The sequence below is a fragment of the Neltuma alba genome, unplaced genomic scaffold (genome assembly GCF_004799145.2).
Source record: "Neltuma alba isolate B1F8T4 unplaced genomic scaffold, ASM479914v2 tig00002178_pilon, whole genome shotgun sequence".
Taxonomy (NCBI): Eukaryota; Viridiplantae; Streptophyta; class Magnoliopsida; order Fabales; family Fabaceae; genus Neltuma; species Neltuma alba.
Genome location: NW_021632769.1, coordinates 1 through 52,500, shown reverse-complemented (window position 1 = coordinate 52,500; position 52,500 = coordinate 1). Strand labels below are relative to the sequence as shown.

The 52,500-nt window shown below is 30.5% G+C and overlaps 1 protein-coding gene and 1 pseudogene across 1 annotated transcript; one reads left to right on the top strand and one right to left on the bottom strand.

Annotated features, from left to right (window-relative positions):
* The first annotated feature begins 3,704 nt into the window (after positions 1–3,704).
* On the top strand, positions 3,705–4,897 carry LOC114719217 (glutathione S-transferase 3-like; annotated as a pseudogene).
* A 30,687-nt stretch (positions 4,898–35,584) lies between these two features.
* Positions 35,585–38,267, bottom strand: LOC114719209 (receptor-like protein EIX2). The gene is made up of 2 exons (XM_028904667.1): positions 35,670–38,267; positions 35,585–35,596 (listed from the first exon to the last, which is right to left on the bottom strand). The coding sequence occupies exons 1-2, from the start codon at positions 38,265–38,267 to the stop codon at positions 35,585–35,587; spliced, it is 2,610 nt and encodes an 869-aa protein (XP_028760500.1).
* Positions 38,268–52,500: the final 14,233 nt, after the last annotated feature.

The following is a 52,500-nucleotide window of genomic DNA, read 5'->3' as shown; positions in this document are numbered from 1 at the left end:
GGATAAGGTACCAGAAGCAGTGCTGGCCCAAGAACATTGGATCCACTGAAAAATGCAACCCCACGTCAACCTTCTGTTGAGTCTCTGTTTTTTTTTTTTTTTTTGCTGCTACGTATAATATTAGAAGCAGTCTTGTTAGAGATTCTATCCTGTACTAAATATGATTACAGAATCAGTTTCAGTACTCATCATCTTGATGAACGCTCTAAATTCATTAAATCTGGACTGTTTATATTTGATTTGAACAGTTCATATTTAAAATTTTTAATTAATTATTTTAGATTCTATACATGTTAAAATAATTATTTTGAATAAAAAAAATCAAATCCAAACTATCCAAACGAGATAAATGTTTCAAATCTGACAAATTTAGGGTGATTATCAAAATAATAAGACTGAAACTGGTTTTAATTATTACTGTAGCGAAAATAAAGAATCTGGTTTTATTCATATGATGATTGGTTTGCAGCTTCACAAAGTTTAGACTGACGCTTATCATTATTATTGCAGCTCATGCAACAACATGAAACTCAAACAAGTGCACTGCATGAACAAGTCCAGGGCCTCCATATTTATAGAGCCAGAGGCAAACGGAAATCTTGGAGTGATTAATTATAAAAAATTATAGTACCTTTGATAATTTCTATTCTTTTTATGCTCATTTATTACTCCATTCTTCATAATGCTTCCTTCGATTTTTTTTTTTTTTGGGTAGAAGTTAATTGAGAATAATAGGTAAAAATAAAACGGGTAATATCATCAAACAGTTATCAAATATTTATAAAAATAGGTATTATTTGTCATCCAAGCTATTGAGTAATGATAACAAAAATACTCAGCGTCTATGACGTGCTTTACATTGCAAACTACGAAAATGGCAATTTAAACTTCAATATTCAGCTTAATCTTTCATTTACTAATTGCTCTCGGGGAAAAGATTCTTTTTGCCTTGTCGAAATGTTCTCTTTCTTTTCTTCTAATCTTAAATACGTTAGAGGCTGATCGTTCAACTGGATTTATTTAGTTATTACAATAATCTTAAATTATTAATACTTGTAGCTCCGGACCTAATCGGTTCTCCCCATCGGCTAACCATAGAAATAAACTTCGAAATATTTTATTGCTTGTTCAAATAAATCTGCTTTTTTTCCCCCCAAAAGCAACTTTAAATAAAAAATTGTTCACACAAGTAGATCCACTATTAAGTGATATGCATGCATGCATGCTTCACTTTGGGAATTAAATAATCTCCCTTTAGCACAATAATTGCATGCCTGTAGGACGTATAAAAGGCAAGGTCTTCGGTCAGTATAGTGCAAGTAGTGGCAACCGATTCTTAGAAACTCAGACTCTAGTTGAAACATAGTCCGAGTTAATTAGGGTATTATTGCCAATTAATCTCGATCCTTATTACTAATTTATGGTACTGGAATTTACAAAATATTAAAAACAATAAAACATTACAAATTTAAGGACTCCATAATTATATATGTACATAGTTGGGTGCGAATGGAAATCTTGGCATGACTAATCAATCACAATTCATGATAACTGAACGTACGTTGCACCCCAAAAAAAAAAGAAGTACGTACAAATGATAATTTTCGTTTTCGATTTTATTTATTAATCTACTACATTACTCATAATTGTAAAGATGATATTATTGTATTCAAGTTATAGAAAAAAGTAATATAATTTTAAAACATTAAATTAATCTAAAACTATAATTTTTTTCCTCTTTAAAAGAATTATAATTAAAATTTCAAAATTATCTCGTTATCTGAAGGTCAATTTGTTTTTTAAATATACAGCGGCCATGACGTGTTAATACATACACGCACACTGACGAACCTTCTATTTATTTGCCACCTGCATGGAAAAACATTTTTTGGTACCTTGTCAAAATGTTTCTTTTTAAATTTTTGGCAAGTCGCTTTATGCTTTTGTCTATAATTCCGTTATATCTATTAAACTAAGGATATATAATTAGATTATTCCGATAGTGCTTGTGTGTTTTTGAGAGTAATATTTTAAAAATGAATTCAATATATATTTTACTAAATTTAATATTTATTTAAAAATGATATAAAAAGTAAGTACAATATTTTATGAGCGAAAAGATCCCATTTTCAGAATTCGCTTGAAATAGTTATTAAAAAAAAAAGAGATTGCAAAAAATGAAATAAAATTTTAAGGGTTTCGATTAATCACCATATGATTAATTTCCGCATATTGTCTGCCCAAAACCATTTACTGGATGGAGCTGCAGATCATTCTTGGTTATTTCTTAATAAAATTTTATGATCCAACATTTTTAAACGCTTCATTCTATATTTCTTAATAATTCATTATTCACCTGTCAAAATGGACAATTTTTTGCCAATGGGTGGTCTTGATCTAAATTCGATATTCAAACTTCTACTGGAATATGTGTTCATATTTAGTATTTAACAGTACTTTAAATATAATTGCTTTCAATGGGAAGATAAAAGTAGGTAATTTTCTTTCAAAATCAAATTTATTTATCTCTAAATTTTTTAATTGTGGTTATTTATTTAATCATAATTATTACATTATATCCAATCGTGGCTATTCATTTAATCCTGGCAACTTTTAATTAACTGATAACAGCCAATAGCTTTGCAATTTTCTCACTAACTCTAAATTTTTAAGTCACTGGACAAATTTTCAATCCCGCCCTAAATTGCAAGGGCCAAGAGTTATTCCAGTTCCTTTATAATTTATTGGCGTGATGATTGATTATGTAAATTAAGTCAACAATATCCATAAACTCATATCGCACATTAACTGCATCCACTCACATATATATTTGGATTGGCAATAAAAAATAAATCTTATAGTCAATAAATAATTTAGAAAGAAGAAACAAAGTCTAACTCGTCTATTTGTAAAATGAAAATGACATGCAAGCAAATGATTTGTCCCTGATAAATGATTTTTGACTCAAGGTAGGTTGGATTGATCAGTGTTGTGCATGTGATATTTGAACTTTGAGCCAGCCTATTACTTTATAGGACCAATACAGTATGAAGTAATATCTATTATCATTTATTTCGAGGAATGCTATTTGTAAGCTAGGGATAAAAAAAGAACAGCAAAAGCAAGAGTAGAAATGGTTGAAGAAATCTGCCAGAAACAGTGAGCATCAGAAAAGAATTTAAGCAGAGTAAAGAAACAGAACAACATTGAGTTCATTATAAGAAATAGTCTATAATTTAATATATCAAATATATATAATCCTAGTCACTATTAATTAACTTATCACATCCAATGCTGCAATAACTTCTTGTTTTATTCATTTTTTCTCTTCTAGTTTCTTTAGACTCAAATCAGCTTTTATATTAAGGACCTAAAAGTAACTGTTAGGAAAATATGGCTTTCAGTGCAGGGAGAGTGTGTCCAAGACTCTTCCTGATAAGAAGAAGGTCTATGAATATATCTTAGCACTTTCTGAAGGAGCCAACGTGACAATTAGACCCGGATAATGAAGTTTCTGATTGTCTTGGTTTACATGGAAGATGAGTAGGAATGACTTCCAAAATAAAAAGACCAGGAATTATAAAAATGACACATGTCAATGAATTAGTTTTCTAGATAACAGGGTCAGAGAACTCCTAAATGTAATTAATTATAATGACGCCATTTCTGGATAATGAGGTTTGTGACTGTTTTGGTTTATAAGGCTGGTTGAACTTAATCAGCCATTACCCGTTTATTGACCTATAGATATTTTCTTATTCACTGAAGGTTCCCTAACTCTGATACCTCGACCGTTCGAGGATCGAGCGCAACAATGGCGGGCGAGGTAGTTCTGTTGGATACGTGGCCGAGCATGTTTGGACTGAGGGTTAGGATCGCACTGGCAGAGAAAGGTGTGAATTATGAGTATAAGGAAGAGAATATGAGGGATAAGAGCCCTCTGCTTCTGCAAATGAATCCGATTCACAAGAAAATCCCAGTTCTAATCCACAACGGCAAACCCATCTGCGAATCTGCCATTATTGTGCAGTACATCGACGAGGTATGGAAGGACAAATCTCCTCTTTTGCCTTCAGATCCATACGAGTGAGCTCAAGCCAGATTCTGGGTTGGTTTCATTGACAAAAAGGTAGATTCTATGAGCTCTTTTCTATGAATTGTTCTACTTACTATGCTTTCTGTTCATCTCATGTCAGCACCAAAGTCTTTTTATATGTGAAGAGGAAACCTATATTTCATCTTTATATCTCTTGTGATTTGTGAATAAAAAGAATTCGGATTGATGGGGATGCAGGTGTATGAGACGATGGGGAAATTGTGGCTTTCAAAAGGAGAAGAGCACGAGGCGGCAAAGAAAGAGCTGCTAGACATATTTAAGCTTCTCGAAGGAACACTTGGGGACAAGCCCTTTTATCGGGGTGACTCATTTGGGTTTCTTGATGTTGGTTTGATTCCATTTTCTTGCTGGTTTTACGCCTTTGAGACTCATGGCCACTTTAAGATGGAAACAGAGTGCCCTAAACTCATGGCCTGGGTCAAAAGGGGCGTTCAGAGCAGAGAGAGTGTGTCCAAGACTCTTCCTGATGAGAAGAAGGTCTATGAATATACCTTGGCCGTAACCAAGGTGACGACTGGAGCTTGAATGAATAAAAAGCACTTTGTGAATGGGCTAATATGACAAGTTAGCCTTGGATTATCAAGTTTATAACTGTTTTGGTTTTATCTATAGTAGTGTGCTTGCTTGATTGCTAAGACTTGAGGCTGTGAGTTTGGGGCCACTTGGGTGTGTCTGCCAGATTTAATGCCTTAATAGGGAATCAAATTATGTTCTTGTTTCTGTAAGATCCGAACTAAGTGAAGTAAATAAAACCCTTTTACCATTGTGATTTTGGGGTGAGTCCTTTGTGATGTTTTTGTTATTATTCTTTCATTATATAATCTCTTAAAATGAACTTTGGATTCCTCACTGTATTTTGTTTCAAACGAAGTTCGGATTAGGGATTCCAAATTGATTTGGGGGACACGAGTCTTGGGTGTAGTGAAGGGAGGACTCATGCCTCCCTGGTGTCGTCATTCCTCAAGTAGGACTTCATTAACAATAAGAGAGAAGGGAAAAAGAGGTAATGTCACTTTTTCCTTTTGAGATTTTTTAATGGCCAACTACTTGACGCACATACATACTCATGAGTTGAAAATTAAAAAAAGAAGAATAAGAAGAAGAAGAAGAAACCAAGTTGATGCTTTTGGAAGCATTAGTGCGAACCATTTTCAATTGAAAACTTATTTATTTTTATTCTTCAGTCATTCTGTTGGTTTATATAGTTATGAAAAATAACACCAAAACTATATATCATACATGTGTTTGATGTTGACAAGAAGTTGCAACCAATTCTCAGAAACTCAGACTCCCGTGAAACATAGACAGTTAACTAGGATGTTATTGCCAATTAATCTCGATCCTATTATGAATTTATGGTACTGAAATTTAGAAAAAATTAAAAACAATAAAACATTACAAATTTAAGGACTCCGTAATTATATATGTACCTAGTTGGGTGCAAAATATTGGAAATCTTAGGCTCTTAGCATGACTAATCAATCATAATTTATAATAAATGAACGTACATTGTGCCCCCAAAAAAAAAAAAAAGAAGTACGTACAAATGATAATCTTTGTTTTCAATTTCATTTATTAATTTACAAGATTATTCATTATTGTAAAGATGGGTATTATTGTTGCTGGTCCCCAAAAAAAAAAAGGGATGGGTACTATTGTATGCAAGTTATAGAAAAAAGTAATATAATTTTAAAACATTAAATTAATCTAGAACTATAGTTTTTTTCTCTTTAACCGAATTATAATTGAAATTTCAAAATTATCTGATTATCCGAATGTCAATTTGTTTTTTCAATATACAGCGTCCATGACGTGTTATATACATACACACACTGACGAACTTTCTATTTATTTGCTACCTGCTTGCAAAAACATTTTTTAGCACCTTCTCAAAATGTGTTGTTTAAATTTTTGGCAAGTGGCTTTATGCTTTTGTATATAATTCCGTTATATCTATTAAACTAAGCATAATTAGATTATTTCGATAGTGCTTGTGTGTTTGTGAGAGTAATATTTTAAAAACGAATTCAATATATACTTTACTAAATTTAATATTTATTTTAAAAATGATATAGAAATTAAGAACAACATTTTGTAAGCAAAAAGGCCCCATTTTCGGAATTCGCTTAAAGTAGTTATGAAAAATGAGATTACAAAAAATGAAATAAAATTTCAAGGGTTTTGATCGATACTACCTGCTGACTATAGAGCGTTATGAATATATTTTATTCATTTCATATACATTTTTATTAAATTATCGTAAGCTAAGGATAAGAACAGCAAAACTAGAGATGGTTGAAGGAATCTATCATAAACAGAAAGCATCATAAAAGAATTTAAGCAGCTTAAAGAAACAGAACAACACGAGTTCATTATAGAAATTGTCCATGATCGAATATATGAAATATGTATAATCCTAGTCACTATTAATTAACTTATCACATCCAACGCTGCAATGACTTCTTGTTTTATTCATTTTCTCTTATAGTTTCTTTAGTTTCAAGCCAGCTCTTATGTGGCTTTCAGTGCAGGGAGAGCGTGTCCAAGACTCTTCCTGATGAGAAGGTCTACGAATATATCTTACTACTTTCTGAATGAGCTAGTATGACAATTAGACCTGGATAATGAAGTATATTACTACAGAGGTAAGGATCTCCTTCATAGCTGGAGGGCTCAAAAGATTGCAATTGTGTTCCTATTAGAATTTGTCCTGTCAAGTTGTTGTTTGATAAATTTAAAGTGTTTAGGGAAGATATTTCAGCAAGACTTCAAGGAATTTCTCCATCAAAATGATTTCTTGATAGGTCCAAAACTTCTAGAGATTTTAGTTGTCCTATCTCTGAAATGATTTCTCCACTCAACTTATTTGATGATAGATTCAGGAATCTCAACTCGAACAAGTTCACAACTTCTATTGGCATTTCCCCCACCAATTGATTGTGCGAGAGATCAATATTCATAAGCCCATAGCGATCACTGTACACTAATTCTCTTCCTTTCCCCACCATAGGCAACTTCCAATCAAAAGATTTTCTTGCTTGAAATTTTCCGTTCTCAAAGAGGTTGACGTCACATTCAGAAACATTTACAACATATTTTTGAGCCATAGCAACCAGCTTATTGAGGCAACTTGGTATTGGTCCTGTAAAATTGTTAAAAGAGAGATCCAAGAATCTCATCCATGATGGTGGTATTGGTCCTAACAAGTCATTTATTTCCAAATCTAACATTTTCAGTTCAGTTGCATTTTTCAAGGATGGCAATCTACCACTGAAGCAATTGTTTTCCAAAACTAACTGTTTAAGTTGACTTAAGGACTCTATAGAGTTAGGAATCCTTTCTGAAAGTTGATTATTGGATAAATCCAAAATTTTTAAAGATCGGAAATGATCCCAACAATCAAGAAGTTCCCCTAATAAGTTATTGCTTGAGAGTCTAAAGCTACCAAATTTTCAACAATTGTACTTGTTTCCTTGCCACACAATTGAACAAAATCTGAAACTTGATTTTCTAAGATGTCTAAAAATCGGCTCTTTAGTAGGAACAGTGGAATAGAGCCTTTAATTTGATTGGAAGCCAATGATATGTCATGAACATTAAATTCAAGTGGCAGATCTAGAATTACACCTATAAGATTACTAGATTCTATTTGAAGCCAATGTGCTCCCTTCCCAAGTCTCCAAAACCACTCTGGTATAGAATCATTGATTTGAGCATCAGAAACATATAACAGTTGTAAATTAGTTCGAGTGCGAAGCCATCTAGGGAATCCAGGGCCCAACTTACAGTGCTATAACCATAACACTTGTAATTGAAATAGAGGAATCCAATCGGTGCTGGATTTGAGGGTCAATAAATTATCAGATAAGTCCAAGTCGTTTAACTTGGTGAGATTATCAAAATGGATATCACTGATTGTTCCATTTAGCTCATTATCATTAAGGTAAAGAGCCACTAAAGAGTTCATGTTTTTCCAAAATCGACCGGAATGGGACCACCCAAGTGATTGTGGGGCGGAGAAAGGTATGTGAGATTGGAGCTTAGATTGAATAGCCTAGGGAATAATGATGATGTCAGCTTGTTGTCATCAAGATAAAGAGCTAAGAGAGATGCAGAAAAATTCAAATGGGATGGAGGAGTTGATAGAATATTATTGTCTGTCAGCTACCATTTGCAAGCAATAGCTCTCTCAGGTCTGGAAGCTTCCCAATAATTGGCAAAAAGTTGTTGGAGTAATTAAGATTGGAAACACAGTTTAAATCAAGTGAAGTTAACAATTGAAGATTGGAAAGCCACTCAATGCCGACTAAGCCCTTGTCATCAATTTTTGAACCATCATTGTAGCCAAGCCAAAGTATTTCCAAGCTCGAAAGATTACCAAGTCGGCTAGAAATATTGCCCACTAAATCATTTAAATCTAGACGCAGTTAGGTGTTGGCATACAAATTAGACATACATGAAAGGATATTAAATTAGATGAAAATAATGAATATTCCATTTTTCTTCTTTTAAAAAATAGAAAAAAATGCAAATCATGATGACATCATTAAAACTATAATAGCCAAGATATATACAAAATTTCCAAACTTCTGTTTAATGTAATGAAGTGATTTTTTTTAAAAAAATTTCAGCTTATTAAAGTAATATTCAGTATATGCATGTAATGAAAATGGTGGATATAATATGAATTAAAAATTGATAAATAAATTCCAAAATGTGTCCCCCCCCCCCATATATCACCGAGCACCAAGTAGGGAGAATTTTCAAGGTGCTGGGCTCTATCTAGAGGCACCATGCCCAATGTCTCTAAGTCAAAAAAATTACATAGGCTTTTTCTGGGGTAAACAATTACATGCACTTTAATTTGGAAAACATGAAAAAAAAAATACCGGTTAAATTTTAAAATGATAAATAAGTAATACTGAGTCAAAATCTGTCAAAACCATTTATTTATTATTTTAAAATTCAACAAGTATTTTTTTTTTTTGGTTATTTCTCCATTCCTTCGTGTATAATTTCTTCAATTCAAAAAGATTAAACATGAGTGATACTTGACCTTTTTGACCGGGGTCATCCCGATCCGCGGCGCGTGGGGTTATGTATTTGTAGTGAAAACAAAACCATAAAAGACTCTAAGCGATCAGAAAAAGTCACAGTCTTACTTAAATTTTATAAATATTTTTTAATATTTTAAATTAGTTATCTAAATTCAATATTTAGAATCAGAGATCTAATAAAATATTATTTATGGTGTACTCCAATTTTTGAATCCGGTAGGTATATAATGTATTTTTATGATTTTTCAAACTGCTGTTTAATGTTACAAAGTAATTTTTGTAAGATTTTTTGTGTGCAATATGTGTGTGTGATGACTAATGGTGGATATAATCAATATGAATTAAAATTTAATAAATAGAAATCCAAATTATTTTTTTTGAGAAAATAACAGAAAAATACCTGTTAAATTTTAAAAAAACAAATAGATCTCGTTGACTATTTTTGTAATAGTTTTGGCTGCTCAAAATCTATCAAAATTACATGTTTATCATTTAAAAATTTAATAAGTATTTTTCTGTTATTTTCAATATTTTTTTTCTTGAAAATCCTTAATATAAAAGTTAGTTTGAATTTTAATTTTGTTATAAATATAATACCACAATCTATTTTACCTCTCATATTTATCTATTCTTTTAAGATAGTCTTTGTAATAGTTGTAAATGTTAAATATTTTATGTAATTATAACTAATACATATAATTAACAAAAATTTTAAAAAAATAATACATATTTATTATAAATAACTAATTTAATAAATTTTTATGATTTATTGTATAAGGACACATTAAGGACAGGAGGAAGCAGTACGGTGACCGAGCACAAGCAGGAAGAAAGAAACTACCAAGTGGTGGGCCCTATCTATTGAATAATCCTTGTTTCATGAAGAGCTCAATTTCATGAAAGTCACACAAAAATTGGTCATCTCCACCCATTTTCCTCTGTATCTATCAATGCAATTACCATCATGAAAGTAGATGACGTTTGGAATACAAAATTAAATAGAATAAATTTATATGAAAAATAAGGATTATTTCATTTATACTTCTGAAAATATAGCAAAAAATATGAATTATGCTGACATTATTAAAATTATTTTATCTCATTACCATCTTTTTTGTGATGCCCCCTCTTTTTAGAGGATCATCATCCCAAACACGGCTTTAATGATACATCATCTCCACCATGCAATATTTTTTTTCCAAGTTTCAAACATATTTTGTATAAGTGATGTAACAGCAGTCTTGATTATTGTTTTATGAGAAAACGAGTTTTGTGGAACATGGATCATAATCTTTCTAGTTATTTCTCTTAGTTTCACATATACAGACACCCAAATATATGTGTGTGTCTATATATATATATATATATATATATGTGTGTGTGCTTAGTTAAGGATGCACTGATTAGTCAAAAGTTTGTTTGGATTATATATAATGTGTGCTTTTTTCTATTGGCCAATAAGAATCAAAGCACACTTTACATAAATTTGACTTTTTAAGGAAAATCTCAACAAAAAATTTTTTCAAAATTTCAAATCAGTCTCATATTAGGAAGATGAAAATATTTTGATAAAAGTTTACCTTTAATCTTTTAATTTTGTACAAATTTTTATTTTAATTCCTTCATTTTATAAAGTGTTCTTTATTGGCAAAATAAAATTCTAAAATCCATATACCCAAGCATATTCCTCGAATGACAGTAGATTGTTAATCTCCATCCTTTTAACTAGGGTCCTTCAATCATGGTTATTTATTGAATTCCTACTCCCTTTTAATCTACTGACAATAGCAACCAATAACCTTACATTTTTTTTAAAAAACTAATAGTTTGTTTGGTATGAGGGAAATGGATGGGAGGAAATGGTAGGAAAATTTTTGATGAGTTGATATAAAAAATTGGATAAGTAAGCTTAAAAACTTTTAATTAATTTTTATTACTCTTTTCTTTTATATTTTGTTTTTATTAAAATTTTATGACCCCTACTTCTTTAATTTTCCAAATCGAGCTCGTAAAATTTTTTTCTCCTCTTCTTTCCATTTCCCTCATACTAAACATAGGGTAACTCTAAATTTTTAAGTCATTAAAAATGTTTTCAAACCTGCCTTATTACATTGAAAAGTACCTTCTTGATTTATTGGCTTGACGAGTGATTGAACAAATTTAGTCGATAAATAATATAGAAAGAAAAAACAGAAAGTAACTCTTCTATTTGCAAAATAATAACGGCATGCTGCTAGCAAATGATTTGTCCCCAGTAAATGATTTTTCACAAAAGGTGGGTTAGATTATTAGATCATTGTCATGTGCTTGTGATGTTTGAACTTTAATTGGAACCATCGTAGTACTTTATAGGACTAATATAATCATATCAAGAAGTAAATATCTATCATTTACCACAAAGAATAGCAAGAAAGAGAGAGCATGCGAAGAGAATTTAAGCAGAGTAACAACCCGAATTTATTGGAATAAATAGCCTATAATCTAATATATCAAATATATATGTGCATATATAATCCTGGTCGCCGCTAATTAATTTATCACATCCAACGTTGCAATATCTTGATAGATATACCGCTCTACTTTGAGGGGGTTGCTCCAGTTTCTCTATTAGCATGATGATTGATTACGCAAATATCTATTTGGCAGCATTACAATGACAAGTCTTCAAATTTTCAAAGATAAAATAAAAAAGTCAAGCGTTAGGAGGGAAATGCGACTTATTATTATCATAAGAGTTAGTTTCACAACTCATGAATCGCTTGTGAATGACTCTGCTTAGTAGAACAAAGCTTGTATCTAATGGCCGATGACTCACATGAAAATCTTTTGGCGAGCACAACCCCCTTCTGTGGACTTTTCCAAATTCATAGATTATTGCACGTAATAACTGTAAATAATTGAGAATGTCGCTGTCATCCAAAAATTTGGTGGCAGCGTTTTGTTCTGCTCATGAATTCGTTACAATTTGCCATAATTTTTGAATACTCGAAGTATGATAATGAAATTCATAACACAACCAAACCAACAACAGATTCATGCTAATAAAGATTACAATAATATTACAGGCCCAATACAGAATACATAGTCCCAAAACTAAAAGAAGTAACAAAAGAGGATGATACAATAAAATTTCTTATTCTTCTTGCCTTCTATTAATTTCTACCACACTATATGCCTACTTGCACAAACCAGTATATGACACTCGCTACAGAATCTGATAAGCAAGAGTTGTGTTTGGGCTGTTGCAGATAAACCCCAAAATGCCAAGCTCCAGCTGATATGATGACAATCAGCAACGAAACAATTAAATCTTACAATTGAGATATAATAGAGAAGGAAACACACAAGTAATGTAAATCTTTTGTTGATAGATAACAACCGTAATTAAGAAAATATTACCTTTTAATTGCGGAGCCACCTGTGCCATCTCGCCACCAGAAGCAATGTTGACACATAGATAGAGTCTGACACCTTCCCTATGAAATTGAAGTAGGCATGCCTCCATGATCGAGTCGCTAACAGTGATCCAAACACTATCTAAAATCCAACAGCAAATCCCACGCCCAAGCTTTCGTAGAATCCTTTCATGAAAGAATCGTCTTCATCAGCATCTTGGTTAGCTTGTGTTGCATTCCCTAATGGATGTTCTTTAGAAGGACAAAGCTTGTCCAATGGCCTCCCACAGAGGTTAGGATTTCCTTCATAACGGTAGGGCTCAAAAGATTGCAATTGTGTTCCCGTTGGAATTTTTCCTGACAAGTTGTTGTTTGATAAATCCAAAACACTGAGTTATTTTAGCAAGAGTTGAAGGAATTTCTCCATCAAAATGATTTCTCGATAGATCTAGAACTTCTAGAAATTGTAGTTGTCCTATCTCTGAAATGATTTTTCCACTCAACCTATTTGACAATAGATTCAGGAATCTCAACTCAACCAATTTTACAATTCTTGTTGGCATTTCCCCCTCCAATTGATTGTGAGAGAGGTCAATGTTCATAAGCCCATAGCGGTCATCATACACCAATTCTCTTCCTTTCCACACCACAGGCAACTTCCAATAAAACACTTTACCTGCTCGAAATGTTTCGTTCTCAGAAACGATGATATCATATTTTGAATCATTTACAACATATTTTTGAGCCATTGCAACCAGGTTGTTGAGACAACTTGGTATTGGTCCAATAAACCTGTTAAAAGAGAGATCCAAAATCCTGGCCATTGGTAAATAACATAGATGCAAGGGCAGCTTTCCATCTAATTTATTCATCCGTAGGCTAACAGTTTCCAACTCTTTTAGATTGTCTCTCGTCCACGAAGGTGGTATTGGTCCTGACAAGTTATTTTTTTTCCAAATCTAACATTTCCAGTTTAGGTGCATTTTCGAAGGAAGGCAGTCCACCACTAAAGCGATTGTTTCCCAGAACTAACAGCTTAAGTTGACTTAAGGACCCCATAGAGTTGGGAATCCTTCCTGAGAGCTGATTACTGGATAAGTCAAGAATCCTTAATGATTTGAAGTGATCCCAACAACCAAGAAGTTCCCCTAATAAGTTGTTGCTTGAGAGATTTAAAACTACCAAATTTTCAACAATTGCACTGTTTCCCTTGCCACATGAATGACCAAATTTTGAAATTAGATTGTCTGAAATGTCTAAAAATCGGCTCTTTAGTAGGAATGGTGGAACAGAGCCTTTAATTTGATTAGAAGCCAATGATATATCATAAACATTAAATTCATCAAGTGGCAGATCTGAAATTACACCTGTGAGATTGCTGGATTCTATTTGAAGCCTACGTGCTCCCTTTACAAGTCTCTAAAACCACTCTGGTATAGAATCATTGATTTGCGCATCAGAAACATATAACAGTTGTAAATTAGTTTGAGTGCGAAGCCATCTAGGAAATCCAGGGCCCAACTTATAGTGCTGTAACCATAACACTTGTAATTGAAATGGAGGAATCCAATCGGTGCTGAACTTGAGGGTCAATAAATTATAAGATAAGTCCAAATCTTTTAACTTGGTGAGATTATCAAAATGGATGTCAGTGATTGTTCCATTTAGCTCATTATCATTAAGGTAAAGAGTCACTAAAGAGTTCATGTTTCTTCCAAAATCATCCGGAATGGGACCACCTAAGTGATTGTTGGACAGAGAAAGGTGTGCGAGATTGGAGCTTAGATTGAATAGCCAAGGGAATAATGATGATGTCAGCTTGTTGTTACTAAGCCAAAGAGTTAAGAGAGATGCAGAAAAATTCAAATGGGAAGGAGCAGTTGATAGAATATTATTGTCTGTCAGGCTACAATTTGCAAGCTGTAGCTCTCTCAGGTTTGGAAGCTTTCCAATAATTAGCAACAAGTTATCAGAGTAATTAAGATTGGAAACATAGCTTAAATCAAACGAAGTTAACGACTACAGATTGGAAAGCCACTCAATGGCAGCCAAACTCTTGTCGTTAATTTTCAAGCCATCATTGTAGCCAAGCCAAAGTATTTCCAAGCTTGAAAGATTACCAAGTTGGCTAGGAATATTGCCCACTAAATGATTCCCATCTAGATCGAGCTCCCGCAAACTTGAAAGGTTTGTGAGATGGAAAGGTATGTTACCAACTAAACTGTTGTGGGAAAGATCTAGAACCAACAAGTTTGAAAGTTTGCAAAGTTCAATTGGTATTTTTTCACCAAAAAAAGAATAAGATAGATCAAGGTATCTTAATTTGGTTAGAGAACCAAAAAATTTTGGGATTTGACTCCTATTGAAATCATTGGAACTGAGATTCAAATAGTTTAAGTTTTGCAAGTCCATCAGTGATGGGTTAATCTCACCTCTTTAAGGCTCCCAGGGGTCATAATCACTATTAAGATCAAGCATCTCAATGTGGCCAGTGTGAGGATCACAAAGAACACCACTCTAATGGCAACAATCTGGAGGAGAGCCCCATGAAGACAAACGGCCATAATCGTCCACAAAGGCATTCTTCATGCTGAGAAGAGCTTGTCTTTCCTTGTGCAGGCAACTAGCGTTGGCATCTCCCATTCTCCAACATGACTTTCCTTGTGCAGGCAACTAGCATTGGCATCTCCCATTCTCCAACATGACCCTATCATGGACAACTCAGCCTGCAAGTGCAGCATCATGAGTATGATGATTGTTTGCTGCAGTTTCACAGGGGTTGGATAACTCACGCTCATCTTTATTGCAGCACATGCAACAACGTGAAATTGAAACAAGTACATGAGGTGAATAACTCTAAGGCCTCCTTATTTATAAACCTGGTCGCCAATGGAAATCCCAGATTGATTAATTAATTATAAAAAATTATAGTACATTTGATAATTGGGAGAATCCCAATCAAATATGGTTGAAATATACTTATATTTTTAACAAATTCTTAATGAGGCCGTGAGGCCTAATTTAAGATTTTTAAATATTATCAAATGACTAAAATGCCTCTCTTTAATTAAAAACAAAAATTAATTATTTTACTCTTCCCAAATAATCTCTCATCTCTTATGATGATTTTTTAGGAATAAAAAATACAAGTAATTATGTAGTGTTTAATATTTATATGTATCATTAAAAGCTTCAAAAATACTCTAATAAAAAAAAATTTAATTACAACATAAACATCTTTGAAATAAATATTTTTTTTTAATTTTTTGCTGGTAAATATTTATTTTAAGATTTTAAAACATCCCAATTACAAGAAATATTTAATATTGCGTTCTTAGAACCTTGTTTGTTTTATTTACTCAAGCAAAAAATGCAAATCATGCTGACGTTATTAAAACTATTTCATCTCTCTCCTTCTTCTTCCTTTTTTTTTTTTTTTGGGCGATGCACCCTCATTTTATGAGATCACCATACATAACCCGGGCCTAATAATATATAGTGTCCACCACGTAATCATTTTTTCCAAATTTCAAGCATAGTTTCCATATATGATGCAACAGTCTTCATTCTCGTTTTATGAGAAAACAAGATTTGTGAAATATATATAATAATCTTTTGAATTATTTCTCCTAATTCCACTGATACAGTCACCCCGTATGGCACTGTGGCAATGGGCTTTTTTTTTTTCCTCTCTTTTGTGGGACTTTTCATGCACATAGTGGGGGATACAAAGTTTAGTCAATTACTCAATTACCTATAAAGCTCCCATGATACATTTTATTAGGTTTAATTAACCACCTTACGTGACTTAATAAAATTAATTAGTTAATAGTTAAAAATAAGTTTCTTTCTGTAAAATTTTAAAATGATTCTTAATAAAAATTATTAGTTAGATTAGTTTTGTAAATTAGTTAAGAAATTTTATGATGAATAAGTGATGCTAAGCGGGAAAAAATTAATATTTTCAACCAAACATGTAATATTATGAATCATATGGTAATTCCTATAATAAAAATAAAAGGGAGTAAGTACTATTATGATTGTATACACATATATAGGTATTATTTTCATTCAAAGTTACGAATAATAGTGAGATCACAAGCTTCAATACTGAAGAATCAGTATCCGGCAAAAAAAAAAAAAAAAGAGAAAAAGTTACGGAAGAATCAGTAAAGAGAAATAAAATAAAACAAGTAAAATATAGTGATAAATCAAATTGTTGACACTCGTATGAAAATCGTTAGTATATGAATTAAACATATAACAAGTAAACTATAATAGCCAAAGATATATAAAAAATTTCCAAACTTCTGTTTAATGTAATGAAGTGATTTTTTTTAAAAAAAAATTCAACGCATTAAAGTAATGCTCAATATATGCATGTAATGAAAATGGTGGATATGACATGAATTAAAAAATTAATAAATAAATTCGAAAATGTGTTTTTGTCCCCTTGACATATGTTACACAGCACAAAGCACGGAGAATTTTCAAGTCTGGAGGCACCATGCTCAGTGTCACTAGGTCAAAAAAATTACACAGACTTTTTGTGGGGTAAACAATTACATGGACTTTAATTTGGAAAACATGACAACACTGAATCAAAATATGTCAAAACCATTTATTTATTATTTTAAAATTTAATAAGCATTTTTTTGTTATTTCTCCTTTCCTTCGCATATCATTTCTTCAATTCAAAAGGATTGAACACGAGTGACACTTGATGTGATTGAAATGAGGACAGGTCACGAAAATGAAAAATTACAAGAAGTTGGTAAGTTGCATTATTTCTCCCAATTCCACTAAAAGTCTAATGCAGTTTAGTCAAACTTTTATTTGGGGGGTGTTTGGGAAATCTAAAACCATGGTTTCAGAAGCACTTTTCCGCAAAACGAGATAATCTCCTCCACATATTTACTTCGTAATCCGTAAAAGCACTTCTGAAACCATGGTTTGGTTTCTATCCAAACACCCCCTTGGACGAGAAAAATGTAAAGGTGTACTTTTTGGCCGTGGTTATCCCGCTATGCGGCGCGTGGGCTTACGGCTTTTTTTTTGGGGGGGGGGTAGATGTGGGGTTAGGGATTTGGAATTAAAACAAAACCATAAAAGACTCTAAGCGACTATGATACTTTTTTAATATTTTTAAATTAGTTATCTAAATTTAATATTTAGAATCAGAAATCTGATAAAATACTCATTCAGTCCTCAATAAAACATCTAGATTAAAGAAGTTAGATAAATTAGTTAATTATAAGAAATATGACATATTTTTTCTAAAATATCATAATTATCTTTCTTAATATCCTTCCTCTTTTTTTTTATTTTATTATGGTTGAGGGAGTGTCATAAAGATAACTTAGAAAAAATTGATAAGAATTAATTCACCATACAATTAATTTCCACATATTGTCTTCCCAAAACCATTTACTGGATGGAGCTGCCGATCACTCTCGGTAATTTCTTAATAAAATATGTGATCCAACATTTTTAAAACACTTCATACTATATTTCTTAATAACTCATTATTCAGCTGTCAAACTGGACAATTTTTTGCCAATGGGTGGTCTTGATCTAAATTTGATATTCAAACTTGTATTAGAAGATGTGTTCATATTTAATATTTGACAGTACCTTAAATATAATTACTTTCAATGGGAAGATAAAAGTAGATAATTTTCTTTCACAATCAAATTTATTTATCTCTAAAATTTTTAATCGTGGTTATTTATTTAATCATAATTATTACATTATATCCAATTGTGTTATTTATTTAATCCTGGCCACTTTTAATTAACTGATAACAATCGATAACTTTGCAATTTTCCTACTAACTCTAAATTTTTAAGTCACTGAACAAATTTTCAAACCCGCCCTAAATTGCAAGGGCCAAGATTTGTTCCAGTTCCTTCATAATTTATTGGCGTGATGATTGATTATGGAAATTCAGTCAACAATATCCATAAACTCATATCACACATTGTTTGCATCCACTCTTATATATTTGGATTAGCAATAAAAAATAAATCTTACAGTCAATAAATAATTTAGAAAGAAGAAACAAAATGTAACTAGTCTATCTGTAAAATAAAAATGACATGCAAGCAAATGATTTGTCCCTAATAAATGATTTTCGACTCAAGGTAAGTTGGATTGATCAATGTTTGAACTTTGAGCCAACCTAGCAATTTATAGGACCAATATAGTCATATGAAGAAGTAATATCTATTATTCTTCCGGTCCTAAATATAAGACCCTTTTTATAGTGTAATTTATACTACTAAAAGAATCTTATATTTAAGACCGGAAGAGTATCATTTATCTCAAAGAATGCTACTTGAAAGCTAAGAATAAAACAAGAACAGCAAAAGCAAGAGTAGAGATGGTTGAAGGAATCTTCTAGAAACAGAGAACATCAGAAAAGAATTTTTTTTTTTTTGGCAATCAGTGAAGAATTTAAAGCAGAGTAAAAAAACAGAACAACGCGAGTTCATTACAAGAAATTGTTTATAATCTAATATATCAAATATATATATCCTAGTCACTATTAATTGATTTATCACATCCAACGCTGCAATAACTTCTTGTTTTATTCATTTTTTCTCTTTTAGTTTCTCTAGTTTTAAACCAGTTCTTACGCATTAAGGATCGGGCGGTAACTGTTAGGAAAATGTGGCTTTTAGTGCAGGGATAGTGTGTCCAAGACTCTTCCTCATGAGAAGAAGATCTGTGAATATATCTTGGCACTTTCTGAACGAGCTAAAAAATGCTGAAAGTGAATAAATTTGGCTCTGTAGCTAAAAAAAATGGGCTCTTATTACCAAAAAGAAAAAAATCCTTCTCCTCCTCATCATCATCTTCATCATACTACTACTACTATTATTGTTATGTAAACAATCGTAAAAGTGAATAAATTTTTAAGGGTTTAGAACAATTTGAGCTGCTGAGCGCCACACACACACACACACACAGATATATATATATATATATATTATATTCATTTCATAGGCCTTTTTTATTATATTATTGAATAAGTTGATGGAAAAAATTTTAAATGATAATATTTTTGGCTATATTTTAAAATAATATTATAGTAACAGGCGTAACAAAAATGAAAACGAAATATATTAGTATTTGAAAAATTATATTTTAAAAATATTCATTATTTAATTATTATTTTCATGAAAATTATGTCGAGTTCAATCTTCATTGAAATCCGTGTCAGAATATATTTACATAATTTTGCCTAATGATATTAAATAATAATTGTAATTAGTTTGGTTAACATAAAATTCTTTATAAACATAGCCTGTGCATATAAGAATTGACGTATATTTGATGAGCCTGCAGTAAATCCTACAAGGTTTGGGTCTAATAGAAGGTGCTGACCCAAATATTCCATGCATGTTTCCAAAACACCAAGGGCTATCTTTGTTTACAATGCACCAGAAAGCGTCCGGGAGCAAAATTACTGGATTTGTCTATTAATTGTTGTTAATCTCAATAATTGACCTCTATTTGGCTGTTTGGAATTCACTAGTTTGTCTATTTCTGTAAACTAAAATTACAATGAAACGAGTGGCAAAAAGAGAAAGCAAAAGCTTTGAGAAAAAAAATGAATATCTGTGCATTCTCCTGAAAAAATTTTAGAGCATGAGTGGCATAAGAGTGTTTGGGAATTTGGAGAAATACTTTTTAAAAGTACTTTTCTGTAAATCGAAATAAATTCCTTCGCATATTTACTTTGTATACTATAAAATTATTTTTGAAGCCATGGTTTAGTTTTCATCCAAATACCCCTAGTCTTGTCTCCATTATATGACTTCAAGTCCTACATTCATGTGTTAGGTGATTAGGGGCTTGTTTGAATTGATTTATAAGCAGTTTTTCAAATATGATTTACAGAATACGAGATAAATATATGAGAAAAGTTTTATTTCGACTTACATGAACCTACTTAAAAGTTTATTTTGAACGGAGCTCCAATCCAAACAAGTCCTAAATTGTTGACTTTTAATTGAAAAAGAGAAAAATAGATTGAGCAACGTGGAGTTGAAGGGATCTGCCAGAAACAGAGCAGCAGATGAACAGAGGATAAATAAGAAAGAAAAATGAGATAGAACGACACGTGTCTTTCAGCTGTTGAGATCTATACAGCTTCTATGGCGTGCTGTACTGTCGTCACTGCGTTAAACTTCAATGTTCAACTGAACCTTTCATTTACTATTGCTATCGGGGAAAAAATTCTTTTGCCTACGTCAAAATGTGCTCTGTCTCTTTTTTTCCCCCCTTAAACATATTAGAGGCTGATCTTTCAATTGGATTTATTAGTTATCACAATAATCTTAAATAATTAGTACTTGTAGTTCTAGGTTTCATCGGTTCTCCCCATCACCGGCTGACCATAAAGATAAACTTTGAAATATATTTATATATAAATGACATAAAATTTGTAAAGAGGAAAAGTGAACGTAAATATCCATATAATATATAAAAATGTGACGTAAATATATAACAACTATGAAATCAAATTTATTACGATATAATGTATTTTATAATTTATCAAACTTCTTTTCAATGTTACAAGTGATTTATTTTTGCAAGTTTTTGTGTGCGTTAAAGTAGGAAAAATGATGGATCTAGTTAGTGTGAATGAAAATTTAATAAATAAAAATAAAAAATGTGTTCGCTTCACTTGGAAGGATATCGTTAAATGGGAACCTGGGGACCTACCGTCTCAGAGCACAAGGAGGAAGAAATTTCCTGTCCAAGTGGTAAGCAGCTATCTATTGAATATTCGTCATTTCATGAAGAGCTCAATTTTATTAATACATTAATGTCACAACAGATATTAATTTTTCTGTATCTATTGCAATCATTACCATCAAGTACTTAGCTGATGTTTGTGGAATACTCCTTTATTTTTCGTATTTATAAGTAATATTTTATATATGTTTCACTGGAAAAAAAAATTAGATCACGTTAACTATGTTTTGAAATTAATAATTCTTTAAAAAAAACTTAGATCACGTTAACTATGTTTTGAAATTAATAATTCTCTAACTTTACTTTTATTTGATATATATATTTTTTAAGAAAATAATAATCTATGGGATAATAATACATTCATGCTAGATATTAAACGACATGACTTGGAAATAAAACTAAGTAAAATGGTTTTGGTATCTAATAAATAGAACCAAAGGAATATGTAAATAATCTTTGAAATTATTCCCCTCAAATCCTCAATTCCATTATTACATTCACCCAATATGCGCCTAGTGAAGGGTGCATTGTTTAGTCAAAAGGTTATTTGGGCTATAACCGTGCACTAATTGTTTAATTAGCTAATTAATAACCAAAGCACACTTTACAGAACTTTTATTCTTTTAATTTTAATATTCTGTAATTACTTTTTGACAATATATTTAAAGATTTGGTTTTACATATAACTCAATAACATCATGTGATCTACATAGCCGACCTCATCAAATAGAATAAGGCTTTATTATTGTTGTTATAGTATTCTGTGATTACTTTATTGCCGTGGTCATCTCGCTCTGTTCTTGGGGCTATGGATTTGGAATTAAATCAAAAGACTCTCCAGACACCATCAACAAACAAAAGTCATTATTCAAACAATATATAAATATGATTAATTCGTTCAAATTAATCCAACATATAATTAATTTCCGCTTGTCGCCTGCTCAAATCATTCACTGATGGAGCCGCCGAACATTCTTGGCAATTTCTTTATAAAACTATATGATCCAACGTTTTTTAAACGTCTCATAGTAGCTTTTGCAGTTGGAATGGAAAATCCCCATAGAAGTTTAGTAACTAGAAATTCTCCGATCTACCTTAGTAATAATTATTGTTAAATTAAAATTATATTTAAATAATAATAATGATAATTACTGCTTATAAGAATTATATTAAATTATATTTCTCCTATTTACCTGTGTTGCTTTTTGGTAATTATATATCCATATATAAGTTATTTTAATAAATAAAATCCAAACATAATTAATATTCACAAAGTCTAAAAAAAATATTCAAACAAGAACCATCATTAACCAACATAATTTTTAATCATTGTCACTTATAAAAATTACGACCATTTAAAATCACAATCATTCACTGTTAATCCAAACAATAACTACTTACAAACAAATTTTTGGCCAGAAAATTTACAAACATATCTAACGCTTACGAATGCAGACAAATTATACGATATAAATAAAATTCATTATTCAACTGTCAAAATTTCACCATCAAATTTTTTTTTTAAATTTGCCAATGCAAAAGTTATTGCGAGAATCAGTATAAACTGGATCCAACAAAACTTGGGCTTAGGTATAACAAATTATTTGATGATAGGTTCAGGAATCTCAGCCTTTGGTAAATAATATAGATGCAAGAGCAACTTTCCATCCAATTTATTTACTCATAAGCTAAGAGTTTCCAACTCTTTTAGGTTGTTTCTTGTTCATAAAGGTGGTATTGTTCCTGACCTATCATTTTTTTTCCCAAATCTAACATTCCCATTTCAGTTGCATATTCTAAGGAGGGTAATACACCACTAAAGCAATTGGTTCCGCGAAACAATTGCTTAAGTTGACTTAAAGACTCCATAAAATTAGGAATCCTTTCTGACAGTGGATTATTGGACAAATCAAGAATCCTTAAAGATTTAAAATGATCCCCACAATCAGAAACTTCCCCAAATAAATTATTATTTGAGAGATTGAAAACTCCCAAATTTTCAACGATTGCACTAATTCCCTTCCAACATGAATGAACAGATTTTGAAACTTGATTTTCTCAAATGTCTAAAAATCGAATCTTTAATAGGAACGGTGGAACAGAGTATTTAATTTGATTTGAAGCCAATGATATACCATAAATATTAAATTCATCAAGGGCAGATCTGAAATTACACATGTGATTTTTTTTTTGTGACCAGCAATACACATGTGATATTAATGGATTCTATTTGAAGTTACAGGGAAAAAATTACTATCAGGGAAAAAAATTCTTTTCCCTTGTCAAAATGTTCTCTTTCTTTTTTTAATTCTTAAACACATCAGACGCTGATCGTTCAACTGGATTGATTGGTCATTAGTTATTACAAGAATGTTAAATAATTAGTACTTGTAGTCGGTTCTCCCTATCATCGGCTGACCATAAAGACAAACCTTGAAATATTTTACTTCTTGTTCAGATAAATCTGTCTCTTTCAAAAGCAACTTTAAAAAAAAAAATTTGTTCACAAAAGTCAATAACTTAGCGTTTAACCTGTACACGCGTCCTTCCTCCGTATTAATTTAATCAGGAAAATTATAAATATATCCTTTTTTAGAAAAAACATTTCGAAATAAAACTAAAAATAAAATAAAAGCCTACTTATGATAATGATGATTGAGTGACCAAAATCAAAAGTTACCTTCCGCAAAAGAAAAAAAGAAAGACTAATCTAAAGTTGTAACTATCGATATAAAAAGAAGAGGAAGAAAATATGAAAAGTAGATCCACCATTAAGTGATATACATGCATGCATGCTTGTTAGAAGAGTTCATCGTTTTAAGACATTCATTAAAGCAAATTAATCTGTTTTAAGTCATAACAACCAACTCTTCTTTGTTATGATTTTATTAGTTATTACAATAATACTACCCCCAATCCTTAATATAAGGATTCGTTTGATTTTTATTTTGATCATAAATACAAGACCATAATCTACTCGCTCTCTCATATTTATCTATTTTTTTAAATAGTCCTTGTAATAATGATAGTTTTAAGCAATATACTTTATTAGTAAGAATATTTTAGGAAAAACAATATTTATTTATTATAAATAATTAACTTAACTAATTTTTTTAATCTACTCAAATTAGTTAACTAATTTTTATATTAAAGACCGGAGTTAGTATTAAATACTTAATGAGTACTACTTGTTCTAGACCTGATCTATTATTATCCCATCGTAAATCTATCTCTTTGTGAAAAAGCAGCTTTTTAAAAATAAAAAAAAGGACAAAAGTGAATCCCAATTTTCTTTCCCCATCAAAATTTATTTTAAAATTTGCTAAAAACTGCAATTATAAGACCCTAACTTACTTAGTCTCTCATATTTATATATTTTTGTAGACCTTTTCCATTTTTTTTTATTTAGCCTAAACAAAATAGAGCCTTTAGAAATTCCAATATTTGTAACAAAAAGGGGGGATATAATTTAAAATAAGACTCAAACAAATAAAAATATAAAAGAAATAATAAGTTAACGATAAAACCGTATTAAATTAATAATAATTAATTTTATTTTTATAAATAAATGACACAAAATTTGAAAAGAAAATGAAAATTCTGTAAAGAGGAAAAGATGAATGTGGATATCCATATGTTACCTCTAGTCCTTAACATAAGAGTTAGTTGGAAATTAAATTTGGTCATAAATATATGACCACACTGCTTTTTTTTTTCGGTGTGTTACAGTAGTATTCATATGCTTGAGCAAAAAATAGCGGATATAATAGGTATGCAATTTTCTCTTGTTGAGTTAATAATGACAAAAAAAATGAAAAATAATAAATATTTCATTTCTAGCTTTAAAAATAGCCCCCAAAAAAAACCAGAAGAAGAAGAAGAAGTAAATCATGTTGATATTTTAAAACTTTGTTTTTTTCGTGATGCCCCTTTTTCATGGGATGACACCAAAACACGACCTTAATACTATATGGTATGGTCTCCGCAACGTAATAAGTGGAAATAAAGGCTTTAGAAGGAGAAGAAGTTTCAAGTTTCAAAGATAGTTTGTATATACGATGAATGGGTCTTGATTATCGTTTCATGAGAAAACGAATTTTGTGGAATATGTAAATTATCTCTGCAATTATTTCTCTTAATTCCACATATACAGACGCCCATTTGGGCCCTGTGTGGAGGGAATGCTCTTTTGTACTTTTATGGAAGGTTTGCATCTTGCATTCTAGCATGTTCAGTGAGAAATTTCAAACAACGAAGATATTAACATATGTTGACCCACGTGTGAAAATCGTCATGTAAACATCTAAAATCAAACTATAATAACTATGAATCCAAATTTATACAGACTGTAATTTATTTATAAGTTTCCAATTCTCCTGTTAAATGTAATGAAATGATTTTTAAGATTTTTCAGCGTATTAAAGTGGTGTTTAATATATGTAATGGAAGTGGTGGATATTGCTGGTTGGCATAGTAAGAAAGAAAATGATGGATGTAATGTATTTTTATGATTTTTCAAACTGCTGTTTAATGTTAGAAAGTAATTTTTGTAAGATTTTCTGTCTGCAATATATGTGATGACAAATGGCGGATATGATCAATATGAATTAAAATTTAATAAATAGAAATCCAATTTTTTTTAAGAAAATGACAGAAAAATACCTTTTAAATTTTAAAAAGATGAATAGGTCTTGTTGATTATTATTGTATCACTATGCTTGTGATAGTTTTGCTACTCAAAATCTATCAGAATCACCCATGTTTATCGTTTTGAAATTCAACAGATATTTTTCTGTCATTTTCACTACTTGTTTCTTGAAAGTCCTTAATATAAGAGTTAGTTCGACTTTTAATTTTATTCTAAATATAAGACCCCAATTTGTTTTATCTTTCATATTTATCTATTTTTTTAAGATAATCCTTATAATAGTTGTATATATCGAAGATTTTATTAAATAATAGTTCTATTTAATATATATTTTTAAAAAATACATATTTATTATAAATAATTAACTTAATATATTATTTTAATTTACTAAAATTAGTTAAGTAGCTTTTAAACTAAGAATAGGAAGAAGTGGTATATTGTCAATTAGGAGCCTCCAGTGACCGGGCACAAGCAGGAAGAAAGAAGTTTCCAAGTGGTGTGCCACATCTATTGAATAATCTTTATTTCATGAAGAACTCAATTTCATGAAAGTCACAAAAAATATTGGCCTCCTCCACCCATTTTCCGCTGTATCTATCAATGCAATCACCATAACAAAATTAGAAGATGTTTGGAAATTGGAATACAAATTAAATAAAATAAAATTATATGAAAAATAAGGATTATTTTATTTATACTTTTAAAAATATAGCAAAAAAATATAAATCATGCTCACTTTATTAAAATTATTTCATCTCGTTCCTATCCTTTTTGCGATGCCCCCTCTTTTCATAGGATCATCATTCCAAGCACAGCTTTAATAACGTATCGTCTCCACCATGCAATTTTTTTTTTCCATAGTTTGTTATGTGATGTAACAGTAGTAATGATTATTGTTTTATGAGAAAACGAGCTTTGTGGAATATGGATCATAATTTTTGGAGTTATTTCTTTTAATTCCTCCTATACAGACATCCACATATGTATACATCTATGTGTGTGCGCGGGACCGCGCTAGTGAAGGATGCACTGATTAGTCAAAAAGTTTGTTTGGACTGTATATAATGTGTACTTTTTTCTATTGGGCATGATAATCAAAGCATGCTCTACATAATTTTGATTTTTTAAGAAAAATCTCAAAAAAAAAAGTTTTTATTATAAAAGTTAATTTACTAATTTTAGTAGATTAATAAAACCAGTTTAAGTTATTTATTTGTAATAAATATGTATTTCTTTTTATAAAAGTTAATTTACTAATTTTAGTAGATTAATAAAACTAGTTTAAGTTATTTATTTGTAATAAATAAGTATTGCTTTTTATAAAATATCTTTACTAATTAGTAGATTAATAAAACTAGTTTAAGTTATTTATTTGTAATAAATAAGTATTGCTTTTTATAAAATATCTTTACTAATCAAGTGTATTGGCTAGTACTTCCATTATTATAAGAATTTCCTTTAAAAAATGAATAAATATTAAAAAAAAGTGGGTTAGATCTTATATTTAGAATCAAAATAAAAGTCAAACGAAATCTTATATTAAGAATCAGAACTAGTGTTAATTTTAAAATTTCATTTGTTTATTACACTTTAATAGTAATTGACTATATTTGAAAAGTAAATAACAACATATTTTTATAGCAATTTGTGATTTGAAATTCTAAAATTTAAGAAATATTTTCCCGTATTTTCTCTCTTTTTTTTTAAATATTCTGTAATTACTTTATGGATGGTTCTCTGTGCAGGCCTGCGGGGAACCTACCACTTTTGGAATTAGAACAATAGACCCCAGGCAATTACCAAAGTCTTCCAGTCCGACAAATTTTATAGATGCTTCTAAAGTGATGAAATGTCATTTATAACCCTTCTATTTTTTTGACCAAGTATATATGTGATGACAAATGGTGGATATGATCAACATGAATTAAAATTGAATAAATAGAAATCCAATTATTTTTTTGGAGAAAATGACAGAAAAATACCTGTTAAATTTTAAAGAGATAAATAAGTCTTGTTGATTATTCTAGTGATGATTTTGACTATATTTGTGATACTTTTTACTACTCCAAATATATTAAAATCACCTGTTTATCGTTTTGAAATTTAATAGATATTTTTCTATCATTTTTGCTATTTGTTCATTGAAAGTCTTTAATATAAGAACTAGTTTGACTTTAAATTTCACTCTAAATGTAAGACTATACTTCATTTTATCTATCATATTTATTTATTTTTTCAAGACACCTCTTATGTTTCAGCAAATGGTAATTATAACTAATACATATGATTAATAAGGATATTTTAAGAAAGACAACACCTATTTATTACAAATAACTAGTTTAATAAATTTTTTTTAATTTACTAAAATTAGTTAATTAGTTTTTATATTAATAATGGACCAGGGGCAAAAGGAGGAGGTATATTGTTAACCAGGAACCTACGGTGGCAAGCACAAGCAGGAAGGAAGAAATTTCCAAGTGATGGGTCAGTGGGTCCTATCTATTGAGTTATCCTTATTTCATGAAGAGCTCAATTTCATGAAAGTCACAAAAAATATTGGTCTCCTCCACCCATTTTCCTCTGTATCTATCAATGCAATTACCATCACGAAATTAGATGACGTTTTCAATACAAGTTAAATAAAATAAATTTATATGAAAAATAAGGATGATTTCATTTATACTTTAAAAATATAGCAAAAAAATATAAATCATGTTAACCTTATTAAAATTATTTCATCTCATTATCATCTTTTTCGTGATGCCCTTTTTTTTAGAGGATCATCATTCCAAACACGGCTTTAATAATATATCGTCTCCACCACGCAATATTTTTTTCCGAGTTTCAAACATACTTTGTTATGTGATGTAACAGTAGTCTTGATTATTGTTTTATGAGAAAACGAGTTTTGTGGAATATGGATCATAATCTTTGGAGTTATTTCTCTTAATTCCACATATACAGACGCCCATATATATATATATATATATATATATATGCTTAGTGAAGGATGCACTGATTAGTCAAAAGTTTGTTTGGACTATATATAATGTGTACTTTTTTCTATTGGCCCATAATAATCAAAGCACACTCTACATAATTTTGATTTTTTAACGAAAATCTCCAAAACATACTAATTTTAAAGTTTCAAATTAGTCTTTTTTTTATTCTTAAACATATTAAAGGTTCATCGTTCAACTGGATTTATTAGTTATTACAATAATCTTAAATAATTAGTACTTGTAGTTCCAGGCCTGATCGGTTCTCCCCATCATTGGCTGACCATAAAGACAAACTTTGAAATATTTTTATATATAAATGACAAAAAAAATTGAAAAGAAAATGATTTGTAAAGAGGAAAAGTGAACGTAAATACATATAATATATGAAAATGAGACGTAAATATATAACAACTATGAAATCAAATTTATTACGATATGATATGTATTTTATAATTTATATATCGAACTTCTTTTCAATGTTACAAAGTGATTTATTTTGCAAGTCTTTGTGCGTGTTAAAGTAGTAAAAATGATGGATATAATTAGTGTGAATGAAAATTTAATAAATAAAAATCCAAAATGTGTTTGCTTCCTTTGAAAGATATCGTTAAATTGGGACCTACGGGAAGAAATTTCCAAGTGGGGAGCACTATCACTCGCTATTGAATATTCGTCATTTCATGAAGAGCTCTATTTTGTTAGTTAAAGTCCCCCAATTTTCTATTGCTCTATCTATCAACGCAGTTAGGTGTTGGCATACAAATTAGATAGACATGAAAGGATATTAAATTAGATGAAAATAATGAATATTCCACTTTTCTACTTTTAAAAAATAGCAAAATATGCAAATCATGCTGACATTATCAAAACTATAATAGCCAAAGATACATACAAAATTTCCAAACTTCTGTTTAATGTAATGAAGTGATTTTTTTTAATTTTTCAGCTTATTAAAGTAATATTCAGTACATGCATGGAAAGAAAATGGTGGATATAATTTGAATTAAAAATTAATAAATAAATTTGAAAATGTGTTTTTCTCCCTTGACATGTATTACCGAGCACAAAGCACGGAGAATTTTCAAGGTGCTGGGCTCTATCTAGAGGCACCATGCCCAATGTCTCTAAGTCAAAAAAATTACATAGACTTTTTCTGGGGTAAACAATTACATGCACTTTAATTTGGAAAACATGAAAAAAAAAGGGGAAATTGCAAATAAAGACCCCCTAATATATAAAATGACAATCAGGGACCCTGAAATTGAAAAATTGCTCACAAGGACCCGGTCCTAATTTGCAATTATGAAATCATGGCCAAATTACCAAAATACCCCTCTTTAATTTTTTTTCAACAAAAAAAACCACTGCCTCGCCGGAATCCGGCCGTCGGAGCTCCGATGCCGGCCGTCGGATTCTGGCCATTGTCGGCGGCCTTCCTTTATTTTTTTTTGAAACTTTTTTTTTAAATTGGGGGGAAGTGAGGTTGGGGGGATTTGATCCCCCAACCTCATGCTTCCCAAAATTAGGAATGACCATTGAGCCAACAAATTTTTGCTAACATTATAATACAAAAAAAAATATAAGTTAACTCATTTACTCTTGTTCCAGGTGATAACAAGAATACATTTGAAAATAACAAGTTCTGATTATAAAATGACAAGTCTGGGATTAAAATTTAACAACACGTTTTTTTTTTATAACAACACACTCTGTTTCAGGTGATAACAACAATACATTTGGAAATAACAAGTTCTGATTATAAAATAACAAGTCTTGGATTAAAATTTAACAACACGTTTTTTTTTATAACAACACACTCTGTTTCAGGTGATAACAACAATACATTTGGAAATAACAAGTTCTGATTATAAAATAACAAGTCTGGGATTAAAATTTAACAACACATTTTTTTTTTATAACAACACACTCTGTTGCAGGTGATAACAACAATACATTTGGAAATAACAGGTTCTGATTATAAAATAACAAGTCTGGAATTAAAATTTAACAGCACCTTTTTTTTTTTATATAACAACACATTTTATTCCAAGTGATAACAACAATACATTTGAAAATAACAAGTTCTGATTATAAAATAAGAAATCTAAAATTAAAATTTAACAACACATTTTTTTATAACAATTAATTATTTTATACTTTTGAAAAATAAATTATTTATAACTTATAAAAAGTATTTTAAATCTATTTAATTTGCTAAAAAAATAATTTTTATCTCCAATTTATAATCAAAACTTGAAGTGTAATCTATTATAGATTAAAAATACTTTTTTATTGTTCTATAAATAAAATTTAGGGAAAATGACAACACACTTTTTTAATTTTTTTTAAAAATTTTTAATCTATATATCTATACAACTCATTATAAATCAAACTACTTTTTATAAATTATAAATAGTACAATTTATTGTAGATTAAAATACTTTTTGATTGCTTAAATTTATAAATGAAATTTATCTCTAATTTATAATTAAAAATACTTTTTTTCTTTAAATATAAAAACTATTTTTAATATTAGAAAAAGTCACTGTCTTACTTAAATTTTATAAATACTTTTTAATATTTTTAAATTAGTTATCTAAATCCAATATTTAGAATCAGAGATCAAATAAAATAATATTTATGGTGGACTCCTATATTTGAATCCGGTAGGTATATAATGTATTTTTATGATTTTTCAAACTGCTGTTTAATGTTACAAAGTAATTTTTGTAAGATTTTTTGTGTGCATAATATATATGTGATGACTAAGGATGGATATAATCAATGTGAATTAAAATTTAATAAATAGAGATTATGTTTTTAAGAAAACGACAGAAAAATACCTTTTAAATTTTAAAAAGATAAATAGATCTTGTTGGCTATTTTTGTAATGGTTTTAATTACTCAAAATCTATCAAAATCACATGTTTATCATTTTGAAATTTAATAACTATTTTTCTATCATTTTTTCTTTTTTAAAAAAAAAATTTAATATAAAAACTAGTTTGACTTTTAATTTTGTCATGAATATAATATTATAATCTATTTTATCTCTCATATTTATCTATTCTTTTTAAAATAGTATTTTTAATAGTTACACATATTAAAGGTTTTAGCAAATAATAGTTATAACTAATATATGATTAAAAACTAGTTTAAAAAAATTAATATCTATTTACTATGAATAAGTAACTTAACAAATTTTTGTGATTTGTTGCATAAAGACATCCTAAGGACGCGAGGAAGTGGCGTATTGTCAGCTAGAAACCCACGGTGAGCGAGCACAAGCAGGAGGAGAGAAATTTCCAAGTGGTGGGCCCCATCTAGTGAATAATCCTTATTTCATGGAGAGCTCAATTTTATGAAAGTCACAAAAAAAAAATGGTCTCCTCCACCAAGTTTCCTCTGTATCTATCAATGCAATTACCATCACGAAATTAGATGATGTTTGGAATACAAATTAAATAGAATAAATTTATATGAAAAATAAGGATTATTTCATTTAAAAATATAGCAAAAAAATATAAATCATGTTGACATTATTAAAATTATTCTCTTTACCATCTTTTTTGTGATGCCCCTCTTTTCAGAAGATCACCATTCCAAACACAGCTTTAATAACATATCGTCTCCACCACGCAATATTTTTTTCCAAGTTTCAAACATACTTTGTATATGTGATGTAACAGTAGTCTTGATTATTATTTTATGAGAAGACGATTTTTGTGGAATATGGATCATAATCTTTGAAGTTATTTCTCTTAATTCCACATACACAGACACCCACACACGCGCGCGCACTTAGTGAAGGATGCACTGACTAGTCAAAAGTTTGGTTGGACTATATATAATATGTACTTCTTTCTATTGGCCAATAATAATCAAAACACACTCTACATAATTTTGATTTTTAAGAAAAATCTAAAAAAAATACTAATTTCAAAATTTCAAATCAGTCTCATACTAAGAATATGAAAATATTCTCACAAAAGTTTTCCTTTAATCTTTTAATTTTGCACAAATTTTTATTTAATTCCTTCATTTTATAAAGTGTTCTTTGTTGGCAAAATAAAATTACAAAATCCATATACCCAAGCATATTCCTCGAATGACGGGAGATTGTTAATTTCCATCTTTTTAACTAGGGTCCTTCAACCATGGTTATTTATTTAATTCCTGCTCCCTTTTAATTTGCTGACAATAACAACCAATAACCTTACCTTTTTAAAAAAAAAACTAATGATTTGTTTGGTATGAGAGAAATGGACGGGAGGGAATGGTAGGGAAATTTTTGATGAGTTTGATATAAAAAATTGGATACGTAAACTTAAAACTTTTAATTAATTTTATTACTCTTTTATTTTATGTTTTCCTTTTATTAAAATTTTATGACCCTACTTCTTTAATTTTCCAAATCGAGCTCGTGAAAACTTTTTCTCCTCTTCCTTCTATTTCCCTTGTACTAAACATACGGTAATTCTAAATTTTTAAGTCATTAAAAATGTTTTCAAATCCGCCTTATTACATTGAAAAGTACCTTCTTGATTTATTGGCTTGACGACTGATTGAACAAATTTAGTTGATAAACAATATAGAAAGAAAAAGCAGAAAGCAACTCTTCTATTTGCAAAATAATAACGGCATGTTGCTAGCAATGATTAAAGGATCAGACCGGACCGGACGGTCGGACCGGTTGAACTGTCACCCGGACTCGTTAACGGCTCGGTTTGAACCAAAAAACTGTTCACATAGTTGAGCTGGATTAGACTGGAATTGAGCCGTTATTAAGCCGGAAACCAGAGTTGGACCGGGAACCGGAACGGTTTTCAGAAAACCGGACGGTTTTTTAGCCTGACTGAAAAAATACTAAAATTTTTTTAAAAAATTGATCCCCTTAAATATCCTAATATATTTTTAGACTATTTATAACCATAGAATATTATTTCATTGAAAATTTAATATATTGTGGTGTTAAAATCGTGAGTCGCTAGTCTTTTTGTTTCGATATTTGGTCTATCTTTTAAAAAAATATTTTGATTTGAATGAATTGATAATTTGTAATATCATTAAATATTTTAAACATACATAAATTTAAATATATAAGGTTTTAGTCTATTTTCAATGATTTCATTATAATTTTAGATTATTTAAATGCATTTCTAAATTATTTAATAATTTGATATTTTTCATATATACTAATTATATGTATATAATATTGTTTTAAATTAATTATTGCATCACCGGTCTAACCGACCGATCCGACCGATTGAATCATGACCTGTTGATCTTTCCGGTTCGACTTCCGATTCGGCTTTTAAAACATTGGCTGCTAGCAAATGATTTGTCCCCAGTAAATGATTTTCCACAAAAGGTGGGTTAGATTATTAGATCATTGTCATGTGCTTGTGATGTTTGAACTTTAATTGGAACCAACGTAGTACTTTATAGGACTAATATAGTCATATCAAGAAGTAAATATCTATCATTTACCACAAAGAATGCCAATCGCAAGCTAAGGATAAAACATGAATAGCAAGAAAGAGAGAGCATGCGAAGAGAATTTAAGCAGAGTGCAGAAACAACAACCCGAATTTATTAGAATAAATAGTCTATCATCTAATATGTCAAATATATATATGCATATATAATCCTGGTCGCTGCTAATTAATTTATCACATCCAACGTTGCAATATCTGGATAGATATACCCCTGTACTTTGAGGGGGTTGCTCTAGTTTCTCTATTAGCATGATGATTGATTATGCAAATATCTATTTGGCAGCATTACAATGAGGAATCTTCAAATTTTCAAAGATAAAATAAAAAAGTCAAGCGTTAGGAGGGAAATGCGACTTATTATTATCATAAGAGTTAGTTTCACAACTCATGAATCGCTTGTGAATGACTCTGCTTAGTACAACAAAGCTTGTATCTAATGGCTGATGACTCACATAAAAATCTTTTTGCGAGCACAACCCCCTTCTGCGGACTTTTCCAAGTTCATAGATTATTGCACGTAATAACTTTAAATAATTGAGAATGTCGCTGTCATCCAAAAATTTGGTGGCAGGGTTTTGTTCTGCTCATGAATTCGTTACAATTTGCCATAATTTTTGAATACTCGAAGTATGATAATGAAATTCATAACACAACCAAACGAACAACAGATTAATGCTAATAAAGATTCCAATAATATTATAGGCCCAATACAGAATACATAGTCCCAAAACTAAAAGAAGTAACAAAAGAGGATGATACAATAAAATTTCTTATTCTTCTTGCCTTCTATTAATTTCTACCACACTATATGCCCACTTGCACAGACCATTATATGACACTCGCTACAGAATCTGATAAGCGAGAGTTGTGTTTGGGCTGTTGCAGATAAACTCCAAAATGCCAACCTCCAGCTGATATGATGACAATCAGCAACGAAACAATTAAATCTTACAATTGAGATATAACAGAGAAAGAAACACATGAGTAATGTAAATCTTTTGTTGATAGATAACAACCGTAATCAAGAAAATATTACCTTTTAATTGCGGAGCCACCTGTGCCATCTTGCCACCAGAAGCAATGTTGACCTATAGATAGAGTCTAACACCTTCCCTATGAAATTGAAGTAGGCATGCCTCCATGATCGAATAGCTAACAGTGATCCAAACACTATCCAAAATCCAACAGCAAATCCCACGCCCAAGCTTTCGTAGAATCCTTTCATGAAAGAATCATCTTCATCAGCATCTTGGTTGGCTTGTGCCGCATTCCCTAATGGACGTTCTTCAGAAGGACAAAGCTTGTCCAATGGCCACCCACCGAGGTAAGGATTTCCTTCATAGCGGTAGGGCTCAAAAGATTGCAATTGTGTTCCTGTTGGAATTTTTCCTGACAAGTTGTTGTTTGATAAATCCAAAACACTGAGTGAAGATATTTCAGCAAGAGTTGAAGGAATTTCTCCATCAAAGTGATTTCTCGATAGATCCAGCACTTCTAGAGATTTTAGTTGTCCTATCTCTGAAATGATTTTTCCACTCAGCCTATTTGCCGATAGATTAAGGAATCTTAACTCAACCAATTTGACAATTCCTGCTGGCATTTCCCCCTCCAATTGATTGTGAGAGAGATCAATGTTCATAAGCCCATAGCGGTCATCGTATACCAATTCTCTTCCTTTCCACACCATAGGCAACTTCCAATAAAACACTACTCTTGTTTGAAATGTTCCATTCACAAAGACGTTGATAACATAGTCAGAAACATTTGGAACATATTTCTGAGCCATTGCAACCAGCTTGTCCAGACAACTAGGTATTGGTCCAGTAAACTTGTTAAAAGAGAGATCTAAAACCCTAACCTTCGGTAAATAACATAGATGCAAGGGCAGATTTTCATCTAATTTATTCATCCGTAGGCTAACAGTTTCCAACTCTTTTAGATTGTCTCTCGTCCACGAAGGTGGTATTGGTCCTGACAAGTCATTTTTTCCCAAATCTAACATTTGCAGTTTAGTTGCATTTTCAAAGGAAGGCAGTCCACCAGTGAAGAAATTGTGTTGCAAAACTAACTGCTTAAGTTGACTTAAGGACCCCATAGAGTTAGGAATCCTTCCCGAGAGTTGATTATTGGATAAGTCAAGAATCTGTAATGATTTGAAATGATCCCAACAACCAAGAAGTTCCCCTGATAAGTTGTTGCTTGAGAGATTTAAAACTGCCAAATTTTCAACAATTGCACTCCTTCCCTTGGCACATGAATGAACAAATTTTGAAATTAGATTGTCTGAAATGTCCAAAAATACGCTCTTTAGCAGGAACTCTGGAATAGAGCCTTTAATTTGATTGGAAGCCAATGATATGTCAGAAACATTAAATTCAAGTGTCAGATCCGGAATTACACCTGTGAGATTGCTCGATTCTATTCGAAGACTGATTGCTCCCTTTAGAAGTCTCCAAAACCACTCTGGTATAGAATCATTGATTTCAGCATCAAGAATGTATAAACGTTGTAAATTAGTTTGAGTGCGAAGCCATCTAGGGAATCCAGGGCCCAACTTACATTGCCATAACCATAACCGCTTTAATTGAAATGGAGGAATCCAATCGGTGCTAAATTTGAGGGACAACAAATTGTTAGATAAGTCCAAGCTTTCTAACTTGGTGAGATTATCAAAATGGATGTCATTGATTGTTCCATTCAGCTCATTACCATCAAGGTAAAGAGTCACTAAAGAGTTCATGTTTTTTCCAAAATCAATCGGAATGGGACCACCCAAGTGATTATTGGAGAGAGAAAGGTATGCGAGATTGGAGCTTAGATTGAACAACCAAGGGAATAATGATGATGTTAGCTTGTTGCGATCGAGATTAAGAGTTGAGAGAGATGCAGAAAAATTCCAATGGGAGGGAGGAGTTGATAGAATATTATTGTCTGTTAGGCTACAGTTTGCAAGCCACAGCTCTCTTAGGTTTGGAAGCTTTCCAATAATTGGCAACAAGTTGTCAGAGTAATTAAGATTGGAAACATAGCTTAAATCAAGCAAAGTTAATGACTGAAGATTGGAAAGCCACTCAATGGCAGCCAAACTCTTGTCATCAATTTTCAAACCATCATTGTAGCCAATCCGGAGTATCTCCAAGCTTGAAAGATTACCAAGTTGGCCAGGAATATTGCCCTCTAAATGATTCCCATCTAGATGGAGCTCTTGCAGACTTGAAAGGTTCGTAAGATGGAAAGGTATACTACCAACTAAACTGTTGTAGGAAAGATCTAGAACCAACAAGTTTGAAAGCTTGCAAAGTTCAATTGGTATTTTTCCACCAAAAGAAGAACTACATAGATCAAGGTATCGTAATTTGGTGAGAGAACCAAAAAATTTTGGGATTTGACTTTGATTGAAATCATTGGAACTGAGATTCAAATAGTTTAAGTTTTGCAAGTCCATCAATGATGGGCTAATCTCACCTCTTAAAGGCTGCAAGGACCGCCATCCACCATAAAGATGGAGCTTCTCAACATGGCCAGTATGAGGATTACAGAGAACACCACTCCAGTGGCAACAATCTGGAGAAGAGCCCCATGAAGACAGATGACCATAATCGTCCACAAAGGCATTCTTCATGTTAAGAAGAGCTCGTCTTTCCTTGTGCAGGCAACTAGCGTTGGTATCTCCCATTCTCCAACATGACCCTATCATGAACAACTCAGCCTGCAAGTGCAGCATCATGAGTATGATGATTGGTTGCGGCAGTTTCACAAGGTTTAGACAACTCACGCTCATCATTATTGCAGCTAGCTCATGCAACGTGAAACTCAAACAAGTACATGAGATGAACAACCCTGGCCTCCTTATTTATAACTCAAGGTCTTCCTAATGATGTGAACAATAATTGCGTGTCTACACCAAACGTACACTATAAGTCAAGGTCTCCCCCGAATAACACCATTGGAAGGAACTTAAATTGAGTTTTTGCTTTCTTTTAAGGGAAAACCATATTGGAGGTACTTGTATTATTTTTTAATTTTCAATTTGGTACCTATTTGTTTTTTGTTCTTAACTAAATCTTTAATTTTGCTCAATTAACATCATTAATCCTTATGTAGAGACTAAAAATGCCAATAGAACAAAGTTATAAGAGCTAATGTTACTAAAAAAAATAAAATTAAATGTTTAATTAAGAAGAAAAAACACACAGGTACCAAATTAAAAATTGAAAGAAAGTAGAGGTAGCTATGATATGGTTTTCCCTTCTTTTAATGGCTTAACATTTAAAACAGTGTGCTATCCTAACATTCAGCTGCTTTCCTTTTCCCTTTTCAAGTCAACTCCTAACAACCACTTGACTCAACCTCCTCCTCCAGTTGAATTTAAGTCTTTGCTTTCACTTGAGCTTCTTTGGTCTTTCCCTCTTCCTGTTTCGGAAGATTGGTTGCATTGAGGCCCAAGTAAATATGTACCGGTTTATCCTAATAAATTAAATAAATTTGGCTCTTATTACCCAAAAAAAAAAAAAGGCTCCTCCTCCTCCTCCTCCTCATCATCATCTTCATCATACTACTACTATTTTTATGTAAATAATCGTAAAAATAAATAAATTTTTTAGGGTTTATAACGATTTGAGCTACTGAGCACCATGAATATGTTTTATTCATTTCACATGCCTTTTATATTATATTAATGAATAAATTGATGGCAAAATTTTGGATAATAATATTTTACAATATATCTTAAAATAATATTATATTAACGGGCCTAATGAAAATGAAAACGAAAAATATTAGTATTTGAAAAATTATATTTTAAAAATATTTAGTATTTGATATTATTTTTATGAAAAGTATGTCGAATTCAAGCTTCATTGAAATCCCCGTCAGAATATATTTGCATAAATTATGCGTAATGATATTAAATAATAATTGTAATTAGTTTGGTTAACATAAAATTCTTTATAAACAGAGTCCGCACATATAAGAATTGACGTATAATTGATGAGCCTGCAGCAAATCCTATAAGGATTGGGTCTAACAAAAGGCACTGAGTCATAATATTACATGCATCTTTCCAAAACAACAATGGCTTTCTCTGTTTACAATACACCAGAAAGCAACTGGAAGCAAAATTACTGGATTTGTCTATTAATTGCTGTTAATCTCAATAATTGACCTTTGTTTTGCTGTCTGGAATTCACTAGCTTGTCTATTTCTGTGAACTAAAATTACAATGAAACCAGTGGCAAAAAAAGAAAGCCAAAGCTTTGAGAAAAAAAGATGAATATCTGTGCATTCTGGTGAAAAAATTTCAGTGCATGAGTGGCATAATTAAGTTTCGTCTCGATTATATGACTTCAAATCCTACATTCACGTGTTAGGTGATTAAGGGTTTTTTTGGATTCACCTATAAATAGCTTTTCAAATGTGATTTATAGAATACGAGATAAATATGTAAGTAAAATTTTGTCTCAACTTACATAAACTTGCTTAAAAGTTTGTTTTGAATGGAACTATAAACAAGCCCTAAATTGTTGACTTCTAATTGAAAAAGAGAAAAATAGATTGAGCAACGTGGAGTTTAAGGGATCTGCCGGAAACAGAGCAGCAGATGAACAGAGAATAGACAAGAAGGAAAAATGAGAAAGAACGACACGTGTCTTTCAGCTGTTGAGATACACAGCTTCTATGGCGTCCTGTACTATCCTCATTGCATTAAACTTCATTGTTTCTGAACCTTTCATTTGCTGATTGCTATCGGGGAAAAAATTCTTTCGCCTACGTCAAAATGTTCTCTGTCTCTTTTTTTTATTCTTAAACATATTAGAGGCTGATCGTTCAACGATTTATTAGGTATCACAATAATCTTAAATAATTAGTACTTGTAGTTCCAGGATCGGTTCTCCCCATCATCGGCTGACCATAAAGGTAAACTTTGAAATATTTTTATATATAAATGACATAAAATTTGAAAAGAAAATAATTTGTAAAGAGGAAAAGTGAACGTAAATATCCATATAATATATAAAAATGTGACGTAAATATATAACAACTATGAAATCAAATTTACTACGCTATAATGTATTTTATAATTTATCAAGCTTCTTTTCACTGTTACAAATGATTTATTTTATGAGTTTTCGTGTGCGTTAAAGTAGTAAAAATGATGGATATAATTAGTGTGAATTAAAATTTAATAAATAAAAATCCAAAATGTGTTTGCTTCCCTTTGAAGAATATGGTTAAATGGGAACCTAGTGACCTACCGTCTCAGAGCACAAGGAGGAAGAAATTTCCTATCCAGCACTATCTATTGAATATTCATCATTTCATGAAGAGCTTGATTTTATTAATATATTAATGTCACAACAGATATTAATTTTTCTGTATCTATTGGCTATTGCAATCATTACCATCAAGTACTTTATTTTTCGTATTTATAAGTAATCTTTTATATTTCACTGGGAAAAAAAACTTAGATTACGTTAACTATGTTTTGAAATTAATAATTCTCTAACTTTACTTTTATTTGATATTTATATTTTTTAAGAAAATAATAATCTATAGGATAGTTATATTCATTCATGCTAGATATTAAATGATATGACTTAGAAATAAAATTAAGTAAAATGGTTTTGGTATCTAATAAATAGAACCAAAGAAATATGTAAATGATTTTTGAAATTATTGGACTAAAAACGCACTAATTTTTTCATTAGCTAATTAATAACCAAAGTACACTTTACAGAACTTTCATTCTTTTAATTTTAATATTCTGTAATTACTTTTTAACAGTATATTTCAAGATTTAGTTTTACATATAGCTCAATGACGTCACGTGAAACCGACCTCATCTAATAAAATAAGTCTTTATTATTGTTGCATTCTGCAATTACTTTATTGCCGTGGTCACCTCACTCTGTTCTTGGGGCCGCGGATTTGGAATTAAATCAAAAGACTCTCCAGTCCCCATCAACAAACAAAAATCATTATTCAAACAATATATAAATATAATTAATTCGGTCACATTAGTCCAACAAATAATTAATTTCCGCATGTCCCCTACCCAAATTAATTACTGATGGAGCCGCCGCACATTCTTGGCAATTTCTTTATTATTATTATTTTTTTTGACCTGATTGGCAATTTCTTTATAAAACTATATAATCCGACCTTTTTTAAACTCGTCATAGTAGCTTTTGTAATTGGAATGGGAAATCCCCATAGAAGTTTAGTAACTAGAAATTCTCCGATCTACCTTAAAATTATATTTAAATAATAATAATGATAATTACTGCTTATGAGACTTATATTAAATTATATTTCTCCTATTAACCTGTGTTGCTTTTTAGTAATTATATATGTCCAAACATACTCCTTTGATCCTATTTATAAGGCACTTCCAGTATGTTTCACACAGACCAAGAAAAACTTTAAATTTTATTAACTTTCATTTAAAATTTAATGACTTCTCAACTTTATTCCTATTTAATATACATCATACCTTGTATAAAAAAGTTAACACAATAATAAATGAGGGGTAAATTATATATTCATATAAAAAAATTTCTCTCAGCACCCTATAAATAGGACAAAAAAAATACCTTTTTTCTCTGTCCTATAAATAGGACCAGAGGAGTAACATTCTCAAAGTCTAAAAAAAGTATTCAAGCAAGAATCACCATTAACCAAAGTAATTTTTAATCATTATCACTTATAAAAATTATGACTATTTAGAATCACAATTATTCACTGTTAATCCAAATAAGAACTATATTTTACAAACATATTTTTGGCCAGAAATTTTACAAACATATTTAACGCTTACGAATGTAGACAAATTATGCAACATAAATAAAATTCATTATTTACCTATCAAAATTTCACTATGAAAAATTATTTTCAAATTATTCGCTAATGCAAAGGTTATTGCGAGAATATGTATAAATTGGATCCAACAGAACTTGGGTTTAGGTATAACAAATTATTTGATGATAGATTCAGGAATCTCAACCTGTCGGCATTTCCCCTTCCAATTTATTGTGAGAGAGATCAATGTTTATAAGCCTGTAACGGTTATTGTACACCAATCCTCTTTCTTTCCCCACATAGGAAAGTTCCAATAAAAAATTTACCTGTTTGAAATTTTCTGTTCTCCACCAGTCTGATAAAACGATCAGAATCATTTATAACATATTTCTGAGCCATTGCAACCAACTGAGGCAACTTGGTATTGGTCCTGTAAACTAGTTAAAAAAGAGATCCAAAACCCTGGCCTTTGGTAAATAATACGGATGCAAGGGCAACTTTCCATCCAATTTATTTATTCGCAAGCTAAGAGTTTCCAACTCTTTTAAGTTGTCTCCTGTCCATGAAGGTGGTGTTGTTCCTGACCTATCATTTTTTCCCAAATCTAACATTTCCATTTCAGTTGCATTTTCAAACGAGCATAGTACACCACTAAAGCCATTGTTTCGCAAAACCAATTGCTTAAGTTGACTTAAAGACCCCATAAAATTAGGATCTTTCTGAGAGTCACTTATTAGATAAATCGAGAATCCTTAAAGATTTAAAATGATCCTAACAATCAGAAAGTTTTCCTAATACTATATGGTATGGTCTCCATTTATCATGGAACTAGTTTCGGTGCTCATCCATTTGATGAGCACCATAAGCTCATCAGATCTGAACCGTCCATATCTCATTTGGATGGTTCAGATTTGATTTCTTTTTTATTTTTATTTATTCAAAATAATTATTTTAATATGTAGAGAATCTAAAATAGTGATGATCTATTAACTATCATTCTTTCAAAAAATAGTTTATTCTATTTAAAAATAATTAATTAAAGAAATCAAATCTGAACCTTTCAAATGAAATATAGACGGTTCAGATCTGATGAGCTTATGATGCTCATCAAATGAATGAGCACCGAAACTGATTCCAGGATGGAATGGGTCTTGATTATCGTTTCATGAGAAAACGAATTTTGTGGAATATGTAAATTATCTCGGCAATTATTTCTCTTAATTCCACATGTACAGCCGCCCATTTGGGCCCAATGTGGAGGGAATGCTCTTTTGTACTTTTATGGAAGGTTTTTTTTTTTTGACCGGAACTTTTATGGAAGGTTTGCATCTTGCATTCTAGCATCTTCAGTGAGAAATTTCAAACAACGAAGATATTAACATATGTTGACCCACGTGTGAAAATCGTCATGTAAACATAAAAAATCAAACTATAATAACTATGGATCCAAATTTATACAGATTGTAATTTATTTATAAGTTTCCAATTCTCCTGTTAAATGTAATGAAATGATTTTTTAAGATTTTTCAGCGTATTAAAGTGGTGTTTAATATATGAAATGGAAGTGGTGGATATTGCTGGTTGGCATAGTAAGAAAGAAAATGATGGACATAATGTATTTTTATGATTTTTCAAACTGCTGTTTAATGTTACAAAGTAATTTTTGTAAGATTTTCTGTCTGCAATATATGTGATGACAAATGGCAGATATGATCAATATGAATTAAAATTTAATAAATAGAAATCCAACATTTTTTTTTGGAAAAAATGACAGAAAAATACCTGTTAAATTTTAAAAAGATGAATAGGTCTTGTTGATTATTCTTGTATCACTATACTTGTGATAGTTTTACTACTCAAAATCTATCAAAATCACTCATGTTTATCGTTTTGAAATTCAATAGATATTTTTCTGTCATTTTCACTACTTGTTTCTTGAAAGTCCTTAATATAAGAGCTAGTTCGACTTTCAATTTTATTTTAAATATAAGACCCCAATCTGTTTTATCTTTCATATTTATCTATTTTTTTAAGGTAATCCTTATAATAGTTGTACATATCAAATATTTTATTAAATAATAGTTATATTTAATAAATATTTTAAAAAAATACATATTTATTATAAATAACTAACTTAATACATTATTTTAATTTACTAAAATTAGTTAAGTAGTTTTTAAACTAAGAATGGGAAGAAGTGGTATATTGTTAATTAGGAGCCTCCGGTGACCGGTCACAAGCAGGAAGAAAGAAGTTTCCAGGTGGTGGGCCCCATCTATTGAATAATCTTTATTTCATGAAGAACTCAATTTCATGAAAGTCACAGAAAATATTAGCCTCCTCCATCCATTTTCCTCTGTATCTATCAATGCAATCACCATAACGAAATTAGAAGATGTTTGGAAATGGGAATACAAATTAAATAAATAAATAAACTTATATGAAAAATAAGGATTATCTCATTTATACTTTTAAAAATATAGCAAAAAATATAAATCATGCTCACTTTATTAAAATTATTTCATCTCGTTGCTATCCTTTTTGTAATGCCCCCTCTTTTTATAGGATCATCATTCCAAGCACAGCTTTAATAATGTATCGTCTCCACCATGCAATTTTTTTTTCCATAGTTTGTTATGCGATGTAACAGTAGTCATGATTATTGTTTTATGAGAAAACGAGCTTTGTGGAATATGGATAATAATTTTTGGAGTTATTTCTTTTAATTCCACGCATACAGACATCCACATATATATACATCTACGTGTGTGTGCGGGGCCGCACTAGTGAAGAATGCACTGATTAGTCAAAAGTTTGTTTGGACTGTATATAATGTATACTTTTTTCTATTGGGCATGATAATCAAAGCACGCTGTACATAATTTTGATTTTTTAAGAAAAATCTCCAAAAAAAAATTTCTTATTATAAAAGTTAATTTACTAATTTTAGTATATTAATAAAACTAGTTTAAATTATTTATTTGTAATAAATAGGTATTGCTTTTTATAAAATATCTTTACTAATCAAGTGTATTGGCTAGTACTTCCATTATTATAAGAATTTCCTTTAAAAAATGAATAAATAAAAAAAAGTGAGTTGGGTCTTATATTTAGAATCAAAATAAAAGTCAAACGAACTCTTATATTAAGAATCAGAGCTAGTATTAATTTTAAATTTTCATTTGTTTATTACACTTCAATAGTAATTGACTATATTTGAAAAGTAAATAACAACGTATTTTTATAGCAATTTGTGATTTGAAATTCTAAAATTTAAGAAATATTTTTCCATATTTTCTCTCTTTTTTTAACTATTCTGTAATTACCTTATGGATGGTTCTCTGTGTGGGCCTGCGGGGGACCTACCACTTTTGGAATTAGAACAATGGACCCTAGGCAATTATCAGAGTCTTCCAGTCCGACCAATTTTATAGATGCTTCCAAAGTGATGAAATGTCATTTATAACCCTTCTATTTTTTTGACCAAGTACATATGTGATGACAAATGGTGGATATGATCAATATGAATTAAAATTTAATAAATAGAAATCCAAATTATTTTTTGGAGAAAATGACAGAAAAATACCTATTAAATTTTAAAAAGATAAATAGGTTTTGTTGATTATTCTAGTAATGATTTTAACTATATTTGTGATAGTTTTTACTACTCCAAATATATTAAAATCACCTGTTTATCGTTTTGAAATTCAATAGATATTTTTCTATCATTTTCGCTATTTGTTCCTTGAAAATCCTTAATATAAGAATTAGTTTGACTTTCAATTTCATTCTAAATATAAGACCATAATTCATGTTGTCCATCATATTTGTCTATTTTTTCAAGACACTCCTTATGTTTCATTAAATAGTAATTATAACTAATACACATGATTAGTAAGGATATTTTAAGAAATGCAACACCTATTTATTACAAATAACTAGCTTAATAAATTTTTTTAATTTACTAAAATTAGTTAATTAATTTTTATATTAATGATGGATTAGGGGCAGAAGGAGGAGGTATATTGTTAACCAAAAGCCTACGGGGGCTAAGCACAAGCAAGAAGGAAGAAACTTCCAAGTGGTGGGTCCTGTCTATTGAGTTATCCTTATTTCATGGAGAGCTCAATTTCATGAAAGTCACAAAAAATATTGGTGTCCTCCACCCATTTTCCTCTGTATCTATCAATGCAATTTCCATCACGAAATTAGATGACGTTTTGAATACAAGTTAAATAAAATAAATTTATATGAAAAATACTCCCTCCGTTTCTTTTTATAAGATACAATTAACTAAATCACATTATTCAAAAAATTAGTTAAAATTAGTTAGGTGCAATAAATATGTAAAAAGTGTAACATTTTTGCCAACAATACCCTCATTTATGTGAAAGAGAGATAATGGGTGGGAGAGAGAACGAATGGGAATTAAATACAATTATATGAGTAATATGAGTAATTAAATAGGGGTAAAATAGGAAATCAACATACAAAATTTGAGACAACCTATAAGTGTCTCTTATAATAAGGAACATGATATACTTTGCAATTGTCTCTTATAATAAGGAACAGAGGGAGTAAGGATGATTTCATTTATACTTTAAAAATATAGCAAAAAAATATAAATCATGTTGACATTATTAAAATTATTTCATCTCCTTACCATCTTTTTCGTGATGCCCCCTCTTTTTAGAGGATCATCATTCCAAACACGGCTTTAATAATATATCGTCTCCACCACGCAATATTTTTTTCCGAGTTTCAAACATACTTTGTTATGTGATGTAACAGTAGTCTTGATTATTGCTTTATGAGAAAACGAGTTTTGTGGAATATGGATCATAATATTTAGAGTTATTTCTCTTAATTCCCCATATACAGACGCCTATATTGGAGGCACTGATTAGTCAAAAGTTTGTTTGGACTATATATAATGTGTACTTTTTTCTATTGGCCCACAATAATCAAAGCACACTTTACATAATTTTGATTTTTTAACGAAAATCTAAAAAAAAAAACTAATTTGAAAGTTTCAAATTAGTCTTGTTTTCATTCTTAAACATATTAGAGGTTGATCGTTCAACTGGATTTATTAGTTATTACAATAATCTTAAATAATTAGTACTTGTAGTTCCAGGCCTGATCGGTTCTCCCCATCATTGGCTGACCATAAAGATAAACTTTGATGTATCAAAAATAAAGATAAACTTTGAAATATTTTATATATAAATGACAAAAAAATTGAAAAGAAAATAATTTGTAAAGAGGAAAAGTGAACGTAAATATCCATGTAATATATGAAAATGTGACGTAAATATATAACAACTATGAAATCAAATTTATCACGATATGATATGTATTTTATAATTTATATATCAAACTTCTTTTCAATGTTACAAAGTGATTTATTTTGTAAGTTTTTGTGTGTGTTAAAGTAGTGAAAATGATGGATATAACTAGTGTGAATGAAAATTTAATAAATAAAAATCCAAAATGTGTTTGCTTCCTGTGAAAGATATCGTTAATTAGGGACCTATAGTGCCTGAGCACTAAGGAGGAAGAAATTTCCAAGTGGGGAGAACTATCACTCTCCATTGAATATTCGTCATTTCATGAATGGCTCTATTTTATTAGTTAAAGTCCCCTAATTTTCTATTGCTGTATCTATCAATGCAGTTAGGTGTTGGCATACAAATTAGATCGATATGAAAGGATATTAAATTAGATGAAAATAATGAATATTCCATTTTTCTACTTTTAAAAAATAGCAAAAAGTGCAAATCATGCTGACATCATTAAAACTATAATAGCCAAAGATATATACAAAATTTCCAAACTTCTGTTTAATGTAATGAAGTATTTTTTTTTAATTTTTCAGCTTATTAAAGTAATATTCAGTATATGCATGTAATGAAAATGGTGGATATAATATGAATTAAAAATTAATAAATAAATTCCAAAATGTGTTTTCTCCTCTTGACATATCTTACCGAGCACAAAGCACGGGGAATTTTCAAGGTGCTGGGCTCTACCTAGAGGCAGCATGCTCAATGTCCCTAAGTCAAGAAAATTACTTTTCTGATTCTTAATATAAGACTTATTTAATTAATTTAATTAGATTAAGGAAGTTAGGTAGGTTAATTAATTATAAGAAATATGACATGTTTTTTTTTAAAACGCTATAATAATCTTTCTTAATATCCTCTCTTTCTCTTCTACTTGATTATGGTTGAGGGAGATCCATAAGGGTAATTTAAAAAAATAGATACATATGAGAAATAGATCTTATATTTAAGACAAAAAACAACTCAATAATTAAATCCTATATTAAGGACCGGAGGAGTACATAGACTTTTTGTAGGGTAAACAATTACATGGACATTAATTTGGAAAACATGAAAAAAAAAATACGGATTAAATTTTAAAATGATAAATAAGTAATACTGAGTCAAAATCTGTCAAAACTATTTATTTATTATTTTCAAATTTAACAAGTATTTTTTTTTTGTTATTTCTCCATTCCCTCGTGTATAATTTCTTCAATTCAAAAAGATTAAACACGAGTGATACTTGATTTAATTGAAATGAGGATAAGTCACGAAAATGAAAAATTACAAGAAGTTAGTAAGTTGAATTATTTCTCTTAATTCCACTAATTGTCTAATACAGTTTAGTCAAACGTTTATTTGGACTATAAAAATAAAAAGGTGTACTTTTTGGCCGTGGTCATCCCGCTTCGCAGCGCGTGGGGCTACGAATTCGGAATTAAAACAAGGGAGAATTACTGTAGAGTCCCAAGCAAGAGATTTTATCACTCTAAGGTCCCTGGAAATGCTAAAATGAATATGAGGTCCCAAGGGACTTAATTGTGAAAAATTCCAATTGTGCAATTACAAAATTACCCTCATTCATTTGAAAGAAAACGCTGAAGAAAAATGAGGGTTCTTTCATTCGCATAGCTCCGTCGCATCTCGCCTCTCTTCCTATCGCGTCTCGCCTCTTTGACTGTGATATTCTGCTCTGCTCCTTGCCTCTCTAACTCCGTCTCTACCTCACACCTATTGCTTCTCATTGTCACTACCAACTTTCTTGTTTTTTCGCTTCTCATTCTGTGAGTATAAAATGATGCTCTGTTTTTTGTTGGTTCATGCTCTGTTTCTGCTGAAAATAAATGAATACGACAGTGTTTTTTCTGTTATAATCCCTGTAATGCGATGGTTCAATGTGTTGTTAATGGATACATCGAAGGTTGTCAATCTAACTATATGACTTGTCATTGACAAGTGATTGTGACAGGTTGATATGAAGAATGGCAAGTTCAAGTAGGAAGCATTTGTTCTGCTATCCATCCAGGGAGACAATTTATTAATGATGTAGAAGATGAAATGCAATATGTTGGAGATGGTAGCATATATAGCGTTTTGTTTTTTCATTTGACAACATAATGACATCTAAATGTAAAGTTAAGTTAATGTGTATTGATATTATTTAATGGTTACAAAGTTTTTTTAATGCCATTTATGTGTATTGATTAGCATGAAATTCTTCATTAATATCCTTATCATGTCTAGAAATGATAAGGGTATTAATACTAAAAAAACGAATGCTAACTATGATGACATGATAGGTACATATCACAGTCTTCTCTGTCAGATCTATTGACAACCTCAACAGTGAGTGTTGACAACCTGAGGAGAAGTCATTGACAACTTCAACAGTGTCGCTAACAACTGACTCTGTGGGATAACACGGCCTCTAATCAAATAGAATTATTATCATATATAATGACTTTAACAATAAAATGGGAAGCTCTTTCAAGTCATCAATAGCTTTAAGTGAATCCAATTTGATTATAGCAGAATTTTATTGCAGAAATTCATTAACAACCTCAATAACGAGTGTTCACAACCCAAGAAGAATCTGTTGACAACCTCTGCAGTGTCACTAACAACTGACTATGTGGGATAGCATAGCCTCTGATCAAATAGTATTATTATCATATATAACCACTCTAACAATAAAATGGAAAGTTCTTGAAGTTATTAACAACTTTAAGTGAATCCAATTAGATTATAACAGAATTTTGTTGCAGAAATTCATTGACAACCCTAAAACAAGTGTTGACAACCTGAGGAGAAGTCGTTGACAACCTTGGCAGTGTCACTAACACTGACTCTGTGGGATAGGACACTCTCTAACCAAATAGTATTATTATCATATATAATGACTTTAACATAAAATGGAAGTTCTGTCAAGTCATCAATACTTTAAGTGAATCCAATTTGATTATAGCATAATTTTATTGCAGAAATTCATTACAACCTAAGAAGAATCTGTTGACAACCTCTGCAGTGTCACTAACAACTGACTCTGTGGGATAGTATAGCCTCTGATCAAATAGTATTATTATCATATATAACCACTCTAACAATAAAATGGAAAGTTCTTGAAGTTATTAACAACTTTAAGTGAATCCAATTAGATTATAACAGAATTTTGTTGCAGAAATTCATTGACAACCCTAACAACAAGTGTTGACAACCTGAGGAGAAGTCGTTGACAATCTTGGCAGTGTCACTAACAACTAACTCTGTGGGATAGGACAGCCTCTAACCAATAGTATTATTATCATATATAACGACTTTAACAATAAAATAGAAAGCTCTTTCAAGTCATTAACAACTTTAAGTGAACCCATTGGATTACAGTAGAATTTATTACAGAAATTTATTGACAATCTCAACAGCGAGTGTTAACAACCTAAGAGAAATCTATTGACAATCTCAGCAGTGTCACTAACAACTGACTTTGGGGGATATCACAACCTCTAAACAAATAGCACTATTATCATATTAGCAACTTTAGCAATAAATGAGAAGCTCTTTCAAGTCATTAACAGTTTTAAGTGATCCCAATTGATTACAGTAAATTTTATTATAGAGATTCATTGACAACCTCAATAGTAAGTGTTAACAACCCATGGGAATCTATTGACAACCTCGGCAGTGTTGCTAATAACTAACTCTGTGGGATAGCACAACTATACAAATAACATTAAATTATAACTAAATATATCATATCACATCACCGCTTTAACACTAAAATCATATGTTAAGAATCATGAAACATTACAAGTACATGAAATTGTCATATTATACCAGTAACTTAATTCAGACTGTCAATGACAGCCTCAACAGCATGTGATAACAAGTCTATGGCAATCTATTGACAATACAGCAAAATAAAATATGATATTATATTAGATTACTTCCAAATATCATTTATCACTTTATATATATGTATACAATTTAACTACACCAAATTCACAACCCACTTAAAAAAGCATATCGGTTGCATGTGTACATAATGTCAGTTGTTAGTGACACTGCAGAGGTTGTCAACAGATTCTTCTTGGGTTGTAATGAATTTCTGCAATAAAATTATGCTATAATCAAATTGGATTCACTTAAAGCTATTGATGACTTGAAAGAACTTCCCATTTTATTGTTAAAGTCATTATATATGATAATAATACTATTTGGTTAGAGGCTGTCCTATCCCACAGAGTCAGTTGTTAGTGACACTGCCAAGGTTGTCAACGACTTCTCCTCAGGTTGTCAACACTTGTTGTTAGGGTTGTCAATGAATTTCTGCAACAAATTCTGTTATAATCTAATGGATTCACTTAAAGTTTGTTAATAACTTCAAGAACTTTCCATTTTATTGTTAGAGTGGTTATATATGATAATAATACTATTTGATCAGAGGCTATGCTATCCCACATAGTCAGTTGTTAGTGACACTGCAGAGGTTGTCAACAGATTCTCTGGGTTGTGAACACTCGTTATTGAGGTTGTTAATGAATTTTTGCAATAAAATTCTGCTATAATCAAATTGGATTCACTTAAAGCTATTGATGACTTGAAAGAGCTTCCCATTTTATTGTTCAAAGTCATTATATATGATAATAATTCTATTTGATTAGAGGCTGTGTTATCCCACAGAGTCAGTTGTTAGCGACACTGTTGAAGTTGTCAATGACTTCTCCTCAGGTTGTCAACACTCACTGTGAGGTTGTCAATAGATCTGACAGAGAAGACTGTGATGTACCTATCATGTCATCATAGTTAGCATTCGTTTTTTTAGTATTAATACCCTTATCATTTCTAGACATGATAAGGATATTAATGAAGAATTTCATGCTAATCAATACACATAAT

Coding starts and splice junctions, on each gene's coding strand:
- LOC114719209 (XM_028904667.1), bottom strand. CDS start 38,267: ATGATGAGCGTGAGTTGTCTAAACCTTGTGAAACTGCCGCAACCAATC.